We start from the raw sequence: 61,818 nt of genomic DNA, 5'->3' as shown, positions 1-61,818 counted from the left end.
ATGTATATATATATGTATATATATATGTATATATATATATGTATATATGTGTTTTATATATTTTATATTGTTTCTTTGGATTACTTTTTGATATTTTCTATGTTCATGATTTCAGAGAAGTACTCCGAGTCCTGTGTCTCAGGCAGGTCAGAGTAATGGTAAGGGTTCATTAACTTTTTTCAAGTATTTTATTTACTGTTGTTATGCAAGAGTAATTGTTAGCTCATTTATGTCTGATAAAGTGCTTTTTGACAACGCTCATTCAAAAAATGCTTGGACATTGTGGTTGTTTTCACTTTGCATGTTGCATGTCAAATTTATAATGAGTGTATATTTCCAAAAATTAGTAGAATTAGTCAGTTTGAACCTTAAAGGTGCACTATGCAGTTTTGGAGAAGAAATTTTAATCAGAAGAGAAAGATCTTCATCGAATGAAACCTGAACAAACTTGATAAACAGCTCCCATTGTTTTCATTACTGTATAAACTGATAAAACAAACTGACCTTAAAATGGCATTTGGAAACTTCTGGACATAATTTAAGTCTAAAACATTCAAAAAAAGAAACTAAGCCTATCAACAGAGTGTTAGGAAGTAACAGTTTGGCATTATGTCCAAGATGCCTATGTACTGTATTGCAGAGATACCCACTGCTAAGCAGCCAGGGACGGGACGTCCCTTTTGTAATACGTTTCCTGGCATGAGGGGCGACAGTGAGTAACTGTAGCCTCTAATGTGCCGCCGGAGAAGATGAAGAAATCAAGCCAGTCGGAGGACACTACCTCAGAGAAGTTAATAGCCTTAGTTGGTCAGTAAACACAATGAAAAACAACTTTTATCGTCAACACAAACAAAAGCTCATAAAAAGAACCAACGTCCGGGGCAGACAAAAAAAGCAGTCACAAGAAGCTAAACAGGAGTACATTTTGTCTGGGCTTTCCAGCGCTGGAGACAGCTGTGGGAGTAAAAAGATGATCTCACAAAGTTTCTTTAGACCGGTAAGTAACATCTTACGTTGGCTGTTTACGGAAACATATCTTTTGTGTAACTAATGACAACACTAACCGTAACAGTTAACCTTATGTGATTGTTTTTATGTTACTGGCTAAAAGTAAGCTAAAATGTTAAAGGTATGTAAAGATCATTAGATAGCGGTCATATTTTTTCCGGCTGGTCGAAGTCCAGCAGTTTGGTTTAAATTTTGCATATTCTCTTACTGCTGTAACATATTCATTGTCTCCATTTATAGCAGATGAATGTACATTTCAGTTGTATGGATACACTAGTAGACGGACTGAAAAATGTTGTTAGATATATCATATTCTAACCACTTGGCAATTCTCTTTTGAGATTTGAGGTTATGTAACTTCACTGTACATTTTTGAGGACATTACAAGGTTACATTTCCAACTGTAGCAATGGCCAATTAGATATTTTGTACAGTTGGTAAATCATGGAATTTTTGCTCCAGGTATGAACAAGGAGCAGCTTTGGCTTTTACCCCCCTGAAGAAACGACTAGGCCTGCAGAGCTTGATGATCCTGCTGTATCAAGCACTGGATCAAGTGACAGTGACAGTGACAAGTAAGTGTAAAATGGCTGAAGATCTCACTTGAAGACCATGTGGCTGTCTGATGAACAAGTTTCTTTGTTTCTTTCTTCCTAAAAAAAAACAAAAACACTAAGGTGTTCACACTGTATATATCTTAGCCTGATCACATCACTGTTCACACTGTATAATAAACACAGTACTAACTTATATGAATAGAAACAGTGTGTCTGAATCAAACTGATTTTTCTGCCACAACTTTGTCTTTTTAGGAGCAGATTTCCAGTCCAGCCACCTCCCGCGATGAATTACCACCCTACCCTATATTCTCATCTGCAGTTGCTTTTTTTTTCCTTTAAAAAAGAAGTAGCATTTTAGTGTCCACTATTGCACTGATCATTTTGTACATTTTGTTTTTGTTTGTAATAAATTGCACAACATGAAAGGCTTTTTGTGTTGACAATAACTTAATGAAATGTCCCAACTTGCTTGAAAGGCTTTTGTGCCATCTTTACTCAAATGTGGGTTACAGTGGTTGTTCAGTATGCCTTCTTACACAGATTGTAGTTTGTTACACCACTAAAATGAGTTGTTCTCAGAAGTCAGTATGAATGTATATCTCCAAAAGTTTTATTTATCAGTGATTGTGTATAAAAAGAGTTCAGCAGTTCAACTTGGGGCATGGTGAGTATATGGGTAAATGAATACATCAATAGTAGTCAATGGTTCGGTCCTTACTATTTGAACAATTTGCAAAGAAACAAATTGAATATAGAAAATGGATAACAAAAGAGGGTTAGAACTTTTAAGGACAACACGTCATACGATTTTACTTTGTTTATATTTTGGCGGACGCTGCCACCTTTCTAGCTTCAAAGAGTAGCTTCTTTTCCTCTGAGGACAGCTTGTTTATTCAGTTAACGAAAAAATAAAGTTTATAGGAATTAAGTGTAATTATCGCATTGATATCGTAAATATTGAGTTTTAATTTCTTCTCCAAAAGTACATAGTGCCCCTTTAATATCTTGTTTTTGCACTGCAAGGTTTTGAAAATGATTGCATTCTGTTTTTATTTACATTTTTATAAAGGGACCCAACTTTCTTGGAGTTGGGTTGGTATAAATAATACATTGTTATATGTATGATATTTGGCTGTCCATCCCTCTTGTACATCCTTAACCGTGAACTGTTCGGTCTCTGTTTAGGATATTCAGGGCTGATTAATGGAGGTCCCCATCCTGAGGATCATAATGGTGCTTCTTCATCACCTCCTCAACACAACAACACTCTTCTGACAGGACCAATGGGCCGAGGAAGTTCCATCCAGAGCCCCCCACTCAGCACTGGAGGGGTGCTCCAGTATGCAGATGGACCCCCGAGGATCCTTCCGGAGGATGGACAGGATCACCAGGGAGGTGACTCCGACATGGAGCCACAGGACAGTGAACTTCGGAGGAGAATCTTTTTCTCCCCTTCCTCCTCTTCATCCTCGTCTTCCTCTTCGTCAGGCAGCGGAGGCAGCATGGTCGGAGGAGCACGCCTCCACCATCACACTGTCAACTCAGCCAAGCAGGGATACCACAGTAACCATGGCAACCACCACCACCAGTCCCCCGGCACACAGCACACTCACCCACCCACACATACGTCATCGCACTCCTCTCACAGCCTCGGCTCGCAGGAGGGACGTAAGCGGGGGAGAAGGAAGCGTAGCTCAGCAATGGCTGTCACGGCCAGCGGATCCCCAAAGAGGAGGTCATTCCCTGGACTCAGCTCCAACAACCACTCCTCAGGATCGCCACTCAACATTAACTCCATGGTTAGTCACCAAAAACATGGAGAAAACATTGACTGATATATTAGAGTGATTTTTAAGTGTCCATTTTGTAAGGTTTTGGTTTGATATAGACACATTTTGTGATGTCCAATGAGCTTAGTTTGTCAACAAAGCATCTGTGGTGCATTTACACCCAGATTCTTCTGTGGATAAATGCACTGAGATTCCGTTATCACATTATTCACAACCTGTTTGTGTTGCCAGTGAGGTGAGTGATTTGTGTGTAATCTGCATGTCCTTTGTCCCAACAGGTGAACAACATCAATCAGCCTCTGGAGATCTCTGCCATCTCTTCTCCAGAACAATCAAGCCGCAGCCCCAATGGGACTGACCTCGACCAGCCTCCCATTTTGAAGAGAGAGCGCCCCCTGGAGCTGAATGGCACAGGTCGTTACTCCTCAGCCCCAAGCTCTGATGACGAGGACTCTGGATACCCTGCTGACAGCTCCAGTTCACGGTAAATTAGTGATTGTAATGTGTTAAGATAAGAGTCACAACATTGTACCTGCTGAGCTGCTCTTTTTGCCAGGCCTCTAGGCTTTCTACCTTTTTGATTGCCTCAGCTTTGTTAAGACCTGCTCACATTTTGCTGGCATGTGTGGTTTGTGTTTGTTTAGATTATCTGTCTTTTTCTTTAGAATTGAAAGAAAAATTGCCACTATATCCTTGGACGGACCTGGTAGACTTGGGGATGGTGAAAGAGGTAAAAAAAAAAAAAGAGAGAGAGAAAAGAAACCATTACCTCTTAAAATAGAAGCTCATTCTTGCACTCTCTGCTACTTGATGCAGGCCTGTTTTTCTTTTTTCTTTACTAGGCAGGAAATCTGGTAGCAGCAGTGGTAACAGCACAGGCAGTGAGGCATCCTCTTCGTCCTCCTTGTCCTCTAACAGCAAGTGGAAATCCACCTTTTCACCCATTTCTGACCCCAAGCAACCCAACTCCGACCTGAGACAGGGGGGCTCTCCGTTCGGCATGGGGGGATCGAGCCGTGGCACAGACTCAGACTCTGACCACAAACAGCAGCAGCATCAGCAGGCAAGGAAAGGGAGTGATGGAGAATCGTCCAGCTACATGACGGCCAACCCCTTCCTCAGCCAGGAGGCAGGGACCCGGGGTGGAAGTGGCGGCGGTGCCCAGGGAGGCAGCGGTTCAGACCAACGGCAGCCCCTCCAGAAGCAGAAGGCCCCCCGCGACTGGGAGCTGAAGACGAGCAGCAGCCTGGCTAGTCAGAACCTCTTCATATCTGCTGCTGCCAGCAGCGGAGGGGGCATACTGAGCGGGAAGGTGGGAGGAGGTCCTGTAGCAGTTTCCTCAACCACAGGATCTGTGGGACAGTACCTTGGGTCTCAGTTCCCACTTGGAGGGGCCTCAGTCTTACAGTCGTTGTTTGGGGCCCAGACAGGTGGATCCACGGTGAGTGGGACCCCGCGGCTCGTCAACGGACACTCTGCCCTGGGAAGCTTCTCCAGTGCTGGGCTGGCAGGGGGAGCAGCTGGAGGTGAGCATCACCTATAGCAAATTGATAGTGTTATGGCAGATGAACAGACTAGAGTAGAGACTAGAGGTTGTAGTATTAGCCTGAGGATATCTTTATAAAGAATAGTCCGAGGGAATGGGCCTGCTAATAGAGCCAGGTAAGTGGATGTCCAAAGCTGCTGTCCTTCTGTCTGCCTCGCTGACAGTTTGACTGACTGTGTGCTGCCTCGCTTTGACTGGCTGCTTGAGTGCTGCAGTTGGAAACACCCTTGGAAAATGTTTTGAAAAAAAATCTGAACCAATGAATTGTCTTGAAATCTGTGATTGACCATTAATTGATAGCACGTTTTATCCAGCTATTTTTTATGACATTACGTCATTTTCTGTGGGTGTATCTGTTTGAGATGTATGTCAGAGTCATTTCACCCGTAAACAAAAGTCAACCCAGAAATTAACTCTGCTGTAATAAGAGCTGTTTTAGTGCAATTCTACATTGGCTGAACTGATTTGGCTCCAGTCGAAGTGGAATGACTCTGTTTGCTTTCTGTGTGCTTGTCGAAGACTTGCTTGGCGCTATGCACAACCTGGCTCAGTCCTTGCTTCTCTCTTTGTCCCCCTCCTTCTCGCTCTCTTCGCACTTGTATCCAACCTCTCGCCCTCCCCTCCTTCCCCCATTTCTGCTGTGTGATTTGCAGGTATATTTCATCACGTGGTTCCCACAGTGTCCTCCCATCAGTTTGGGGCGACGCTGCCCACCTCTGGAGGCCTCAGCTCTCTGCTCAGTCTCTCCTCCTCTTCCTCTACCTCCTCCCAAACCCAGCAGCACATCACCACCCAACCAGCCTCCACGCGCCTTGCCTCCGTGTCCTCACCTCTCCCTCTCTCCCTGTCCCAGGCTCAGCACAGCCGCATCCAGTCAGTCCTTCATAGCCCTTCTCCTCCCACGCTCTCCCTGCCCCCTCTTCCACCCCTGCACAGTGCCTCCTCCTCCACACCCACCCAGTCTGACGCCCCATCATCCTCTCGATCAGACTCCCTCCACTCCTCCCGTCTGTCCCACTCCTCTCTCCACCACCAAAGAGCACATACATCGCTCTCTCACTCCATCTCCTCCTCCACCTCTGCCTCCTCTGCTTCTGTCTCTGCTGCTGCTGCAACTGCTTCCCTCTCCTCCTCCTCCTCCTCCTCTCTGTCAACCTCCTCCTTGTCTCGTCCATTCGCAGTGCACTATTCCCCTCGGCTGCCCCCACCACCAGCCAGCAGCTCAGGTGGTGGCGGGAGCATGTGGAGGACTCAGGGCATGCATGGTACCTACACAGCCTCCCAGCTCCCTGGCTCCCGACCTAGATAGGGTTTGGAGGTGAGGGGTAGGGGGGGAGGATGAAGAGGGGAAGGGCAAATGGCAATCAGAGGGAGAGAATGAGAGAGAGAGACTGGTAGGGAGTGAGAGAGACAGGATACCTGTTTTTCTGTGCTCCCTCAAGCTGTTGTTCTGATTGAACAAGGTAAGTAGATTCTTAGAAACTGCAAAAACTCAAAATGATCTCATTATGCTTAATATATGACACAATCACAGAACCAATAATAGGGACATATTGTAGAAGATAAATCTTTAATATCTTGTCAAGAGAAGGAGTCTTAATACATCTTGTTTTGATTGGTATCTCAGATGAAGGAGCTGTTTTGACATTTCATAAGGTGTATACAACTGCTGTGTTATTTGTAAAAGATTGATCATCTTGTTTCAAGGAAAAGACTTGTATTTAAGAAATTAAATCAAATTTATTGGAAAACCTCAGCATCACCGATTATTCCCAAACTCTTACATCAGAAAAAGGGTGCATTACATTCTCTATAGACTCAAGTATTCCTATTAAGGAAGTACAATCACTGGAATTTACAGGCTTTTATAGCTGGTCAAATATCAGTATGGCCCAAAATTATACCCATGCCAAATACTAGCCAGTAATGCAAATGTACCAAAATCAAGCCGATAAATTATTGTTCATCTCTATTTGATAAAGATGAACAATATCATGATAGGTTAAATGCAATTTTTAGGTGCCCAGGTGGCTCACCTTCTAGAGTATGCACCCTGTGTAAGAAGGCCGTGACCCACCACAGCAGCGAAGGTTCGATTCCAACATGGTGCCATTTGTGCCGGTCAGCCAACAAAGGACGGTTAACTTGTGACCCATTTCTATTATAGACTCAATGATTGAATAAACTCATGTTTTGTCCCGTGTTGTTATTTGCAATTCTGAGGAGAAAAAGAAATGATCCAGTTTTCTGTCATACAGCAGCGGTAACAGTCATGCCACTTGGACGTGCGAGGCAGGAGTGACATTTTCTCCAGTGAATTTAAAGTATTAGAAACAAGCAGATGATAAGTGACAGGATGTACAATAATACTGTTTTAGGGAATGTTTTCTTTGCCATGTAGCCTCAGACTCACTCGTGGTGTCTCTCTGTCTGTTTTGGCTTTGCAGGTAATTGATGAAAACTACCTCAACATTAAATAAACTATGCAAATGTCCAGGTGTGGACCAAGGCACTCTCCTCACTCAGTGGTGCTTCAAAACGTCTGCACTACCCGACCGCCTCCAAGACCGGCTTCTGTACTGGGATCTCTGACACACACACAAACACACACATACATACACGCACACACTAACCACCACTATGGTCCCCTCGAGCAGAATTCAGAGCTAGTTTATGTGTGGAGTGTTATAAATTTGAAAGTCATTTTTGGCTGCTGCACTACACTGAATGGACTGAATCATCCATGCTGTCTGGATTGAAATTAAGGTGCTCAGTATTATGACAGTGTGTCATCATTTTGTTTAAGTCTCAAGACACCAAAACATTTTTTGTGACATTTAACAACAGATCAATCGAAGGACACAGTTCACCTTTTTCAGCTGAATGTAACTAGAGTCACGTTCCCTCCAAACGCGCACATCATTAGAGTGCAAACACACACACACACAGACCAGCTCACTGAACTCTGCTCAGATATCATGCAGTTTGCCTCTCTGCATGCGTGCTCTCTTATCTGTTTTCTTCCTTTCAGTGAAATTCAATATTTGTTGCAACATCATAGAAACAAGATGAGGAACCTTTGGTCTAGCTTCACACTGGAATAGTAAAGATAGAGTTACTCATGTAGCAGAAGATGTACAAGTCCTGGCTGGTATGTTGACACCCCTTAAAACTTTGGTTGTGGTGATGATTTGCGATATTTTCAGTGTCCCTTTACTTAAAAGCAAAAATTGTAAAAATGCTGTTCTGGCTGCCCTCTTTTGGCACACAAAACTAATATTTCCTTTCATTGCTACTAACTGAATCAAAAACCAATGAAGATTGATTCTGAGTGATTAAAATAATCCTTCAGGTGTCGTTCAGTGTTTCTCTTCTAATATCTGATATCCAACATATCAATGTAAAGTATGTTTCAAAAATTAGCTTTTTGGTATGTTATGACAGTGATCAGGCATATTTAACATCCTCTAAAGGAATGAACTGAAGAAAGAAGAATATGGGATTGTATGTTTTGAAGTCAGAACACACAAAAATGTTAATTCAAGGGGTGCCAATAATGCTGAGCAGAGCTGCGTACATTTTCATTGTTTTTTGTTTTTTTATTAAGAAAAAAACCCCATGAAATACATGTAATGAGATGAAATGGTGCTCTTTGTAGACATTGTCATTCGCTCTCTAGTAGAGACCAAGTGTTGTCAGAGAGTTGTGGCGACACTGTTTAGTGCTTTAGTGAAGCTGAATCCAGGTGTACAAGAAATCAGATTCAACTAATTTCTGTATTTATTAACATTTTCTTCTTCATGCAAATTGGGTAAATCACACTACCACATTGGACCACAGCAGAAATACTCTTAGAGCAGGAATTTTTAACTCTTTTTAAGCTAAGTCATATTTATCTCTGCTGTTGGGACGCGCAGGTTTGAGCAAATGTTTAGGACTCACTCATGTTTTTTGGAAGTATAGAACAAACGACACACACTCATGCATGCAAAATCCTCACACACTGAGAAAAAAACAATTAAACATGACCACAACAAACTACTGGACTCTCTTCACACCTTTTTGTTTGCTTTTTTTAAATTTTTTTTTATTGTGTAATTTGTTTTTTGTAAAGAATGTTTGTACTGTGAATGTGATTCATTCTGTATAGTTGTGTATAATTTAGATTATTATATTTATGCCGTCAGTCTCTCCATTTGCCTTTGTATTTGTTTTTCTTTTTTTTTTTTTTATCCTGAAATGTGTTGACATTGTAGAATGCAACAGTGTGTGTACTTGACTCACAGTCTGAAAACAATGGTGCTACATTTGGACTGTACCTGATCTTATTTATTCTGTAGTGAAAACATCAAAAACAAATCCAATACTTGGTGCTGTACACAGGGACATTTGTATAGCATTTTCTCAGCATTTCCTTTCTCATATTTAATGTGCTATTGTCTGGTTCTTTGAATGCCTGGTATACAACTGTAGGTGCCACCTATTAGATGAATTGACTCTGCAGCTGCTGGCTCAGAGTAAACAGGTATGAGGACCTCTCACGCCACAGTTGGAAACATAGTTCAGCCCGCTTTGCTCTCAAAAGTGAGCAGCTTATCTTTTCGTGAACAAGACACACTGTTTTTGTACATAACTTCCTTTTGTTTCTCCTTGTTTATCTCTCCATAAACAGAAAGGTATAAAAGAAATGTATCTATATACAGTCTATATATATATTTATATATATATGAGTCTATATATAAGTGAGTTGGGGTGTTTTGGTGCTGCATTGTGACTTTAAACTCGACCTGTTAAACAGGAGGCTTGAGGCCAAGGAGAGTGAAGCCTCTCCACGCAGATGGTGCCTAACAACATGGCGACACAACAGCCCCTGAATCCTTATGACACAAACCAAGGTGCTGTGGCTTGAACACAACTAGACTCCAGCACTAGAACTGTCTTTACTTTTCATGTTTTATCGTTTCTTCTTTTTTGATTTCTGTTTTGTTTACCAACCCAGATTCTGCAAGAAAAATGGTGCTTCTGTTTTTCCAACAATCCAGATCTTACAGACTAAATCCTTACTGGTGCATACGAAACTAGGTGTCCACCTCCTTTACACGCACTGTCTGACTTTAGATGTCTTACTGTCGAGGCCCTTACCTTGTAATGTGAGCATGTTGTGTAACTGCAAAGACATGCTGATGTAAAACACTTGTGTTAGGGTGTATGTGTGCATCACTTGGAGCAGCCGAGCGTCCTTTTCTGATAGAATACAATTAAGCTCAGTTTGCGCGTGTGTGTGTGTGTGTGTGTGTGTGTGTGTGTGTGTGTGTGTGCGCGCTTGTGCGCGCGTGTGAGTGTGTGGTTTATTTTTTTTTTCTTGCCAGTGCATATCTAAGGGAAGATTAGACTAATAAGGAAAGCTTTATTTTAAACTCCTGTCCTGTGCACTCACTCACCTGCGAGTGTCCAAGTGAAAAGAAGAGAAGTCCTTTTAGAAGATGATTAGAGACTATAGTCCATTTGTTACCAGCACTGAGAGGTCTTTTGTAATTACTGTTGATGCTGTTTTGATTTTCTTATTCTTGGTGTTTGATACAATTGCAGTTACATGTTATGCTTTTAATTGTGTCTACAGATTCCTGTCAGTTTTTAATACTACTAGTCAGACAGACAGCACGGTGCTCTCCTTCACTTAAAACAAGGAAATTGCAGCTATTGATAAATACTACTCTTTTCCTGTTGTGCTGCAGGGTTTAATGGTTTAATAATCTTCAACACGAGCTTGCCTGGCGGCTTTCTTACGGTCCGGTCTAACCTATGGAAGTTTCTCTAACCTGGAGGGGCGGCGCGGTGTGTGCGCACGTGAGAACAGTTTGGCCGGAGATTCAGTTCATTACATATTTCAACCAGTTTTTGTAGCTACTAGTACAATCAGTCAAAGGGTTGAGGTGCTGTTATTCAAGTCCTTTGGTGCACGAGCATGATTTGAATTAAAGCTTTTATGCAGTTCTCCAGCATGCTCCATCCTGGTACATTATTAATCTGCGAGAGCTTTGCAGTCGAGGCTGTTTACTCTAAATCCTGCCAAAGGTCTTCACTCAGGAACTTCCCAGATTGCTTGAAATCATGTAATGAAGTAAACAGTTTTCTTTTACTAAACTACTGCGTGTCACAAACGTATTCAACATTTTTGCGACATGGTGAAGTCCCTCTCTAACCCAACTCAGGACCAGGGCGAAACCCCCTCAGCGAGTGTATTTCAAGGTAAAATCAGCCAACTGTCTCATCAGATCTCCTCAGGCCTCGTTTCTCACCGCCGCACACATCGAGCCTCTCCGGTGAAATCCAGCTTTATAAAGCTTTATGAGTCGGTCTGATCTCGAGAAGCTGTGAAATGGCTAAGACTTTCAGCATCTTCCTCATCTCACAAATGCCTCTGTCTAGATTTGTGTTTCTTAAAAGGAGGTTCACTGTCCTTTGTGTGGATTCCTCGTTATGTGGGGGGTGAACTGACTCTGGACTCGTGTGACCTACAGTCTGTGTACAGTTGATCTCTGATCGGTGCAGCCAGGGCAGGTTTGAGGTGCAATAACGGCAAACCTACTTTCCAAAAGGCCCTGCGGTTTTCATGATAAAATTGTTACTGTTTCGGTGTTGGTGCTTTTATCCTAAGATGTTATAATGAAACAAAATGGAATTAATGTTTTTTTTTCTGCGTTTTATGATTATTAATAAAAAATGTTTCATATAATATTTGAATTAACTTTGTTGTGTATAGTGGCGTTTATGTCCTATTCCTCTTCCTCAGGGACGACGTGTAGATGTCGAGGTTTACACCAGTGATGGAACGTGATGAACTAAATTTTGTACTATTCCACTACATTTATTTGATATTTGTAGATACTAATTACAGATTACAGATTACATGTTACATCAGAGACCAAGTAGCACATGTTTGTATTAATGTATTATATCAGCAATCAGATTAGAAATAAAAAAGTTATTCTGATAATTAGAAAGTGGGTCCAATAATCCGCTGACCCATAGGCTACAGTGCTAAAGAGCATTTTTTTTTGCCAGAAATGTACTTTTGGTACACAACTTTCACTTTTACAAATACTTCAACACATTTATCTTTACTTGTACTCAAGTATGACTTTTGGGTAATTTCACAACACAGGTTTAAACCTATCATGACTTGATAAGATATAGTGATGATGATGATGATGATGAGAAAACCCGTGATGCCAGAGAAAAAAAGACTCACATGGTCATTGTAACAAGCTTTAAATCTGTATATATAATATAAAAGATATGTCCACCATATGAATGAGGGGGGTCCCGAGCAAAAAGTGTAATCATCTATTTTCACTTTAATTCTATTTAGAAGTAACACAATGTCATAATATATGACTATACTGGTCATGTTTTTTATACACTTTCTTAAATTCTTTATAGAAGACAGTTTTAAAACCACTGATCTATTTCAAACTACATTGATATGAACATTTGAGAAATTGTGAACTTGTTGTTGTGCCTACATGTGGAGTCTTAGGAGGTCCATAAAAAAATGATAACTATAAAAGATTAAGAAAATATCAGGAGGAATGAATAATAATAATAATGATAATAATAATTATAATAATTAATTATACAAAAAATAGAGAAATACAGAGAAAAATGCATTCAAATAAAATAAATGAAGCAGTTTTTGTTTATCTTCAAATTTTTTATTTATTCACATATATATTTATTTCATACACATTATTTTATGTATTTTTTATATTGTCATTTATTCATTCTTTCCTTTTAGTTAGTGTTTTTTTTTTCTCTGTTGTATTTCCTCCATCACAAAATCCCCGAAAATGATTTTTATCAACATTTGAAGACACTGAAGCCGTCTAAATACTCCAACATAGAGGCCGCAGTATCTTCATTACTAAATATAGATTCTTTCAATGTTCCACCTCTGAGTGGATAATATATAGACTAACTCCAGATTACTACAGATTTAAAAATGTGCCCTGATTCCCACCACGGCATAAACATACAGAATCAACCTCACGTTGCTGTCTGTGAGAAACGGAGATGATGGGGTACCTGCAAAGGGAAATTCCTGGAAACACTGCTGCTGTTGATAACATGTTGGAGCCCTTAGATAATTTCACGTCATTTCTGAGGATTTGTGGTGTACAAGTTGAAGCCTTGGCCTTATCTCTTGGGATACATGGCTGTTAAACCACCCCAAGACCTTGACTGTGCAAAACAAGCCTGCAGCTGCGCGAGCAGCGACGGGAGGGATGGCCCTTTGAAAGGAATCAGATCCATTCATGCGATCTGTTACTTGTTGCTGGACACCGTTGGACTTGTTTCATCCAGACACTAGAAACAAATAAGTAAATGAATGATAATAAGTACAAGTAAATGCTTGTAATAATAAATATATATATATATATATATATATATATATATATATATATATATATATATATAAATATATGCAAATCGAGCAAATGAAAATCATCACTGAAATGCTGATTGAGGTGATTGTGATTTATAAATGTAATGACATATTTTGACAAGAAGTTAGCAAATATACTTGGTCTGTCCATTAAAGGAGACATATAATGCTCATTTTTGGTCACTCCTAGGACAGGTTTACATGCTTAAATGCTCAAAAACACGTCACACTGTCCGCCTCTCTTCTTCTCGCTTTGTCTGAAACGTTTTAGTTCCCGTCTCTTTAAGGCCCCTCCTTGTGAATATCAGGTCTGCTCTGACTGGCCAGCTCCCACACACCTGAGCCAGCACCGCTAACAACAACAGAGCAACTGTGCTAAATACGTTTGTCTGTGATGTCACAAAGTCACTGAATTAGAGGCGGGACTACTGACGAGATGTTCAAGAGCTGTGGGAGAGAAGAGCGTCTGGACTTTTGAACTTTTAAGTTTAAACAAAAAACATAATAGATGACTCTTAAATATGAGCTAATCAGCTGGAAGCAGCGAGCCTGGCTCAGTCTGGTAACAAAATATAAATATAACTGCACAAAATAGCAAGGTGTAAAAAACGTGGTCATCCCCACAGTGACAGGAAGACGAGAAATAATCCCCCCAAAAGAAGCCACAAGTTGTGTTCAGTTTAGAAGTGCTGGTAGAGTCATTTACCTGGCGGTCCAATACCCAGAGAGAAACAAACGAAAGAAGCCACAGTGACAGATGAGGTCAAACGGTCAAGGTTCAATGCCCAATGTGGGCGCCACAGTAGCTCAGTTGGTAGAGTGCACTGCCCATGTGCAGAGGCTACGTCCTCGCTGCAGTGGCCCAGGGTTTGAATCTGACCTGCGGCCATTTGCTGCATGTCATCCCCGCTCTGTCATCTGGTTTCCAGTGAAATAAAGCCATAAAATACCCCCCAAAAAGTTCAAAGCACAATGTAATGACAGAGTAATATCTGCATGCAACAGGAAGCACTTGTATGCAGGTCAGTACACATTTGTCAGGACAGGAAGCAGTTCCTGTTCATGCTAAGCTAAGCTAAGGTAAGCTAAGCATCTCATGGCTCATTTGCAATGCATAAGAGGGGTATCTATCTGTTCATGTAATGCTCAGCATGACAGCAAATAAGTGTATTTCCCAAATACCCCCAAATGTTGAACTGTTCCTTAAAATCTCCTGGAAGAAGACGCTCGAATGTCCTTTTTGCTGCGAGCTTCATCGTCAGACAAAACAGATAAGCTGTACCTTTATTGATCCGGTGTGGGAGAAAGCCAATTGATGCAGCGGCACAAGGGAACAGACCGTGTGAAAACAATAATACAATAATAACTTAAAGAGATTTAAATCAGACCTCCTTAAACTGTATGTATTTTTTCATCGACGTGCGCACCAATTTTAGTTCTGCACTTCAGGTGTGTAAGCTCAGTTCATTCTTGACTGTTCTTTTCACTGATTTTTCATCCCTGTGCAGCTTAGTTATTTGAATTTCAGCGAAGAAACCTGACCTTGTCTTCTATATCTAACTAGAATGATAAAGCTACAATAATCATGAACCCTCCCTTCAGTATCTGAACTCATCTCCATTAATCTACAGAAAGGGACGATCTGTGTGTGTGTGTGTGTGTGTGTGTGTGTGTGTGTGTATGTGAGTGTGTGTGAGTCCACAACGGCCTTCTAGAGGTGAAAAAAAGCACCTTTCTAGGCAGAAAACGTATCAAACAGTCCAGATCAAGGACAAATGTTTTTTCCGCTTTTGGCATTTCTTTCCTATTTTGGCAGTGTGTTCCAGTGTTAGTGAGAATGGAAGGTGGGAGGATACAACTCCCATCCCCATGAGCTTGACCCATTCATAACAACCCTCAAATTGCGAAAAACGTCCGACCACACAGACGGAGCAACAAACAGACAGACAGTGCAGCATGTTAGGTGTGGATGTCTTCTACTGTGGAGCCTTGATGCTCTGCTGGACCAGGCTCTGTGTGGCCCTGCACGTCTCACACGGACAGCCGCTGATCCCGCCCCACGACCCCGAGATGACAGGTCGGGAACCAAGTAAACCTCTTGAAGTTTACTTGATCTGTGCAAAAAATTGGATTGTTTGCATGCATTTCCTGCATCTAGCTGTGTAATGTAATTTGATGTTTTTCTAATTGAATCAAAGGAGATCACTATGCAGCGAGTTCCACAGAGGCCGGAGATGGTTTGGAAATTAAAAATCATGTGCCTCATCATGCGCCGTGCTTTGTGGATGACATATTGGCGGCGTTGCGTGAGGCGGTGGGGAGTGGCGGTGAACTCACAAACCGCAGTTTGACCCTGTTTGGAATCTGCACAGCAACTGATGATCCGTCGGGCTCGGTCCTGTTCGAGCTCACTAAGGAAGCAAGCAGAAATGGTTTGGAGGCTTTGCATCCAGCTGCAGGTAACTGTACTCTGATTGCGATCATTTTTGTTTAAATCTTGTTTATCTAACAGCGTGCCCTGTTATCTCCATCAGTGCACCTGTCAGAGGAAGATGAGAGAGGAGCCCTAAAGTTGACCTTTGACCTCCCGCAGTCACCTTCTCTCGAGCAGAAGCCTGTGCTGCTCTTGGCATTTAAAAGTCCCCTCAGTGGTGGAAACCTGGACTTCATGTTTACTAGTCAGTTGCTGCAGCCTAACACACAGGTAAATAAAAGGTCTGGTGTGAGTAATGCATGAATTGAAACTGTCCCAGAGTTCTTAAAGTGTTTCTGTGGTCTTCCTGTCGCTGTCTCCTCTAGTCTGTGTGCATTTCAGGGGAAACACAGTACATGATGCTGACGGGAAAGGCATCAGAGGACAACGTTCACCAGAACTGGAGGATTTCTGCTGACACGAAATCCCCTGATATGAGTAAGAGATGACATGAGTAAGATATAATGTCTTGTTCATGCTGAAAGCATGTGACACATTTCCTGTCTTTGCAGAGCAAAGGTTAAGAGACGTCCTTACTGGTGGAAAATCAGGAAGTAGCATCGGCTTGATTCCACTTCTGCTTTTCTCAGGGGGAAGAGGAACTGATACAAGGTAGTCTCAGCTCTCATGTTCCCTGTTTAAATATTACCAGACTACTGTCAGAGCGGTGCTCAGTAACACTCTTTTACTCTATTCCTCAGACACACACATGGTTCAGGCTCTTCGCAGACCTCCTCCTTCCTCTGTGAGCTGAAGCGGTTCCTGGGTGATGTCACGCCTCGGGGCCAGCCTGAGTCCCCTCCGCTCCAGCTGACCTCCTTACAGTCCATGCCTCCCCTCACACTGGGCGTATCCTCCAGCGACACCCTGCTGGCAGGATTGATCAACTCCTCGGCCCTCACCATCTTCTCCTTCTCTACCTGTTGCTCCATGTCTCAGGTGCATCGTAGAGAGCTGGCCCTGTCTCCTGCACTGGCGGAGGAGCTCAGGCAGAGGCTGGAGCAGACTGTGATGCAGATAACGGAGGTAATAAGGGAGGAGGATGTTGGTCACAGGGCCGCGGAGAGGCTGGGGAGGCTCAGAGAGCTCAGCGCCTTTCCCAAGGAGGAACCGGCAACAGGTGATGTGTGTCAACAGTCTCCTAAAGCAACTGTTCCCAAATGTTTCAGTCACATGCTCCCTCACAGCCCTGTCAGGCGACCTTAAGTACCCCGTGAATTGACAGCCCTGTCATGTTCCAAACATGGATTTTTTAAATGTATTATTTATATTAAAATAGCATATAATAGTGGATGTTACAATCATTATTTCATACTATTTGTCTGTGAATGTTAAGGTTGATTTAAATTAAAACCCATGGCAACTACTACAGTAACTACAGTAACTCCTTTGCTTATAGAGGTAAAATAGTATTTGCATGAGCACATCTGACAAACAAACACGGATGTTCTTAGTATCAAGATCCTGTATCATCATTTTTGGCAGCAATAGCCAGGGCTGGAGGCATTATGGGTCGTCCATATTTTTGCGAACGTGATATCTCGTGAACGCTTTTAGGGGTTTTGATTCAAAGGTTGCACAAATGTCCACTCTGACTCAAGGATGACCTGATTCAATTTTGGAGGTCAAAAGTCAAAGGTCACAGCAACCCCCTGTCTCATGAACTGATATCTCAAGAACACCTTCAGGGATTTTCATCAAATCTGGCACAAACCCACACTTGGACTCAACGATGAGCTGAGGTCAAAGGTCATTGGAACCTAACATCTTGTGAACGCAAAAGCTCAAGAACACCGCGAGGGAATTTCGTTATATTTGGCACAAATATCTGTATGTGCTGATACACTGTCTGATTAGATTTTGGCAGTCCAAGGTCAAAGGTCATTGCAACCTCAATGTTATTGCAATCTCAAGAATGCCTTAAGGGAGTTTCTTCAAATTTGGTACATAGGTCCACTTGGACTCAAGGATAAACTGATTACATTTTGGAGGTCAAAGGTCAAGGTCAATATATCACGAATGAACTGAGGGAACTTTGTCAAATTTAGCACAAAACTACGCTTCGACTCGAGGGTGAACTGATTCGCTGGAAGTCAAAAGGTGCTGCGGCCTTAATTACTGTGAGCTCACAGTGATCCAGTGTACCATATCGTAGCTTCTTAGGAGCCTTACCTACTTTAAAGCGGAGGCATATAACCACCACGCGGTACTTCTAGTTAACTGATATTTCTGTTTCCTCTTCTGCATAGAACAGGAGAGAGCCAGTACCGTGCATTTCTCCTGCTGAAGGCCCTCCAGACAGTGGCTCGTACGTATGCGTTGAAGAGAGGACAGCGGACAGCCAGAGCTGGCCCCAGCAGCCCAGGGGGAGCCAACATATGTGGACTGCGGAGCCTCACTGTGTCCCTTGAAAGGCATCTTTTGGCTCCAAACACTGCCAACATTGACAACTGCCATGGCACGTGTGCTGTCCCACTGGTTAATCCCACCAACCACGCCGTCCTACTCAACTCCCACATTGAGAGTGAGAGGGCGGCGAGTCGGAGTGCTGATGAGCGGCCACCGTGCTGTGTGCCTGTGGCCTACGAAGCCCTGGAGGTGGTGGACTTCATTGAAGATCTGACTCAAGTCAGGCCTTTTGAAAATGTGGTGGTGAAGGAGTGTGGATGCCGCTAAAGCTGCGAGAGCCTACTTATGTCCTTATTATTATTTATTCACACTGTATTACTGGTATCAGAGGCACATGTTAACCGACAGAGGTCTCTGTAGGTCACATACTATCACATATAGCGTGTTTTATTTGAAGGGGGATGAGCAAGTTTATTGAAACCATAACAAATTGTAATCCAAAATACATATCTTTTTCATTCTAAGATGGGAAATAATCTGTAAAGTGTAAAGTTTTTGCTTTTAATTATCTTAGAAGTTTGTGTTTAATAGGGGCACACTTTTTAAAAGGCTAGGTTGCAATGTGGTGGGAAGGGACACTTCTAAAGCGTTGATTCTAAAAGGTAGATTTGAGTGATTTAAAATATGATAATTTTTTTTTTAATAAAGCATGCCCTGCCAAAAAAAAATTACATTGTACAATACAGACAAATTGGATTAAGTGTAACATTCTGTATCTGTTTATTATTAAATGCAAAGTACATTGAGACTGTTTCTTTATTCAGAAACCTGTTGTTGTGACAGTTAATGCTTTAAACAGCTGTGTACGAATCACTCTTTGATTTTGGGTTTCAGGGTCACTTTGGCGCCCATCGGCTTTTTTCTTCTTCTTATCGCTCCGACTTCTTCAGATCCCCACCACCACATGAAACTGTCCCATATGGAAATCTGCAGGCAGAGAGCAGGACACAACACACAGTTGGATTCAAACACACATACAATCACAAACATCTGTACAAATCCACTCTCTTCATGATACAGTCACTCCAAGGATCACATTTTACATGTTGTAATTTTCAGTAGGGTATAAGTTTGATTACTTGGAGGAAAACCTGCCCCTTAAATGCAGTGATTACATAAAGACTATTTCGATTTGTATTTGGTTCAAATCTGCCGTTTAACGGTTGCGCAGAGAGACAAATTGTGATGATGATGCCATCTAGAAACATCCTGGAGCTGCTCCGCTGTCACTAACACAGTAAGCACCTTGATGGCTTCAAGACAGTAAAAACATTTACATAAAACTCATTAAGTAATCATAATAAATTGGGACCAATGGGGATGGTTCTTTTAACATGTTAGATGGAATTTATACATCTTAATCTGCAATCAGGGGCACTGCCAGAGCTTCTGGCCGATGGCCAATGTCTGCTGTAGCTCTGGCCCCATTGATCATCCAGCTTCCATCCCTCCCTTCCCTCTCATAGAGATCGGTGGATTATTTGAAGCCCAAGGGAGTCATTCTGAAAAGTGGGCAGTAGACGGGTTGACTTCAGTAAGAAAGAAACGAGGGTGGACCTTGGTGTTAGTGCTCATCCCTGTACTGAGCTGGTTATCAATTCAAATGCGGTCTCTTTATTTCCAGTTTTTACAACCCTTTCTCCCAATCTTCATGAGATTGATGAGAAAAAGGATTCAGAAACACTTTGTTAATATAGCGCTAACTGGTTCAGCTGCAGGGCTGCAAGCCTGCAACCAATCACATTTACATCCTGCAAATGAGCCGAAATGAAAGAAACCCACTATTATAAACTCCACTCAAAATCAAAGGTTACATAGTATAGACAGCACCTGAAATATTGATCCATCCTGCAGACTCCCAATGAAAGACCTGATGCCTGTTTCCTCAACAACATAATCCACAGCTTCTAAAAAACAAGAAAAATATTAAAGACACTCAAACACTGGTGATTTAAATGACACAGAAGAGACTGACTTAAAAGGGTAGAGTGTGTTTACAGGTCTTGGGGAGTTTGACTGCAAATGTAGTATAAAGAAAACTGTGGCTGCATGTAGTCTGTTAAATTGCCTGATAGTTGCATTGTGGGTAATGTAGGCACCACGTTGGTGGGTAGAAGAATATGTGGGAATAATGTCGATATCTATGATTCTGCTGTATCAGTTTTGATTTTGTCTTTTAAACTCTCGATAATGAGTACCGCAGTGTTACAGTAGTACAACCTGGTGCCTACATTACCCACAAATCAATTAAGCCACTGTCTGACATCACTGAAGGTGATTTGTTGGATTAGATGTAGCTTCCTTTGGAGCCACAAAAGTCTTTATACTACACATATACAGTAGTCAAGCAGTAAACACTCTTTAATGTGTAAAGGGTTAGATAGTTAAAATAAAATTTCTCTTTAAGTACACATATCAGCCATATAAACAGGAATATAGATATACACTAATGTCGAAAGTATTGCTAGAAGCAAACGTACGATATTTTTTAATCTAAAACTTTTTGCCGACATTAGATTTACATCATATGTGTCATCCTAACTCATCTTTCTAATTCCAAGTGTATGTTCCTGTCTGTACGTAATGTGACATGAGAACAGCACTCACCATGCACTTCATGTACACTCGAGCTCACAAGCAGTACGACCAGAGCCAGCACTATGCAGCGGTTCATAGTGAATCCCTTCCAAGGATTTGGAACATCACTCAAGTTTTCGATGGACAGAATCCTGTCATAAGACACTACAGACACACACACAGGTCAGACGCATGTACCAGCTGCCATAGTATACACTTGATCGTTTGTTTAGGGCGGACGAGTTTCTTACTTGTGATGTTTTCAGATGTTCCAACTCCTGCTCCTAAAGTCCTGTAGGCTTAGAGTTGAATCCTAAAATGAAGCTAAGAAGAAGAAAAGTGTGTATTTGTCATGCACAGAATTAACTTTTGCAGACTATTCATGTCCGTACTGCCATTTGCATAGTCTTTCAGACTGTAGCCGACTGTATGTCACACACCAGTCCGCTTAAAATAGGCACCTGCAGCTAGTTGAAAAGGATATTTGATTTAAAGAGGCCCAGTTCAGTTTTATATGAAACAGACAAAACAGAAACCTACCTGATGTGACCCCCTTGGGTTTTGTCTCACCGCTGAAGTAAATGTTAATGTTGTGTTGATGGTGATTCCTGCTCTGCTGGCAACAGGACAGAGTTATACACACCCTGTACCGGGCTGCTCTGTGCCTTGACTGACAGGCACAGATGATACTCACATGCTTACAGTCAGTCACAAGTGTTACCAGCCTCTTAGCTTCTGGTCCATTGATAAGAGAGATGAGACGCCAGATGGGATAAAATAATGAAACTTTGAACAAGATATTGTTAGTGATGGAATGTGACTAAGTACATTTTGCCTGAACGAATATCGGATGCAATAAATGGTTGACCCACAGTATACAGTATTCACATAATGCAAATACATGTATAATTGTATACACTTTTACACCAGTGTGTTTAGTGCATACATTTACTCATTGCACTTCACTTGAGTATTTGCATTTTTTTTGCCACATTTTATTGAATTTGAGACTTAAAGTTACAATTTTCTAAATTAAAATTTTACATAATAAAAACAAAAAAAGTGCAGTGTTGTAAATCAAACACCACCTACAGTAACAGTAAGTAAAGTAGTTGGATTTAGCTTTAAGATTTAACTGTAAAATACTGTTACTGTACATGTAAATGCATCACTAATAATGGTGTTATAATAAAATACCAGAACTGACAGGTTTATTAAAAGAAATGGCTCATTAACTGCGTCATGTTTTCACAGAACTACGTCACGGTTGACAGGCCCCGCCCCTGACAAACACCGCAGCCTGCCTGCTCTGTTAGCTCAGCATTAGCGGAGAGGAGAGGACAGAGCGAGCTGCTGGTGTTGACGCTGGCCGGATGGTTAAATCTAACCTACAGACGATTTTGAATAGTCATTGTTTTGTGAGAGAAAAAGAGAGAAACTTATCCGAGATGCCTGTTATTGAGCAATCCAGTAATAAACCTGAAAGTGAAAGGTATGTCGTTGTCGTCGTTGTGAATTGTGTTAGCTAAGTTAGCAAGTTAGCAAGCCAGGCTAGGGTTTAAAAACCGCGGCCTAGCGAAGAGAGACGGTGTATGTCCTGGAGTGGCTAGCGCTATTCCCCGTGTTTTCTTGTTTACATAACAGCGCTGTTTGTTTCATTTGACGCTTCCAGAAAATACATTATGAAGCGCGTTTGGATTCAAACCTTTTTAATAAGCGTCTTAAATAAATCACCCTGAAATACAGAAGTGTAACTCATTTGTAAGACATTGACTTATCATCGGCGTTCAAGCAAATACACAAAATGTCAACGTCGCTGTTGATCTGTGTTCCAGTTAGCTGGCTAAGCTAACGCACAAGCTAATATGTGAAACGCAATAGAAACACGTTAGCTACTAGCTTTGGCGCTAGCGAACGTAACAAGTCGACCTTGCCATTTATAAAAACGAGTTGGCTTCTTGTTTATTTTAACCTGCTTAATGTAAATATATTGAGGCATAATTTTTATTTAGTTAAATTAGTATTTTGGTGTAAATATGAATGTCGCACTGCTAGCTTCTGGAGCTAACGGCTAACCGTTATATCACCGATGTTTTCATATTCTCGGCGTCGCAGTGAAAACAATCGATGACAATGACACCACAATATTTTGGTTGTCTTTAACAGTTTAATCAATTAGCTCCTGTGGGAATTACACAGGACATTGACAATATGTGTTAAGATCATGTACACTTGGTAACGTTAACCAAACATCGTTGTAAGGGTGACTGAATTGACAATTGTGGCTTCACGGCTTGTTTTTTTTCCCCTTTTTGCCCTCGGGCTCAGATCCAATTTAACCATGACATCCTGCAGCTTGTCGAAAAAGGACCGACCCAATTTGTTGTAATTATAATGGGGCAATCATTTGAGATAGATCAACATTTAAATAACCTCTGTGATGTAACGTACGTTAATCCAACTCCGTATTACATTAACCGTTGCGGGGGAATTCACCAGCCAACGGATTCCTGAGACGGCTTGTTTGTTGGTTTACATCCAGTCAAATGTGGGAATTGACTGGAAATGTGAACAGAAGGATAGATGCCTGGAAAGAAGATAATAATTTTGTAACTTGTAAGCGATTAGCCTGGGGGGTGATTATACCTCGGTCGTGTTCCGACATGATCTTGGTCGAGGCTGTTTTCCTCGCTCTAACGTTACACTGTTGTGAAGCACTCGTAGGAAATTTCCACTGCACTGCGAAGGGGGGTGGTATGGGCACCGTTGAGTCCAATGATGACATATTGTACACTAGCTTTTGTTTGTTCTATAGATGCACTATTATTGTGAGACGTTTCTCTTCACGGTAACATAATAGATGCTTTTATTAAAGGCTCAAGTGATAGTTATTGCTGAAGATCGTTTATGGAGAGCTTCAGTGAGGTATTTTCAATCGTTAGTGCCACAAGCTTTATTAGAGTTAAGCAAGTGCCCTTTTGGACCGATTCCCTCAGAGCTACTGATCCGGTTTTCTGTTTTTTGGGATGATGCTGGTATAACCACATGATACACGATCTGAAGCACAGACACTTAAAGAGGTTATATTTTTCTTGTTGGGTTTTTGCCTTTCCTTTATTCTGACATAGAGCATTTTTGTGCATGTAAAAGATCTGCAAAGTGAAAAGGCAGCAAAGGAAGTTACTCTCTCCCATAGAAAACACTGCTCCTGCACTGCCTGAAACACCTGGTTTGGAGGCAGCCCTTCCATATTTTTTTTGCATCACTATGTAACAGGCATTATATAAATATATATATATATTCATGTATATATTTTTTTAAAATAGATGGCTGTACCACAGCCATGGTAAGCAGCTGTATGTGCATTATTTTGTATCACACTACGTCAGCTTGCTTGTAGCTAAAACTGAGCGTTCAAAACACAGCGTGTAAAGGGCTGCTGCAGCAGTGCCTCACATAATGTGTTTTTTTTTTTAAATTTAAGTATGTAAACCTGTTCTACCATGACCCTACTACCCCCCCAAATAAAAGAATTAACCTGAGAAATTAGAATAATATGACCTCTTTATTAATATTCACATTATGACACCCTCATAGAGATAAGTTGTTCTTTTTACGTGACATTAATTCATGGCAGTGGTACTCCTATGCAACCAGAGGCTCAAGAGACCATTCGTTCATGTGACGAGGATGTGAATGTGCATTGCTCTCACCTTTTGACATGTGGATTTCAAAGAATGTTTTTAACAGAATAGATAAGTTGATTGAAAGCCTTTTACAAAGAAAAAGGTGGTAATGGTTATGACCGTTTAACTTAATCTCTTAATTGGATCTGGAGAGGACCTGTGTTAGTTTACGATCTCAATTGCCTTGCAAGATCAAGCAATAGGTTGTACATTGTATATTGACTTGCTTACCCAGAGCGATGGGAGTGACAATGGTTCTCATTTTGTTTTCACACATCTGCTCCAGATTTAGCACAGCAGTGGCATTTGCGTAAGAGAGCATCTGTGCATGTCTGAGTGCATGTGCAGCACTGCCGTTTATGGGTTATGTTCCCGATCGGAGCTTTGAGAATAGGCTTACCCTTATTATTGCAAATGTATGCAGCTGCACATGTGAGCCAAGCTAATTCTATAGAAAACATTGACTGGCGCCTCCATTGAAATGGCCAATCGCACTTGTTAAACTGGTTTTTGTCCCACTCTGTTGCAAACTGGAGCAAAATGGCTAGTGCAGGACCAAAGTAGGGCGAATGGTTAGACAAACAGACCGCTCATCTGGCAGACTGCTGAATCATATGACAAGCTTAATGCTATCTCACAGAAACCAAGGCAGACTGTAAATCTGTTTTGGGAAGTTTAGTGTATTTTCAGATATGAACAATGAATTTTTCCGCAGGGGACAGTGATGAGAATCATGACGTGTCTCTCTGGAATGGGAACACTTACTTTCGGCAATGCAGTTTTAGTTAATATTTTACTGAGAGCTGACACACAAAATTGTGTCATTTTGAATTTGTGGTCAGTGATTTGGTACCCATAAACCGCTCAGACTTCCTGTCTGTCAATGCTCTCAAGTCAAATGTTTATCTGTCACCTCTCACACAGACGTCTGCCTGAGGTGAGAAAAGTTACCGATTGATCTGTGCCTCGTATTTTCTTCGCTCAACCTTAGCAACTGTTTTACTCTGATCCCACTGATGAGTTACTGAATAGTGCGATGCGTGCTAAGCTTGCTGTTTATATTCAGAGATTTGAAGCAGAACTTCCAGTGAATATCCCACTTATGATGGCTCCGTCTGTGTGTGTGTTTTTGTCACCCTACAGTATCTCCAATCCCAGGAGGTGCTCCCGCTGTTGCAGTAACCCGTGTCCGGGGCCTCTGTGGTGCTCCTGATGCCCCTCTCCCACCCCTGAAGATCCCAGGTGGGCGAGGGAATGACCAGCGGGATCGCAATCTTTCAGCTAAGATATTCTATTCTGTAAGTTAAGCCATTTTATATATGTATTATACAGTAAACTGACTTGGAAGGAGTGTGTTTTGGCAGGATATTCCTACCTTGGGCTAACATTGAAGAAAGCCAAACGTATCGACTGGGAGAGACAAACACAAAGTTGCAATTGCGATTCAGCAGTTCTGAATCTTATCATTCTCTTACTTGAGTTGAGCTGTTGTTGTGCTGCAAAACTGTAAGGTGCCTAATGTTATCTTGATCAGAGTGACAGATCAGCACATTCTGCGGGTCACACTATAAGACCGTTGATCAAAACCTCTTTGATAAAGATTAGCATGTGCCCGGCTCATGTGCGCTTCTCCAACGTGCAGGCGCGCACACTTCGATACATCTGTGGCACTAACGTTGATGCTTTTATTTATTAATTTCTCAAATTTGGCACAGCTACAAGTGTTTGTCACATGACTGGCTCAAAATTTCATTTTTCTCATTTCATATTTGTAAATTTCATAATAGTCTCCTTTTCAATAATCAGTCTGTTTTCAACATCTTAACAGCTGCATGTACTACACATGAACTTTATTGTTGGTGTCATTTGTGGATGTTTTTTCTCGTGGGTCACACATTTCCTCACTATTCTCAGGATACTCAGTTGCTGGTTCTTGAGGAGCCTCCCCCTGCCAACAGCAGAGTGCGGTTCTTGCTCTTTGAGCCCCGTCGCTCTGAAGGCAAGCACTGCGTCTGGAGGGCGGCGCTGAAAGGAAGGAACCTTTATGTTGAAATCCCTCCTGGAACTTTGCCCGAGGGCAGCAAAGACAGGTCAGTGGGAAAAACAATTTGTCAGTGATTAATCATAGAAATGTTCGCAGTTTGACTTCTTTTAATGGTGCACCGATGGAAAAAAAAAAGATGAATTGCTAAATAAAACGCATGAATCTGAATGTATTCGTTTGTACCAGAGATGAGCTGTTGTTTCAAAATAAAATATGTCTTGGTTACAGTTCTTAAAACTTCAGTTAATGTTTGTTAAAATCTTATTTTACGCATGGGTATGGGTGACAATGTTGTCCTTGAACCATCATGAATAATTATTTGCTTCTGAAATTCATTAACATCCCTCCTTTAAAACATTAACACTTCTTGTCTGCTCTGTTTCTTCAGTTTTGCCCTTCTGCTGGAATTTGCAGAAGAGCAGCTGCAGGTTGATCACGTCTTCATCTGTTTCCACAAGAACCGTGACGATAGAGGTGAGACTTTTCCTGTCAGGGTTTCATAAAAACTGTTATAGCAACGGTAATTTAAATTTAAACCATCTGAATAGTTTAGCAGATGTCAAGGAAAATTCTCTCTGAATGAATTTTGTCATTCTTATACAGACGTACAAAGTATTTTTTTGTATTTAGTGCCTTGTTATGCATCCTTTAGGAGATCAACCTGCACAAACATTTGGTTGCTAGTTTTTATGGCAGATTGTACGGGTACTGCGTCAGGTACGCTTCACTTCAAATGTGACGAAATGTGCGTTGGACCATCATGCTGGTACCATCTAAGGGGGGGACTGTATGAAGCTGCATGAGGAGCACAGGAAACAGTTTGATGATAGAAAAAAATCCAATCAAAGTCAGAGTCAACCTTTATATGATATCCTGACAGTTTTTCTCATTGTGTTCTTTAAAGAATTTAATAAATCAGTTGAAACTATTTTCCTACATCAGACCTTGAATGCGGCCGATGAACTTGAGCTTTGTCTTGGCAGATGAGGTGGTGACTTTGTACCTGCAGGTGTAAAGGATGTTCCTACATGGATTTTTTAAAAACTGTTTATTGTTGTCCTTCTTTATGGTGTGATATAATGATTGGGACTCCATGAGAACGATACAAGCTGTTCTCTAAACCTGTATACATTTACATACTTTCATTACAAGCACTATTTTGTGTATTTACAACACTCAAGACATGAATTTGTTATAGAAAGTTTTTATCTCCATTGCGTTTTATATCCTGCTCAGTATTTAAGTCTCAGAGATTTACATATGTTCTCATCCTGTCCCCTTTCAGCATCCCTGCTGCGTACATTCAGTTTCCTGGGCTTTGAGATTGTGAGACCGGGTCATCCCCTTGTCCCCTCCCGCCCTGACGCTTTCTTCATGGCTTACAGCATCGAGCGAGACTCCTCTGACGATGATTAAATGACGCTGAGCAGTTACAAATGTTTGTTGTTCTTATTTCAATCCATACCCACACATCTTTATGATTTCTTTGGAAATGAATATGATCCACCAGATAACTTTACGGTTGAGGTTTTCGTGTCACAGGTTCCTTTAGTGTGTGTTTTACCTTTACCTACGATGTGCTGTGTTTCAATGCTATTTGCACTAGGGTAAGATGTTAATATACCAGGAATGTAAAGCAAACGCCCACATAATATCCGGGCAATGTGTCCTCGCCACTGTATTACTTTCCATGATGTGTAGTGCTGACCTCCTCTTCACCCTCCCCGAACACCCTGATGATCATCTCCACAGTGTAATATTTATGATAAATTCATCATACTTATGTAAGTAGGTGTGTTTCATAGTGATTATCATTTGATTCTCCTGTTTATATTGATTTTTTTTTTAAATGTGTGCATGGTTTTCATTTGATTCTTTGATTCACTTGATAGATATCTGCATGTTGTAACTGTACTAAATAAAGTGCTCACCTTAAAGAGTGTCATCTGTCGTTTTTTGTCTCAGCATGTAAGGATTAAAGTGTCAGTATACTTAAAAGGAACAAGGCCGTATGTGTTGTTTGACGCGTGTAAAAAGTAAAGTAAAAGTAAAAAAAATCCTGTGGTGAAATTGTTTTAAAAAAAACAAACATTTTAATTGAAAAACCTATTCAAATCATGATGATGTAAAATCTGTTGGGGTTTGTACCAAACAAACGTTAACTTGGATCTAAAGAACAAGATTTGTAGTCTAGGACATCACCATAGCACCACTGTACATTGCAGATGTTCTGTCACGCATTTACCTTTTTAAAAAAAATTGTAGCTCATGCAGTTTAAACTACGTACAAGCCATTTTGCATTTTTTTATCATATATAAATTAATTGTGCAGCCCTAGCTTGAGGCCGGGGCTGGTATGTGGAGGGCCAAGTCTGCCAAAATCCAAAATGAATAAATAACTCGATACATAAATATGCAAATACATGAACCAAAAATTATATAAAAAATAAATGCAAACATCTATTTATATATTATGACAATTGCTCTTCGTTGCCTCTGTATTTATTTACCTTGTTAACCTAATTTCATTTATTCATGTATATGAGTATATTCTCTCTATATTTGTCCCATATGTATTTCTAATGTGTTATATTTAAATGATGTATTATTTTAAAGTTTGACCTTAAATCATATACATCTTTTTCACATTTCTGTGTCACTATAGGAAAATGTCACTGAAAGCGTGCCACAGGGTCAACTTTCTCACCTCTATTAGTGAGTTTCAGCCCACCGTAAAACTAGTCCGGAACAAAAAACCCAAACGTGTGAAGAACAAAAACAGAAAACTTGTGCAAAATTTAAACCTCACCTTAGTTTCACACTTCTGTGCATGCATGTCGACACAATTGTCCATTTGATAAAGTTAGAAACATGGGCCCTTAGATACTCCTGCAGTGGCTCACTATTTTTTTCACCTTCAACAACCTCCTACAATCGAGTCAGCGGGGACTAGTAAGCACTGTAACCTTAGCACAATTATTTAGGCGGTAGGTAACTTACAGCCCTCAAAAAAACTTGGCTTTAAGTTTTTATAGCATAACAATTCATAGAAAAAGTAAGCAAAGGTCATTTTTATTAAGAGGCTAACAGTCAAAAACCGTACAAGTACAGTATTTCCCCCTGAACTGTGAAACGCTGTCGACGATCCAATCCGATCTGATTTAAATGTTGCTAAATCCTGATTGGTGGACGGAAGGATTTGACTTAATCTTTTTCTAAGTGAGTGCTGCCCACGTAGACCAGCAAGCACAGAGAGGAACAGAAGTCTCTTGTGACGTAGTCAATGGCATTAAATACTTTGTACAAGATAAGCCGATCGAGAAAATTCGTTTTCAAGGCCTTTTAATGTTACAATATCATAGCAAGATGTTCAATCGTTTAAAGTGCAGCATTTTGTTGTTTTAACTTCACAGTATGAAAAGCATTCAATTAACATCTTAATAGTTGGGAAAGGCATACACGTCAGTAGTGTATTTCTGATGCAGACTGACAGTTTACAACCTGCTGTGTTGGACTGCAAACATCCAGGAGTTTTCACAGGAATGATTTCATTTCTACTATAAATGTCAGTCCACATTCAGAGTGAGCCACAGCTGACTGGTCGCACTCACAACTGTCTCGGGGTCGGCGAATGACAGGAACTTCAGGCACATGCAGTCCTCCCAATCCACAGCAGACTGATCCTGGACCAGTCCTCTCTCTGCCAACTTCATCACCAACAGGGCTCGCTTGACTGCCAGCCAGTTGTGTACGGCGGTGGTCATCGGGCGTCTGCGATCAAAGAGCTGGACACGTGGCCCCCAGAGGAGCACCTGAAGCATGGCCACCATGTCGGCCATCTGAGGCCCGCTGCTCTCACTCTGGAGCAGAGAGGCCAGATGAAGAAGCCCGATTCGGTACGGGGACTTGGACTGAGTTGAGTCCAGACTCTCCTGTGAATGGAGGCAGTATTGAATTAAGGCTCCAATCTGGGATTTAATGTGGATGAAGGGGTGAGGTACAGGGAGAGCAGGCGATAGCGGTGTTAACACCACACGAGGGGAACCAAGCGTCCTCCATAACGTCAGGGTCTTTTCTTTTCTCTCCATCCTTTCCCAACCCATTGCTTCCTGCAGAGAAGCATCCTGTCTCTGCTTGTTTCCTGCCTCTTCCTTCTCTCTGTTGGGCCACACTAAAAAGATCTCCAGAGGTCTGAGCTCAGGTGCAGAGGCACTGATATTGTACAGATGCAGCGAGCCCGTTAATACCTGCAGCAGCAGAAGACACACCTGTCTGTCATAATCCGAACAATCTGTGCTCTGCAGCGAGATGCTATCCTGAACAAAGTCCTCTAGAGTGGCGTGTGGCAGGTCTCTCTCAACGCTCACCGACTGACCCCTCTGAAGGAGAGACAGAACCGAAGGCAGATTATTGTTCTCACTGCTGCCTCCCCCTGGCGTTGTGGCAGTGATGCAGCCTGGTTGACTTTGTATGAGACTAGAATCATTCCTGCTTTGTTGGAAACGAGCGATAACATGTTGCACGTTGACGTGTGATGGCTGGTGTTTGGTGTGAGCTGAGGCAGCGTCATCGGTCTGTTTGTGTACCTGCACAGAAAGACAGAGAACGGACAAGTTCATGAAACCAAACTCATGTTCAAGAAACCCTTGCATTGCAACAATGTGTTCAATATGAAGGAAAAAAATGATCTAGCCTTCCTGTTGCAGCTGTGTCACCTGATGACAGTTCAGAGGAAGTGTTTCTGGCACCGCAAGTCAGAGTCACAGTTGGCAACGTGATAAAGATCGTGTTTGTACGGTTGCTGTGTGCAACATGAACACCACACTTTCTTTGTCTTGCACACAGTTTCAACTACAAGTGAGAACAGTGTACACCAGAAACACTTGGACTTCATGCATTATCACACAGAACACACTGTTGCATTACCCTTAAACCAAGAACCCTCCCTCGGAGCTTGGGGCTGTGCAGACTGTAGTAAACGGCGTCTCCGATGTGCTTTGGCTCGCTGCCCTCACACAGCAGGAAATCCTGAGGCTGGTATGAGCAGGCGTCTCTCTCTGCGGCCTCTCCCTGCAGCAGGATCCCAGCATCCACGCTCTGCGCCATGCTTCTCAGGAAGAGGAGATGGCGATGCTGAATCCCCTGAAAGACAGCCCTCTGGTCGTCGAAGCTGTTGAAGAGGTAGGGCAGATGTTCGTCTGGGGTGTCAAAAGACAGCTGGGAGAAGGTCAGTAAGGGCCCAGGACTGCCTGTGACCGCTTGAAACGCTTCCATCTCCTCATGGAAATAGGTGTCGGGTATTGGTGCCAGCATGTACAGGGGGTTGTCAAAGTTATGAGGTTGTCTTGGAGAAAATGGAGTCAGGGGAGACTGTGGAGGTGCACTGAAGCCCGGGAGGGAGAGGGTGCGGGCTAACCTCTTCCTTGGAACGGGCGGTGGGGTGCCATCAGAGAAGAATCTCACCTGGTGCTGGGAGGGATCTGAGCAACACAGTGAGAGTGATTCAGGTCGGAGCAGGAGCAATGAGCAATGAGCATGCAACACATGGAGTCATCAGTGTTAGAATGCAGTTTGCCAAGTCATTGTCTGAATATCATACGTTACTGAAAGTAAGAGTTTCAGACGGTTACTTCCTCTTTTTCAGTTCTCACGCGAAACACGAACCGAGTAGAGTGAACCACCCATTATAGTATAATTATGTTTTTTCCCATTGCACTGACTCGTCATACACTAGCTTTGGAGTTGTTTTGAGTACATGCAGTTTCTTTCCATCTCTGGAACTCACGTCATCAGTCTGCAGACCTACCGTAGCGCTGGTGTATGGGGCACTGGGCTGCATGACAGTCAGTGGGCTCAGGGAAGACATCGTTGTATGCGTAGTTTTGATGCTGGAGTCCAACAGGGCTGAGCCTAACACAGTCCGACTCCACACTGGAGCGACTCCTGTGTGAGAGAATGCACACACACACACACAAAAACACAAGTCTTTACCCTTCTAGCATGAATATATGCACGGTGCATCACCAGACTGCAACTGTTCTTGTGTGAGAAGTTTGTGTCTGCAACACGTGTCCCTGAAAGTTTGAACAAGATTTGTTCGTGCATGTTTTTAAATGATTTCAACTGTACTTAAAATACCCGTGCAATCCACTTGTGTTCCAAATATTTAGGATCTTTTAATATTAATTTGTATTAATAATTAGCTTCTAATGTGATCTATGAAACAGGGTCAAAATATCATGTCTGCTGGTCTTACCTGTGCTGTTTGACAGGCAGCGCTGGTGGCTCTTCCTCCGCTCGGCTCACAGGACCAGAAGCCATCAGCAATCTACGAAGTTAACACCACCTAACCCCGCTCCTCCACCGCTCTCACAGCTCACTGCCGTCACAGAGCGACAGTGTCTGTGAGGCTCACAGGTGTCTAACTCAGCGCCTCTCTGAAAGACGTCCCATCTGCATCAGACACTCCCTCTCTCACTTCTCTTCTCGGCCCGTGTAGTTGCATGTTTTTCTCGTGAATTTTCTGCTCTCGTTATCATTGGCACTAATCGTCAGGGCTTGAGGTTGGGACCGGAAAAAGTAGTGTCTTGTTATGAGGGCAAAACTGCTCTCTGAGCTAACCTCAACTTGACAGAATGGGGAAGAGCAGTTGCAGCAGAGCCCCCCTTCTCCTACAATATGCACACTTGTTTCTCTCTTTCTCTCAGTTGCAGATGATCTACATTCGCTATGAGAGGCCTCAGCATGAACCTTTTTCTTTGGGATGATGCAGTTTGAGTCTTTACGTGTGCAATGCCCACTTCAGGGCCTGGTGCTTGCTTGTTAGAGCTCTTGCTTTCACTGACTGAAAGGAAAGGTAGAATGTTTTAGCAGCTACCAGACAGGTGGTTTATGATGTCCAGATTTCGCGCAACTGGGACATTTTGAATAAATATTAATGGTCAGATAACTCTTTTTTAAGTTCTCTGTGCCCTATAAATGATGACATGGAAAGGAATATTTCTTTTAAGGAGCATTACACAGCGTGACAGACATCAAAACTTTGGACTTGAGGAAAGCAGAAGCAAACTTAGTAACTTGTTTCATAATAATCATAAAAAAATAAAAACTGACAGGTGTCTTGCTCAACGACGCTTCAGCAACGCATGCTTGTTTAGAAACACTGTAACAAGACTAGCTGGAGGCCAGTATGACAATAGTTTTGATGCCAAAAGTCAAATAATCAGGATTTAAAGGCTGTTATTTACAACCAAACTAGACTAAGACTCCACATGCTAGCAGCTCTGTGAGGCTGTATTTAAGTACAGCAGTTATTTGCGCTACATGCTAACATTAGCATGCTAATTTGCTCAAAATGACAACGCTTATATTCTGATGTTTAGCATACTTAGCAATAAGCACAGTACAGCTGAAAAATACGAGACAGGTAAAAACTTTGACCTGATGATGACGCAAGAATTTCATCCATGGTGCTTAAAGGTCAAAAGCTCACCAAAGTTTATGCAGTTCATCAGGAAGGGGATATCAATTTGTTTACAGAATTTTATATCAGTCCATGTAATAGTATCAAAACAACAAGTCTCAAAAAACTTTTAATCGGCTGGTGATGCAAGAGGAAAAGTGGAGAAGCTAACAGAAAAGTCAGATGTATGACTGTACCGGGGTGCCCATATCCGGAAGGACATTGGTCCATATGTATTGGTATAAACAGCATACTGTATTTGATAACCCATGTTTGCAATGTTAACATCTCCAAGCTAAGGACAGAAAAGGCATAAATTAATTCTAAAATGTCAACGCACATATTTACACATTTCTTTAAACCTAGACGTGCAACACACTGGCACAGTTGCCAAGTCCGCTTATTATAAGCGACTTTGGGCTTGTTTTTCTGTAAAGTCGCTTATAAACATTGGTAGTAGCGGGTTGCGAGTTTTTGGGCTTGTTGTTAAAGTGTTCCTCTTCCTATTGTAATGCATGTCATATTGTTTTGAAGTCCTGGAACTAAGACAAAAACTGATCATAACATATTAAAACAATAATAAATACAATGATATTTCTGGATTCAGGGTGATATTTGTGTGTGTGCAAAGTGTATTAATCTCTCTCTTTTTTTTTTTTTCACCGCAAACGGAGAAGTCGCTTGTTTTGGGCTCGTTTTCATAGGCCCGTTTGCTTGTTTCTCTCGCAATATCTGGCAACATAGCACACTGGGTGTAATCAAACAAGCTGTTAGAGAGAGAGAGCAGTTGAATGCTAATGTAAGCTAATGGTTTATCAAGTATGTTGGCTTTACCTTAAAACTATGTCCTGATGTCCCTCCAGATTTTCACTATTCATCGTCTTCTCAGTTGCTGATCAATCTGGAATCAGTGAAATGATAGCAATTTATCAGATTCCCTATTTTTATAGGACTTGCAACGTGAACCAGAGCGGGATAACATTATCCCAGCGTTTGAGCGACATCAGAGAAAAATGGCAGCCATGCGAATATGTTGTAACTGGATTCATCCTCTGGGGAGCATGAATGTCTGTACAATCTTCATGGCAGTCCGTCCAGCGGTTGTTGAGATATTTCACTCTGGACACAAACGATGGACTGATCAACGTTTCTACCGCAAGACAACAAATGCTATTATAGATGCATCTGTGGAAAAGCAGCCTGCAAATCACCTTGACCATAAATAACAATGTGCATCAACAAAGAAAATGAGGTCTCACGCCACAATGCCACTGAGGAAAAACCATATCAATATCAAAAACTGCCTGTAGTGACCAATTTTGGATACTTGCTGTGCCCATGTATGTATGTTACTATATTGTAATATCTGAGTGCAGTCATAATTTATGCTGTCGTGCGGCCTAGAGTGTGTTCTTGAGGCGGAGTGTGTGCTGCTGACGTACTCCTGTCCCACGATGCGTCACACGTCCAAGGGCCTGTCGCCTCTCAAACTGTTTTTCAGTATGATTTCTGTTATATTTAGATCACAACAGTCACCATCTCATTTAAAAACATGATGCTGCTGTGTAAACATGCTGTGGCCGACAATGATGTGACTATTACCACATGTAAAACAGCCTAATTAGGAGCTGGAAGAGGAGCTTGTGCATGTGGTTGGTCAAATGTCTTCTGCTGCCTGCATGTTGGACAGATATATCATATATATTAAGAAATGTTCCTCACCTGAACGTAACTTACAGATGTCTGTGTGTGTACAAACTTAAATCATCAACCTTATTTTGATTAGGGCATTCCTGCTTCCTATATTTTGCAGCTGGGGTGCCCAAAACTTTTCCCTTGGAAGGCCAAAACTGAAACTTAGTGCTGGACCATCGGGTAAAAGCTAACACCCATTGTTAAAATCTAAAAGGTTACTCGGATCCCAATTTCCCTAAATTGACTGACTTCCTGTGCAAAAAGTCCCTCTGCCTGCCATGCTCAGTTTAATGAAAAATAATTCATGATCAGGGATACTAAGAGCATTTTTACCTTTCAGAAAATGAATAGCATGAACATTTTTATAAATCTTCGAAATTAATTGTATTTATTTATACCTCCACCAAGAAGGTTATGTTTCCAGCTGTGTCTGTTTGTTGGTTTGTCAACAGAATAACACAAAAACCACTTGACAGATTTCCGTGAAACTTGGATGGAGGACGGATCTCGGCCCAGAATAGACCCCATTAACTTTCGGTGCAGATGCAGATGAAGGGATGGATCCGGGGATTACTTTCTCACTGTCTTCAGATAACACGCTGTTCAAAGTTTTCATTAATTTTTCAGTGAATAATACATGAAAAAAAATCTGGCATATTTAGTTGGCTGTTGTCTATGAGTGAGTAGAATTACATATAATATCATAGATCTGGTGAGCGTTAATTATGGTGAAGCATGGGAGGTATACAATAAGAGCTGAATTTTGGATTAGGCTTTGTTGAATCAAAAAGGGAGTGTTGGGCTGTTGTGGAGATATGCTCTCTACTGAGTTCCGTTCTGTTTTGTTGGCGGAACAGACCCTACTTTGGGCCGCCTTGCTATAAAGTGACTGAATTATTCGAAATAAAGTGGAAACCCATATTTCCCTCAGAGCATTCATGTACAAGAACTTACGTCATAAAGTGATTATAAATTCAGATCACCGTGATCTATTCTTGTACCCGGGGACTAACTTTCGTATTCTCCTCGCCCTCTGCGTAGAGCAGATTGATCTGCATCATAATGATATTCACCCACTAAATATCCGTGTGTGGGAGAGTTGAGTACGCAGGCTATAAGGATGCATTTGTGGACCATCATTAAGGACCTCTCCACTGGAGCTCTTCATATGCTAAGGAGAATGGCTTAGGTTCTCTGCCTGAGGGATGCATCAGCAAACATTGGATACTGCAGGACAGGCAGTTCAGGGTTACTGTGGGAACAATAAAGATGAATTCAACCGGGGGCTGAAGAGGAGCAGACAGCTGGCGAGGGAGCGATATTTAAGATCATGAAAGCGGTCAAGGAATTCATTAACCTTAAGCACGTGACCGATGTGAAGTTTTCTCTCTGCTCTTAAATATGACCCTCCACACAACAGACAGGAACGTTCAAATACAATATGACTTTGAAAGACTCGAACATAAGACACAATATATGGCAGCAGTCTGTTTACGTTTGTTTATTTTTTAATTGACATGAACTGTTACATTTTTGGCATCACAAGACAAAGACTGTTTGTTGAGTTGGATTGGACACTTTGCGTTGTTGCATATGAGGGATGTCATCTTCCTAACGGCGGGAGGTGAAGTGTTTCCTGATAACCTCGTAGAAGCGTCGTTTACACTTGCTGTCTGGAGGTCTTGGTGTTGAGGAGGATGAAACTGCAGCGATGTTGGAGGAGGCAGCAGAAGCGTCTATCGCTCCCTTTACTGACCCGTTAATCTGTGAGCCGTTTGAGTCTTTAGACTGCCCCTTCTTGTTCCCTGACAGGCGAGAGTTGCCTTTGTTTGTGTCTACTGTCCTCGTACCTGGAGCTTTGCTAAGACAGCTCACAGTCTCCTCGTCCTTGTTTAAGCGCCGCAGCCCAGCTTGGCAGAGAAGTGCCTCCTCGCTCGCCATCTGTGGGCTCTGGCTCAAGGTGACGAAGCCATACGGAGTTGTGACTTTGGTTAGGTGCGGCAGAGAGAAGGCGGCTCTGCTGGCAGGGTCCAGGCAGTGCTGGGCCTCGGTGTAGGAGCGAGGATAGGACCCCTCCCTCTGAGGAAGAGATCTCCTCTGGGTAAAGGGGTCTGAGACGCTCCGCTCAGCCCTGCGGTCCGACAGAACCAAACCGATGCCTGAGGATGATGTGGATGATGAGAGTGTAGAGCAGGCTGGAGACGCATATGGAGATGGCTCAGGCTCAGTCGTAGAACTCCCTAAGCCTTCCTCTGACTCTGCATAATCCTCTTCTGTCTCTTTGTCCAATGATCTTAAGCTGTTCTGCACAGACAGACTCGGTATAGTGAACTGTGGGATGCTGTCAGGTGTCAGGATATTTGGACAAATGTTATCTCGGCTTGTCTGAGAGTCCGATCCTATTGAACACCCGAGGGACTTTGCACTGCTGGTGGCCCACAGGAGTGCACGGATCCCTGCGCTGCTGTGCCTGCGTGATAAGTAGAAATCATCGGAATCTTTGGTTCCACTGCAGACGGCTCCAATGCTGAACGTCCGTGTGACTGAGTTCTTATCCATCACTGGATGTCTTTCGATTACTTCATACACAAGACTGACAAAAGGGAGCGATGACAGGCAGCTTTTATACTACTCTACTTCTGTACTACCACCACCAAATGCATCAACAGATGCGTACATGTGACGAAAGCCAGAGGCGGAAATGGTAACCAATTAGGGAACTCAAGTATGGAAGCATAATAAACAGCCTCGCTCTTAAACCTCTTCATATGCTAAGGAGTAGACAGAGGTGCAGCATCTCCCTGAATCTCAGAGCCAATATGGTTACATGACAGAAGCAGCCTGAATTTCATCTAAAACATGCTGCTTTCACCCTTTTCATGGTTAAATGGTTTCAGGATGCTTTTCTATTTGTCAGGAACTGTTGACTTTATTCAATAACAGTTAATCTTCTGATCATTTTCTCTAAAAAATGTCTGAAAATTATGAATAATGTCCATCGTACCTTCCTAAAGCGAAAGATAATATTGTCTTAAAATTGTTCGATTTGTCAAAACTAACTTTCCAAAGATATTAAATATAATCAACACTTCCATTCACTGTCAAGATTGTTAAGTTACTGTTAAGACAATGAGAAAGAACAAATCTACACATGTGAGAAGCTAAGACTCAGGAGAGTTTGCCATTTTATCTTTAAGATTACTTAACCTAAATTTGCTAATCCATTATGTTAATCCATTACTTTTTTTCTTTAATGTGCAGCAGGACACACATCTTTCTATGTAAACCTACATAACCCAACCCCAGGAAACATTTTATTCTCTCTGTAAGAATTTGGGACCTTATTATACGTGAGTTCTCACAAACATTACAGGCTAATTTGGAACAAACGTTTATTAATTTCAAGTAAAGAGCTGAGGCCTAAAATCAAATGAAAGGCTACAGGCTACCAAATGCTTGTACAGTACCCAAAGATCTCTGCACATCAAAATGGGGGGTTTTGTGCACTATAGCACTATACATTATATATTATGCAAGTTGTCTACATTTTGTTTGATCAATATCATATGAGGACTAAGTGCTAAAATGTCAAGATTACTTATTAATTTGTCCCTCAGGAAATGTAGTGGACATGAAGGCTGCCACATAAAAAATACATACACTTGGTGCAGTAACAGACAGAAGTGCCAGCATGTTTAAAGGACCATACCAGTGTTAATAGTGTCACTGTCTACTGTCAGCTTGTTTAATTCAACTTTAAATATGGACAACTGACTTAAATAATATACGTTTCATATCTAAAATAGTAAGTTACAGCAAATCTACCTTTTTCTTTTTTTTTTACTATCATAAAATGTTATTGAATACAACAGAAGAAGTGTATCTGTCATGGAGTATATTACTTAATTGCTAAAAGAAAGGAGAGCAGACTCACTGCAGGCGGGCTATGGCTATGGTCACGTGACCACCGCTTCTTCCTGACGCAGGTTAATTGGCGGGACTTGTTCATTGGTCCGCTCTGATTGAGCCAGGTGCACATCTCCCCGTTGATTGGCTACACAGGGACAGGTTGCGGGTACATGTTCTCCTCCCCCGGTGTCTTCGCACTACAGCTCTTCTTCTCCTCATCATTGCAGCCGGCAGGACATCAGCAGGCTTTGACCCGAAGCAACATGACGACAGACACCCACAGACGCGTTGCGGAGCAGGAGAACGCCGACAACACCGAGGTAAAGCTGGGTTCACACATCTAAGCTAGGAGATCTGTAGCCCTTCAATCACCTCCTGCTGCTCCAGATGATTTCTGTCTCATGGTGTAGTTTTCATCAGTCTTGTGTCCTCGCCTGCAGGACAGGGTCGTGAAGAGGGACGGGGTGTTTCGCTCCGTGCTGCGCGGCCTCTTCTGGCCCTTCGGCATCGTGGTACGAGCAGCAGCTAAAGTTTAGCAACATTCAACATGTTAGCTTAACACGCGACCTAACATGGCGCTCACTTCTAGGTCCGGACGTACCGCGGGTTCTGGTGGGTGCTCGGCTTCAGGCAGCCGCAAGAGAAGGTCCCCGCCTCTGCCTCGGTCTCTAGCCCCGGACGCCAGAGCCTCGCCGGCCGCAAGCGCCTGCACCGGGTCACCCGCCTGCTGCTGTCCGTCCTGCCCCGCTGGGTGCAGGGGGCCCTGGGGTACCCGGTGTCCAGCAGCATTGGGCGCTGCCTCTCTCCAGGTGTGCTCTTTGTGTAGCTGCTGAATATTTAGTGTTCAGTCCTCTAGAGGAAATGAATCCCCTTCCAGTGGTGCTTGACCTTTCAGCCATGAAGCAATTTATTTTTTTGTTTTAGTACATTACTTTTTCACAGTAGAGCAAAGCCTTTACTTCTGCATTAGACATTGACACCCGTTTTAATGAACTATATTAAATCACTGGAGAAAACGGCCAATTTCCGGAATATTAAGAGATTTGATTTGATCTGAAGGTGGTTTTGGAAATTATGCTTAAAGGCTGCAAGTTTAAAAATGAAGAGGAACTTGCATATGGAAAAGCCTTTTCCCTTATATATTCTGTATCAAAGGGCCCCCTCTTCACTTAACTTCTCTGCTTTTGAATTGTACTATTGTACTCTGGGTGATGCTTATTGATCACAAGGACAGAATACCTACAACAAGGCTGGACAGTCAAAATGTATCTGGAACTGGTGAATGGCACAATGGGCATCAAAATGTGTTACGAAAGCATGGCTCAGGTTCCAGATTTATTTTTGTGCCGCAGTTCCTAACTAGACGCATTTAAAACACTTGACTGGTTCCTTGGCTCATTGCTGTAACAGGGAAAAAGACAGGTCAACATGGTTTTCCCTACCCAGCAGGAACAGATATGGTGATGGCATCCTTAAATGCACAGCTTCATATGTGGAAGCATGGACTTTTAAAAAAAATGAGCTTGTTTCCCAACAGAAATCAGAGTCTCTCCTACTAAACCTTGCGGAAAGGGCAGCAAGAGGAAGCAGGATGAGCTGGAGGATGAAGAGGAAGAAGAGCACCCGACCTGGGTGGAGGCGCTCAATCAGGAGCTCGCCGATGATGACTCCCCTGAGGAGGATCCTGACTATGAGGTTGGTACGACGTACTGAAGTGTCACTTTGTAGTATACATGAGAGGGTCTTTACTTTACCTGCAGTAGTGCAAAACTTCAAACTATTACTTTAAAGCCTTTTAATAAACTCTATAATTGGAGGGAGACACAAAGGGATCTTAATGCTGATCCTTTCTCAGCCCAGTACTGTAGAGACGGAGAGCGAGGAGTACCGCTCGCACAACAACACGGAAAGTGACATTGAAGTTCAGGAGAAAGGCGAGGTCGTCATTGAAGACGTCAGAACGGTAAGAGTCAAGTATAGGCACATTTTAATTAAAAACGGCATGTGTGGATGAAGATTTGAATGATGTTCCAACTTGCACTCTTCTGTTTCTGTTTTTTTTTTTTTTTTTTTTTAGGGTGTTGAGCTGTACACTCCAGCTGAAGTCTCTTGTCCTGCTGATTAATGTGTCATATTGACAGATGTATTGTTTCAGTGTCTTTGTATGTTTTTGTATATTCAATAAAACTTTATCCTCTTGCCTTGAAATTGCTGTGTCCTCCAGTAGATGGCAGTAACGATACTCGGCTCAACAACTGAGCTGAGACAAAATGGGAGGAAATGGAGCATTTAAAGTTGCTCATGGGTAGAATCTCGTTAATGCAGCCTTTACTGCCTACCAACTTTGCTTTTGTTATCTCTAGTCTTGAAATTGCTGTTGGGTTGCCCTGAAATGTTAATGTGTTCCACAGCTTGACCCAACTTGAGTGATAGAATTATATTCATGTGCATAAATGCATTCCAGTTGTGCAATTTGTTACATTAAACATGTATGTGGTTCACACTTTATTTACTTCATGGCTTCTGTGGACATGTTTAATTGTATTTTAGATGGAACGTTGCAGATTAAAATGCCAGGGTATAGTCTTTATACAGGAAATGTGTGCAATAAAAGTCACATTGACGGTGTCAAATTTTGGGACAAAATTTATCAATTGAAACGCTCAGGCCACTCACATTTGGGGATCTCTGTATATGGTCACTAAAATATTCTTGCAATTTTCCTAATGTGCTTTTGGAGTAGTTGCCTATTTCCTTGATGTAGATTACAACTGCTTTTGCTCACTGGCACCGAAGATCCAAAAAACTCTGCTCACGATCAGGTTTTTGGTTAAATGCTGAGTTGCTTTCAAACGCTGAAGATTCTTGAAGCGGAGTTTGCTGAACCTGTGACCCTCATACTGAAGACCAACAATACAAGGTTGCAACACTTCAAGCAGAATTTGCTGTTCTGTACAGACATTGTGAGTGAAAGCAGCTCTGTGTTAAGAACTTGTCAGTACAGCATTAAATGTGACACAAGCTTCAGTTAGTCATCAGGACAGTTGCTTCTCAATAACTCGGGCTCATTTATCTTGTGCCTGCCAATGGACTCAAAGCAGCATTATGTTCAAATGTATGGGTAATGTGGAAAATTAAGATGTCATCTAGACCCTTTTCTCTGTAGCTGCTAAGCTAACAGTGAGCACTCTGCCTGAAGTGGATGTATGAGCTGTATCATGTCTGGAGGAGTAAGTAATGTGTTAACTTAATTTGGAAACGTGTTACTTACCTCAGGGCTTCTGGAGACTTGGATTATACCTCACAAGCTGCATGGAACTATTTGTATTTTTATAAAACTAATTCAGTTCAGCAGAATGCTGTTTTGCTGTGAGGCTGAAGAAATTTCCATTAGCTGCACTATAGATCAAAAATGGTTCTGCCCCAAAGTTGGTCCTTTATGATGGATCCTATGTTTAGAGTACAAAAGTGATTGTTGTCAGACTTTCCTCCAGTGTCACCATCAGGCCAAACTAGCTTTTTGTAAAACAGAACTAAGTTTATATCTGCCCTCTTCGAGCAAAGGTCATTAATCCTCTGGTTCTGTCATCTGTGTCGCATGACTCATATTAGATGAAACTCTTCATGTATGACCTGCGCATTAATGCTAGCACTGTAGACCTTAACCCATGTCACTGACGGTAAATAAACCAGTGCTATTTCTGACTTTTAAGCATGTGACTTTCAGTTGCCTGTCCAACCAAGCAGAAAATGAGATGTTATCACAGCGCTCACCATCCCACTGGCTCTCTGCTGCAGGTGAGGGGACGCTGCTGCCATGTGGCCCTCATATGACCGACGTCAGGAGAGGATGTCGAGTGTATTCTCAGTGCTGCCCACACAGTCGTACCTCCTCTGTCCATCTGCACACACACTCGCTGCTCCCCGCTGAGGGTGAGCTGTGTTTATGGGAGTGGGTGGCACTGAAAAGCCCACCGATCCTCTTGAAAAAAATGACTGAACCATCTCTCTCGTCCTTGTCCAACAATCAGCACCCACTCTCCCACGCTGGAGATGAGGTGCTGCCACTGGCTCCATATCTGCTGATAGTGATGGTCACAGATGGAGATGAGTTAATTTTGGTCTTTTTGTCTCCTCTTGCATCAGGCTCAAACTTCTGTGCACGTGTTGTTTTTCGCAGTTTTATCTGTTTTAGATGCAAATCACATTCACTTCATGTAACACTGTGCTGAGCTGTTATTATGTAGGACGTTTGAAGGGGAGCTAAACTGATTTTATGCACAAAGGTCAGTTGACTAGTCACAGAGAGAACTCGGCCCGTGAGAGCACTTGTATAATGTCCTCTGTGGGTCATCAGAGGTATATGAGACTTGGAACTGATGACAAAGTTGAAGCTTAGAGGATGTGGCTTTCTAATGTCTGATTAAAAGACACTTAGAGTTAAATTATGGGAAATGAAGGATCCACTGCTTGTAAAGCCGGAACTATAGTCTCAACTAAAGGGATATCTTAACATCTGATGCAGCTCGGGCCACATTTCTGTGTTTACCCCCAAACCCAGTCCAAAAGAGTAGTAACTCAGCCTGAGCCGAGCTCAACAGGTGTTCTGTTTTTTTACAGCTGTACTCGACTTGAGCCCGACACAGTTAATGTAACCTGAAGCACTAATTTTGTGTTACCCTGTCACCCAGAGTCCCAAATGAATGTTTGCCACCTGGAAAGTAATATACACTTTATTTGTGTACTATATTTTTTTTACAGTATATTTTTGATGAAAGAATTTGAAGGAACCATATCATTTAACGTGACTGAACCTGACCCAAACCCAGTGGCGGTTCTAGACCAGTTTTAATAGGGGGGCCAGCTTGGGGCCGGCTTTTTTGTAAGGGGGCACATACAACCCGGAAAAAAGGATAAATCCCTCATTCAGACAAAACAGTGTTTACAATTTCAGCAATTTTGATTGGGTAGTAAACTGCCAAGACACTTTATTCCTGCCTTTCCCTTCAGTACAAAATCATTGCAAGAAATCTGTGATAGTATTAGTAATGCAGACTCCCTGTCAGGGGGGCCACAGGGGGGTCCAGACTCAGAGTTACGGGGGCACTGGCCCCTGTTGGCCCCCCCCAGAACCGCCCCTGCCCAAACCCAGACATTACCTCTAATCTTCTGTCCAGGTCCTGATACGTTCGGGTCTAGTATCTAAGGCTGAATTTTTGACTTTTTTTATCTTGTGATTTGAGCTAGCTGTGAACCATATACATGCAGTATGAGGAATGTTTTGGGGAGAAAAATAAGTGTTGTTTTTTAAGTATTTAATACTTTTTTATTTATTATACTTTTTTAAGTATGATAAATATTCCAGCCGATAAGTTCCATTCTGCCTATGATCTAATTTTCAAGGGAGACCTGATGACATGTACAATAATACAAGAAAAAAACAAGAGAATCTAAAAACATTATGCAAAACAAAACATAAAATTGTTATTAATAATAGATACAAAGTAAAGATTTTAAAAAAAAAATGGATAACACTCCATTAAAGCCAGTGCTTTACTAAAAACACAGATTTAAGAACATGTTCCTAAAATGCCCGAAGGCGACCAAACTGTGCTACAGCTGAGAAACTTTTTGCTAAATGCTTCTTTCTGACTCTTACGGATTTTGTTTATACTTCAGAGAAGTCTTATGCTAATTTATTGAAGACTTGTTGTTGACAGGTCTGTTTGTTTGTACGGTTTGTCTCAGTCCATTCAACTTTATGTTGTCACGGCTTGTGAGAACTTAAGAATCATTTATTTTATGCTTTCTGCCTCGATCACCGCTTGTACCATTGTACCCGCCCGCTAAATTATATAAAGGATAAGTGGCAACATTTTCCATAAACACTGAGCCTCAACACTTCTGAGACACTGTTCATACTTGGTTTTAAAAATGTGTCTTGGGCAACCAAGAACCTCCAAGATGCATCATAATCCGATTACCCAAACCAATTGCAGAGATGGTCACGACCACGTATCTTTGTAGCGTAAAGACTAATGTGTCCTGACGCGTCCCGACAAGGACGTAACATGAAAATACATCATCTTTGCAGGATGCCGTGGTCGTTTTTGTGGCAGTGCGCCAAAGCTTAAAAAAAGTAGAGATGAGCACTGATGTGTGTGATACAGAAGCCTAATCTAATATTAGTTCTCTGGAAAAATATTTTGTTTCTTAGCCAGGTTGTGCAAAAACAAATCTGGTGCTTATCTGGCGACAGACTGATGTAACGGCTGTGGCGGGGCTCTTTGATCATCCCGCGAAAGGTCAAATAGTGATGAGCCGACTGCAGCAAAACACTGTTCTCGTTATCGTTTAATCAGACAATTATTTTTAAGATTGATTGTTTAGTCTATAAGATGTGAAAAATGCTCATCACCATTTCCCAGAGCCCAAAGTGACGTCTTCAAATGACTTCTTTTGACCAACTAACAGTCCAAACCCCAAAGACTCTTTATTTACTGTCATAAATGTAAACGAAAACAGCAAATCCTCACTTTTAAGAAGCTTGAACCAGGAAGTATTTGACGTTTTTGCTTGAAAAATGACTGAAACGATTAATCAATTAATCAAAATTGTTGATGACCATTTTTCTTTCGATCAATGAATCGATTCGTCGACCAATATAACTGAGAAGTAAATTCAGTTGTTGACACCGAGCTCCAGCTGCCTTCAATTAATTCCTGAAAACACTTGAAGTTGTTTTGACACTGAACTTTTCCTCTCGCATGTTTTTCTCCTCCTGGTGTTCGGGTGCAGAGGCAGCTGCCACCTTACTGAAGCAGGAGAGCACACACTGGTATGAATTAAATGCTTGATGTGCATGTGGTGTGTGTGCTTGTCTGTGTCTGTGTCAGTGTGTGTGTGTGTGTGTGTGTGTGTGTGTGTGTGTGTGTGTTTGTGGGAAGGGCAGCAGCAGCAGCAGCACTGAGAGCTGGATACAGAACAGGAAGCAATGGTCTCTGGGGGTTCTCATGGCTGTCTGAACGTTTGAAGGGTAGACTGCTCAGCGGAGGCAGCGATAGAGAGCATCGACCTCTATCTGTGGTGTTTGTAGCCAGCTGGAGACTGCCTTTAAACCAGAAGCTCTGTCTTTGCCTTTCAACTGCAAGGTGAAAATACGGCGTCTGGAAGGGGGCTGTAAATTTCATGCACAGTCCCCCAGGTGAGCTATAGAGCAAAAGCTGCTGAGGCCTCATGCAGTGAATGCAGCGGTGGTGGTCTTGTTGTTCAGCTGCGTGCGGAGTGATTTGTCGAGGCGATTAGGGTGGTTATGTTGCAGACAGCGGGCGCCTTTATATTATGTCGCAGCATTTTATCTTATTTTTTTATCTCACCTGTTTCGTGTGAGCAACTCAAGTGTTGATGCAGCACAGATTGTTATCAAACCTCTCTGACACACACACACACACACACACACACACACACCCAGAGGCTCGACACACTGCGGAGCCACAACTAGCACTTATTGTCACCTTGAATGAATGGCAGCCGGCTGCTCCCCAAGCCCCCCGGTCTGACCTGCAGGCTATTATCTGCTGCATTACAATGTGACTCTGTAATGTCGGCCAACAAAAGTGCTCAAACCCGCCGCCCTGCCGCTCGCTCCTCCGCTGTAACCTTCTTTGCCGCTGAGCACAGTCACGTGGCGAGTCTCCCTTTACCTCCAGCCTAATGACCAGCTGTCCCCAAAGATTTCAAGAGCATCCATCATCTTCAGAGTAGTGGAGCAGGAAAAGAGGCATGAAAAATGAAGCAGACAGGTGGAGCCTTCAGTTACTCGCGCACTTTGATGCTGCGGACGGTGAGGCCTCCCACAAAAGTTTCAGAAGTCAGATTTCAGGTAATCGATGTTGATCTAAGGCGCTGTGGAGTGAGCGGAGCACCAACGGTTTGTGGATGATCAACCTCTACCTCGGGGCGCTGTCTCAGGAAATCAAGTCAAGTTCGCAGCGCAAGACGGAATTGGGTAAATTTGCTCTGGAGGTCATTTGACGCGTCCGCGATTTTCATTTCCTTAATGTTGGTTCTATCTCCTCACATAGTTTAACATGATAACCTGATGCTCTGAAGTATCACAAGCCGGCTCATCCTCAAAGTCCTCTTGAGCTGCCGGGCAGCATCGCCTCAGCTTCTCATCTGGATGAGTGTGTTTTACGTCTCGCCGGGCTCCCTGATCAATTCAGCAGGATTTAAAAGGCTTTGCTGCTACCGGTGATTGACCTCGTCCTTGTCCGTCCGAAGGTTGCCGACACCTCTGACTCTTGGCAAACTGCACAGGGCCCTCAAAGTGTGTGAAGTCAATCCATACACACATTTATGATGCTATTCTGGGACACGGCCCCGAGAGCAGCGAGAGATCTGGAACGAGCGGAGTCGCGGTACGCAGACAGACGGAGAGGCGGCGAGAGTGGTCTGTATGTGTCAGACAGCTTGTTGATCTTTATTCGCAACCAGGAGCTGCACTGCAGGTGGATTCCTCGTCTGATTTCTCCGACCTTTGACTCTCTTTTATTCAGTTTGTCCACAGCTGCTGGAGGAGCCCTGTCACTTTCTGTTCGCAAAAAAGACGGACCAAATGCGATAGACTCAGAGAGGTCGAATATCAGATATCAGTAGCGCATCTCGAAGGTTCTTTTTGTGGGTTTTTAAGTTAACTGTTTTCATGGTCTGCTTTGCACCACTGTATGTACGAAATTGTCTTTCGAGCCTACTTATGTAACATTTGGCACATCCTTGCTCTCTGGTGGTGATGAGGGAGATTGTTTCGGGCACTGTTTCTTTAAATGAGCCAAATGGGGCTAATAATGTTGACTTCATTTGAGGACCTACAAGGGTTACAGTGTTAAAGTACTTTATGCATGTGTGTGTATTGACACAGTGTGCCCATAGAATACTAAGTGCTATATCGTAGGCAGCTGGACTTCTTCTGAACCGGACAGAACTGAAGAAGCCTCTTGGATGAGAGGTGAAACGTTTTCATGAGACTGAAACAAGTCCCGGTGCTTACGATATAGCACTTAGTATTACCATGACCTGGATGACTGAGAACCGTCATCAACACTGTCCATAGAAACACGTGCATATACGTGATTTTACAAGAACACACACTTTGCTCCAACAGAGACTGAACATTTTCTATAGGGAAAGATGTGAGCGATACATTATTGGATCTCGTATGCCTTTCCCTCCCCGATCCAGACATGAGAGATGATGTTGAGGAAGGGTCTCAGTCATCCAGGTCATGGTAATTCTAGCCCCAGCAACCCACATGAAGGCTGGATGGGTCAACGACCCACAAGTGGCCTTAATGACTCTGAAGCTCCCACTTGTCCTTAACAACACTCCCACTCAGGGTTTAAAAGCCTGCAATCCACTCCAGTTAGTTAGAACTGAAGAAGCCTCGGTGATGAAGATGAAGAACTTAGACAGAGATGATGCAGCTTCTTACATGTTTATAAGATGTAGAAAGTTCTGCAAACATTGAAGTTATAACGATTGACTTTGTCAAACTTCCCAGTTCATAAGTATTTTGTTGCCGATAACATAATTTTTTGTGCAAGTGTACAATGAATGCCCAGTAAAATAAGCCTCACTCAGGGTGCTCAGTGCCATAGAGAGTGCACATGTGTCTCCTCCTCTATATGACAGTGGGCTCTTTGTTAGGTCAAACTGTCTGACATTGATTAACAGATCCCTGTGATTGAATCTTTGCTGTGTTGTGAAGAGAGACGAGACTAACTCTGTGAGGAGTCGTACCTTAACAATCAGAGAAACTCAGCTCGCACCAGAATCCCAGATGCCCTCCGGCCCTGGAGCTGACAGGACAGAAAGGACAAGAATACAAGAATCCTTGAGCCCTCCTCAGAGAGTTAGTTCAGCCCAATTCCAACCTACTGTTTCCTGTAGACCTGTGTATAATCCTGGCCAGGAGCTCAGAAGCTGGTCTGACAGAATTCTACAGGCTTGCTGTGATCTTGCGTCTCTGCTGCACGGTGAACAGACCTCACCTGAACTAGTCACAGAATCAGACTTGAAAGGAATGTTTTATGTTCTTCCACACCATCATACAGATGGACACTGACATTCTTGGTACCAGATTTAAGCCTGTGACTTAAAAAATAAATCGATTAAAAATGAAATTTAACTTTTGAATACGGTCTCACAGACATTTCTTTAACTCTTGAACTTATCCACTCGGATGGCTCATGTTCACTCGACCTGTTGGTTAACTTAATCATGAGCACTGAGCAGCACTTAAAGCTGCCTTGGGTCAGAACATCTGCCAAATGCTGCAAATTTAAATGTGAAATTCGTTAATCTTTGGATTTATTCTGAACACTTTCAGACACCAGACACTCCATGTCAAAAAGTCTGTTTATCATTCTGCAGTTTTCACTCTCCGCCTCTTTCTGAGAATACTTTTTTCATATCTCATCAAGTGTTTTTATTTACAAAGTCCTCATGATAAACATGAATACAAATGGTTTTACAGATGGTAGGAGCACCCAATGAGGTAGTAAGAGAAGTATTCACAGTAAAATCTATTTATCAAAGTATTGATAAATAGATTGATGCAATAACCTGTGCAACGTAAATTAATACATGTCGCCTAAAATACCTTAAAAATACACTCTGAAGTACTTTATAGCATTAAAATGCACAACATGTCACAGGTATCAAAGTCAAAGCTTGAAAAATATCAAATCTTCGAACCTTAAAAAAAAAAAAGTGCCAAATCCAAGTGTCAGCACCTCAAAACTGTACTGACAGCAGGCGCAGCTCCTGAATAAAGACACTTTGGCACTTTCCCCCTTGTGTTATCTTCTATCTATCTCTGCAGCAGAGGTTGTGTATGCACACTCCCGCCCAGCTTTCTAATGAACACCCCTAAGCTGGTTTTAATCACAAATAATAACCTCACAGGTTTATTTTTCTGGGTAAGATATAGTACGATAACGAAGACGGATGAGACTTTAAGATGGAAATCAGTTTGTACTCAGATGCACCCAGTTAAATTTTTTTTAATGAAAAAAGCAATTAAATTTGATGTTTGGGGCGGTGAGGCGAGCCGACCCTCTGGTTTCCCTCTCAGTCAACCATGTCAGTGTTTTTTTTTTATCTGGTTGCGAGAAACAGACACGGGCGGTTTGTATTCCCCGAGTGACGTGCTGAAGGCAGCTGTTTGGCGCTGACCGTCCACCTGTTCGCATTTTTCTTTTTAAGACAGATGATTTTAACTGTCACTTTCAGTTTGATTTATGAGACTGCCATGATCCCAACACAGATCATTCACAAGCAACTGCAAGATTTTGTCTTGAGCTGCAGCAGCTGGCCTCCATTCAGAAAGAGACGCATGCATGCAAAACTGAGGAAGAAGTGTTCAGGAGACAATGTCAAAACAAACAAACTAGTAGTTAGAGAGTAGAAATCAGTAAGTAACATAAATGAATAAGTTGGGTGTCATAGTTTAAAATTTGTCATGATGCAGAATGGATCCTGTTTTGTTATTTTTACTATTTATTTTCATGTTTACTGGTGCATTAAAGTAGCATTTAAATGTTGCAGCTGATCCAGACAGAACAAATTACAATTACTAATCATGCTGCTTGTTAGCGTAAGACATAAATATTTATACATCATATAACGTGATCTTGTGACCTGTAAGCCCACCCACACAGGTGCTTTCGCTTAGAGACATGACAGGTAAGAATTCTGCATTAAAATGTCTAAAAACAACTAAACCTGTGTTGTGTTCGCTGTTGAGTTGTGTACTTCCATGATCCCAAATGTTTCCAACAATATTCAAACCAGAGAAATCTTCAACTTTACTCAAGGCAGGGATGCATTTCATTAAGTGGCCTGTCTTTACTTCCAGGATAGGAAGCGAAAGAGACTATTTTTGCGTGAATAAAACTTTAAAACATGAACTCGTCTGTGAAAAGTTATGCCCGAGTCACATCAGACTGATTTTTCATTGGCAGTGGAGGTCGTTTAATTGTGTGTTCGCCATCAGTGAAGGCGAGTTTGAGCACAGGATCATTTGTGTTTGTTGGTTCGCACTACCAGCAGGGGTTCCACGTCTGTCAGAAGCGACTTTGTTTTCTGTGAAGCCGCTTGCAAATATTGGTAGTAGCAGGCTGTGTTTTTTGTTCCGATCCTTCTGTCTCTCCTGTCTGATAAAGCAAAAAAACAAAATGCATATCTCTTCGCGTTGCAAGATCTCTCTGCGTCACCGCTCCCTCCGTTCCTCCCCTTCCCCCCTGTTCACAACACAAACAACGGTGACACTTCAAAGACAAACACCGCAATTACTGGAGTTTTTATTAGCTACCAGTGCCAGGAACAAAGTTGACGAAATATGAGGAAAAATACAACAGGAAGTGGGAAAGAGAGAGAGAGAGACTGTTTTGAAGGATTGGATTCAACCTCAGAAGACGGGAGGATTCATAGGCGCTCTGCAGATGCGGTAGGTTCAGTGTGAAATACGTGCACATCATGCAGATTTTTCCAGATCTAGAGCTGACCACCTGTTGTTTTTTGCAGGATCGACACAAAAGGGAAAAGCCTTTGTAGAGTATTAAAGCCCTCCTGCAGAGTTGGAACAGCCTTAACTCGATCAGATTAAATCACAGGAACCCTGAGAGACCTTGCTACATTCAGAAGTGTGAAAAAAATGACATTTATCTCTGTTTTCTCCGATTTTAAATCTTTTAATGACTGACAAAGTGTAGTGTAGGGACCAGCTGGTTCTTTGATTGTGATACTGTGGCCTAACTTTTGACACGTTCTACTCTTGAGTGTTTTTGGGCCGTCAACAGCGTCTGATCCTCCCGAAACCCCCATTTTCCTGTTCCCACTGAACACTGTTTGTGGCAGCAGAGGGACTAATACGCTCCAATTACCAGCTGTCCAATTAACCCATTTTTCTGCTGCTTCTTGGTCTCGTTGTGAAACGGTTTCTGACAAACAAGTAGGGTTTGTATTGGTGAAGCTGGCTGCAGAATGTAGGACAGATAAATAAAATAGGATGGGGGAGCTGCATGGGGAAAGACTTGGGTTGGGGAGAGGCTGAACATCCATCGCAGAGGACTTTATTTTGCTGGAGCTTCAGATTTTCTGGCTCATGAAAACAGTATTTATTTTGCGGTTAGATAACCTGATGTATCTTTCAGAAATTACACACTTTCTGTTGCTCTGCGTCTCCAAGACGCCGCGGTTTGTTTCGCCGTGTTGTTTTTCTCTGTGGCTCGCTGTCTGCTGTCGTTTTGTTTGTCATTATGTTTCTCCCCGCAGCTTTCTGTAGCCCAGCGCTTTTTGAGAATGTGCCAGGCATGGCTGAGTGACAGTGGTGATAACATGCAGAGAGAATGTTAAGCTTCCTCTTAGTCACAGGGAGACTGTGAGTGTGTGCACACACACACACACACAGTGAGAGAGAGAGAGAGTCAAATCCTAAACCTGCATCTTTGATGTGCCCACTGGCACTAATGAGATTTGTCATCTTTTCTGATAGAAGAACTGCAGTCCTTGTTCAGTGATTGTGTGTAAATCCACACACACACACACACACACACACACACACACACATTAGAGGTGCTCTCTGGCTGCACTCTGACTGTAGTTTGTTGGGACCTATCTGTGATTCAGCTCATTTCAATATGAATTTCCCTCTTGGCCCCGGTGAGATAATGACACAGGACATCATTTCTAGTTATAGGACGGCCTTGGTTCTGAGTCGAACAGATGGATGGAGAGAAAGGTGCAGAGAGGCTCACATGTGGGTCCGCCTGTTATCGATTCAAGTGTTATATTAATGTTTCCCTCAGACCTCCTCGGGCTCATGTCGGTGCTGATGATATCTGTGATTGGTGAGCCAACAGGAAATTAAACCAGGAGGAAACACCTCGACAGCACTTCAAGGTTGAGACAACTCAAAGGGCCTCAGGCCACAGAAAATAACATTTCCAACCCGACGTGCTGTTTTGGTCACATATTTCTTTGGTAACTTTACTGTCTGGAGACCTCAGCGTTTAATAGGTTTTCATTTCTCCTCACCTTGGCTGTCTGACTACTGGTTATTGGCCACAGTGAGTTTATACCTCCGATCCCTCAAAAGATTGATTCAACTGTGAGAGGCCATGTAGGGCAATAGCCCATTTGGCCTCTTCATTGCCTGTGCATCCGAACTGATGGAGAAAAACAGCCTCGGTGTTTATCATTTGAATTTGAAATCAGCACAAAAGTGAGGCATGACACATGAAAACATCCAGAGAGAGCAGCGAGTGCTTTTAAAAACTGGCTCACGCAGAGACAGAGGCTGGGGGGGGGGGGGGGGGGGGGGGGGGGGATTGGGTGATGGAGAGTGGCGTCAGAGTAGCTTTGTAGCATTAGTAGCAGGAACAAACCTGGCAACTGTAGATGTGCTGCTTGGCTCCAGCCTCCTTACATAACGTAAAAAGCATGAAGAGAGAAGCTGGAGGCATGCGGGCAGGACTGATGAACTGCCGGGCGGCCAGGGAGCGGCCCCCTGATACCTGGAGGCACCAAAAGGAGGCCATTTGACAGGTCTAAAAATAATCAGGAGGTGAGAACGATGTGGTGACAGAGAGACTGAGTGGGAGTACAATGGGAACATCTTTCTTTTTCTTTTTTTTTTTTTCTCCCGTCTTTGTGAAATGTATTTAGGGACCAAGAGGTGCCTTTTGTGTGGATTTGATATAGCTGGTAATAATCTCCACCCAGGTCAGCTCCAGCTGACTCATCATGAGTTTAGTCTGCTGCAGCAGCCCACTGTGCCACCTTCCATTGTACATTTTAAAGAAGACATATTGTGCTCATTTTTTTTGGGGGGGGGGGGGGGGGGTTACAACTAGAATATGTTTACATGCTTTAATGCTCAAAAAACACATCAGTTTTCTCATACCGTCCAGTGCTGCAGCTCTATATTTCCCCCTCTGTCTGAAACACTGTCTTCGTCAATTTAAGGCCCTCCCTCTGAATACCAAGCCTGCTCTGACTGGTCAGCTCACACACACCTCAGCCAACACTGCTAACAACAACATGGCAGTTGTGCTAAATCATTTTTTACAAGCCAAATGATCTGCTAGGTGTAAATTATGCAAATGTATGACACGGTGGCGTAGTGTGATGTCACTGAGTCTCGTAATTAAAGGCAGGGCTGCTGACGAGGTGTTTCAGGAGCAGTGTTTTTTGTGGGAGAGAGGAGCTTCTATTGACCTTTTTGAATTTCAACACCTCTTACATGCACAAGAATATAACACACTGAGGGAAAGGGGAAAAAAATGAAAAAGCACAAAAAGTCTCCTTAAATGATTGCATCATTTTTTATTTATAAGAGAGGACCCTTTTTTTCACACTCTGTATCAGCGCGCTCTCTATCTCCTCCTCTCACTTCCTGACATTTGTAACAATGTTTATGTGAACTGTGTGCATTGCAGCACTCAGTTTAACTCAACTGGCCACCCATCCTAATCGGCTCTCCTGGCCTGAGCACTAACAAGCTTTAAGCAAAAACGGAGCAGTGGTCAGCAGGAAAAATGAGCCAGTCACGGATATGTTCGCCCTGCGGTTGACCATCTGTGCTGTAACGTGAGTGTGTGTGGAATGCAAATGAGGAGGCACATGTACTCCCTTTGTGCGTTTCTGAATACTTTTCCTATTGTGCACAACATGAGCAGAGTATCTGAGGCCAAGGGGAGAACATGATCTCTCGGCTGTCTTAAAGCAATTTTAAAAATTCCATTTCTGAAATGTACACTCACTGATAACATTTTTTTTTTTTTTCACTTCGCCAAAGCCCCAGCATGGAAAATGTCGCCTTTTGTGTCCATCTAATTGGTTTTTATTGTATCTACCCTGGTTCATTTGCTTGTATCATCTGCAGTGATTCGGATTCCTCTTGTCTTGGCTGTTAGAACCAGCTGGAAATATCAGAAAAAAGAAACATAACTCCAGAGCTTTCTAATCCACCCACCATCCTCTGCGGAGCCTCGATCTGCATACGACGTGGGAGGCTATTGTGTGAACTTGCTGATCTGATGCCACATTAAATATGGGCACACACAAGCACACACACACACATTGCACACTCATGCACAAACGCACACACACAACCAGTTATTGTTATTAAGATACTAGAACTCTAGTCTCTCAAGTGCGCAGGAACAGATTTTTTTGGTATGCTTTAACTGCCTGCAGTTCATTGTCCTGTATTAAAATGTTTCCAATAAACAGGAAATGAAAGGCTGTTGCTGTCATTGCACGAGAGGCAAATATGGCCAGAAGCTGAAGACACTGGGGATGTTGATGTACTGTAATGGAGCGCTTCTGCTTGCCTTTTCCTCAAGAAGCTTAAATGGAAATGATAGAAAGCTCAGAGGAGTCTTTATGAGCAATTGCAGCCTCCAGCGGCGTGCACGCTCTACGTTAACTTCCGACTTTTTATGTGAGGCAGCAAAAAAAAATGAGCATTTACCGAAATTTGTGACTTATCTCGCCAACTTAACCCTGTTTTTTCCCCCTCTGCTGATTTCTAACTTACTCCTTGATATCACTATGACCGAGCTCCCATAATCCCCTCTGACACGTTCCACAGGCTGCATATTTTACATCCGACTTGAGGTTATTTTTGTCTTGGCTAAGAGGTTGCACAGAGTGGCATCACTTCACATCTGCAACTGAGCCTTACAAGGAAAGGAAGCGCAGATGCGCGAGCCTGAAAAGACGCAGGATTAGTCTTGTAAAAATAAGATTTTTAATCAGGAGGCATTTGGAACTTTATGCACCGGATCTATATAGTTTTGTTGGCTGGCATTTAGTAGTTTAAAGTCTCTGTCTCTCTCTCTTCGAGTTTTTTTGTGGCAAAGGTGGAAATGAGCTGCAGCAGAGCGAGGCTCAGTAATCCTGCCCTCTATGGCTCCCAGCCACATACTCCTTATTTACTCCTGACAGCTTCAAATTGAAACTGTGATCACATTTTCCACTCCGTTCCTCAGCCTTGCTCACTTTTAGAGTTGCCCAGCATTGAAGTGAGTTTTTTCTCTCCCTCCTCTGGTTTCTCTCCCTGTCTCTCCACCCCTGATATCTCTCTCATCCCCCATCTCTCTGCAGCCTGGGCTTGCTCACAGCCTTCAGGGATTCATCAATAGCTGAACCTGACATCGTTTTTGTTTTCTCCAGCCTCTCTCTCTCTCTCTTTCTGTCTCTCTGAGGACTGGACAGTCCATTTGTTAAGATTGAAGGAAAAAAAAAAAGACAGAGTGGATTTCAGATTGGATTAGGAGAACAGAGGAGGGGAAGAGGTGGATTAATCAAGGCCGGCGTGTTTCTCTGGGTGACAGCTACGGACAGTTCTGTCATTACCGTCTCCTGCCTGCCGAGTAAATACGGCCTGTTTGTCTGAACTCTGTCTCTCTGAAAAACTCCCTGTTTGTACTCAGACGATGTAGATTTACCCGGGGATTGCCTCCAGGAGGAATCCCATAACAATCACTGTTTAAAAGTTTGCTAAAATCTACACACAGCCTCTCAGTTCAACCTTTTACATTTAATTTGGTTACTTTTACTGGCATAGCTGCACATAACTTAACTTGAAGATATGGCGAGACTCCAGTGTTGACAGTAAGAGAGGATAATAAATTAAATCTATAGACTGGAACAGATGGCTCTGTCTGAAAACACACTCTCTCTCGCTCTCTCTCACACACACACACACTTAAAGGGCACTGACATCTAAATCGAAAAATGAGCTAAAAAGTCATCAATACCTCTTTCACTGTTGTTTACTCTGTTAAATCTCCACACACACTCTCTCAAGCTTAAAGGTGTTATATATTCACACTGTCATAAACATGGACAAGCTCCTCAGGAAGTGTAATTAGTTACTTTTGACTTATTACGGCATTTAAAAGTAATAATATTACTTAACTTGGCACTTGGTGTATGTGACTCTTTTTTTCTATATCACTTTTCCAACCCCCAAGTGATCTACAACCTGTGAAATCCAGCTCCTTTTTAACAATGACTCCACTTTATTAGAACAATAATTAACCTCACAGGAGGAGTACACTCAGCCAAACTGCATTACTGCGAACACTGCAGCCTCTCAACCGGATGATCGCGACAGCAGAACATTTTTAGACAGCTCTACTCGTTGATGAAATACAAATGTGTGGGTTCAACGTAGAACAAGCTTCTTCACTGTCCTCTTAACGTCTCTCCACAACTGTCACGTTGCTGTGCAGCTGCATCAGATGCTTCAGTAAATTCGATGCTGTATTTTTTGAGGTTGAAAACGTTTTCCTGCTCAGACACAGTTTGCGAAGGACAACAATTTTCATCTTTTACAGAGTGAAACTCAGATTAATGACAACGCATCCAGCTGTTGAAAGTATACCTATCTCCCTCATCCTCTCTGCTTACCTTACCTAGGACAAAAAAAACAAATCACGATCTGGCAACTCAGCAATGCAACGTTACTTATTAGAGTAACTCTAATATAACTACTGATTTTGAAATTGTAACCCCTTACAATGTCATTTATGGGGACAGTAATAATATTACATTAATTAGTTACTGAGTCATGCTTACTGCCCAACACTGGTAACATTGTAAAAGTAATTACGTCTAAGACTATCGCTAAAGAGCTAACATTTGCCTTTCTGTTTATTTTTCCTGCTGTTTCACGTTCAACGCCACAAATTCTCAGAATAACAGGAAACAGTAGAAGGTGCACTGATGCTAGTAACAACGTAGCGGTGGCTCCTTCTTTCTCTATCTTTCATTTCAGTCTTGCTTTCACACTCAACATAGACTTAATGATATCTGAGAAGAGATGAACGGAAAACTATGAACATAAAAATGTGTCATAGCATCGCACCAGAATAGGAGTGAAAAATATCATGAAGGCTAAATCCAGGTGTGAAGTTTCCAACACTGCTGATTGGAGCAGATACACATGACTACTGCAGAGTCATTTGACCCGGGAAAAGATGTCCACTCCAGGGGAAACAAGGTGTCATTACGAGACAGGATGGTTAGCAGCTAACTCCAGTCAATATTTCTGCACTACAACATAGAAGTCTTTGACAAAACAGCTTTAATTTCCATACATTCTATTAATGATTTTAGTAATTCTTTTTTGAATGATTTAAACTACATCTCTTCCAAAAAGCTTGTGTCTATTCACAGTCCTCACTCTTAAAAGGATGACAGAAATCTCACCTTTACCCTGCAGCCAGAGCACTTACACAGGTTGGCCGTGACAGCAAGGCACTTTGTTTGAGTCCTGGCTTATTGCCCAGACTTGCTCTACCATGATGTTGTGGGCAGCAGATTGAGCGCTTGGCTTGACTTTACATTCCACATTTGCTGCCCCGGTGGCAGGCCAACAAACAGTGATGAACACGGGAACCCTAATGGACAGCGGGACTCCTCTGCACATGAAGTTACTGCTCACAATAACTACATCAGTCAATGACGAATACAATCTTAAAGGTGCAACATGTAAGAATTTGTTGATTTCACACTTCAAATTAATAGTGGGCAGCATTATCACCCACTAACTGCTGCTAGCAGTACATGATGTTAGCTAGTTAGCTCAGTTAGCTGCAAGGCAGGCAGTCCTATTGGGGAGGTGACTATGTGTTTAAACCAATGGTACAGGAGCTCTGGACGTTTTCATGCCGGGGGTTACAGCCGGGGAATGTGGAGAGCAATGCTGTAATGGACACCAGGAATGGAGCTGGGCAAGCAGGCAAGCAACCCAGGTTAATCAACGTCCGAGTGAACATGGCTGGACCAGGGTTAAACATAGCCTAAGAGAGGATGGAGGCGATTTACATTGGCACCAACCAGGACTTATCAATCACATTTCTGAAATTACAAGGGGCTACATTATCGCCTACTATACTTGAGGGATAAAATGGGATTACGAGACAGGATGGGCCAGGGCTAACTTGTTAGCATGCTCACTTCAGTAGATACCTCTGCCAAACAGTAGACATCTTTGACATAACGTCAAAACAGTTATTTCTTCAAATTCTCTTAATATTTTTTTGTTAATTATTGAATGTTTCAAACTGAAATTCTTACACATTGCACCATAAAATTAGACAAGCAATAGACTATATATCAAGATCTTTAGCATAAAAACAGAAAAATAAATGTTTCCAAAAGATCTGAAGAAGATATCAATTAAATAGGGGAGGCACATTGGAGAGTATACAGTCCAAGTCTCATACTTGGAAATAACCCGTATTTACAGAGTGTATTTAACTGTCGTGGTGAAGTGTCAAATCACTGTGGAAAGCCTGTGTACCTTGTGTACCAGCAAAAACAAATGGTCTAAATAACAAGAGATGAGTTGTTTGAATTTGAATTGTCTGAGGCCAAGGATCTCCATTTCACATCGTTTAATACGACACAATGAAGTCATCATATACAGATGTAGGAGCCATATAGGACAAAGGTAGGCCTGTGGAAATAAAGTAATATGAATCTATAGATAACACTTCATTTGCATTTATTGTAAAGGCCATTTTCTCCCATAAGCTTCAACTTTTAACATTTACTCAAGGCGCTGTTTAAGGATCCATTTAGCAAAATGTCAAGCTTGTTGCTTTAATAATGTCGGAGGCTTGTGTTGCCACGGGGAGAATAACAGTTGCGTCATGAATAGGCTGCAAAATGTGCACGTCAAATAAAGAAAGAAGCAATTAACTCCCTCCAGGTGACTGCACATCATTTAAACCTAATGAGCATTTTGGTCTCGTTTCCCCTGTTTACCAGCTACATGCAGCCCTGCTTTGTCAATCCAAGAATGACAAATCTTTTGGAAAATAAAATGAACCTTCCACCCTTTTTGATTTAATATGACGCATGAATTCATGTGGCTTGGAAACAACATCCAGCTGTGCATTGTCGGTGAGATAAAGCTGATAAAGTATCTCAATTGTTTACAATCTTTCGTGGCTGTGCAATAATCGGAACCATCTTTAATACACATCAATGCCACGGCAGTCTGCTGCGTGTGTGTTTGTGTGTTTTCTTTGTGTGTTTACTTTGTGTGTGTGAGAGAGACAGAAACACAAGGATGATGATGACCTGGAGCAACGAGTCTGTTGAAGCTCTGGACAAATAGTTTTTGACATGACAGTGACATTGTGTGATTAAGTATAATTTAGTTTGCACTTTGCTTGGCCTGTTTATTCTGTGTTGCATCCATGATGACAACATTCCTGCAGCTCCCTGCATGTCACTTATTCCTCCTCCATGGCAGCCGCTTGCCTTGCTCACTCCATTTCTGCCAACCTCAGCTTTATTGAGGCACGAATCTGTGACTGATTTTCACCTGCACCTTCGTTCGCTGCCTCAGCTCATTCAGGGCTAAAAGCTTTATATGATGGATAATCTCAGCTGTTGTGTATTATCCTCGAGCCACGGCCTCTGCCACGTTTTGTGCACCATTTTGCTTAATTTATATTTCCGTCGACACCTTTCATACATCACGTTTTCTCTCTTTAGTGTCCCCTCCTTTCACACTATAGTTTATCTGCTCACTTTCTCTTACATACACACACCCCTCCCTACATCTGGTTCAAAATTAAACATTAATTTAACTTTATGACTGTGTTATAAATAATTGCTGTGATTTAATTAGCTAAGCTAGCAGGGGAATTTACTCTCATCTGCAGGGTTTGGTTTAGTCCTGAAGCCTCGGCTTAATTAATGAATTCATATGCTGCCTCAGCCAATGTCATATACTATGAAATGCATTCACACACACACACACACACACACACACACCTGCTACCTTCTTATTGCCAGGCAACAATCAATTATTTACCATTTCATTGAAGCTGCCTGCATAGCTGTGGATCTGTGGAGCTCTGCTCAGCATCCCGCTGTCAGCTACACAGACTTATGAAGGAAAAAAATGAATATTTGTATGTCTGTGCTTCATCAGAGATCTGTCACAAATGTGTCCTCGTGTCTCTCTTGGTTCCTCTCCCTGCTGTCGCTGTGGGTGTTTTCTCTGCCCTGTGTGTCCCTGACATTGGCAGAAAGCTGCCGGGGTTATTCATGTGACGCAGTGATGTGTGCAGCGTTCGGGGAGATAGTCCACATCCCTTTTGGGAGGCATTGACCCTCA

The 61,818-nt window shown here is 42.3% G+C and overlaps 6 protein-coding genes and 2 long non-coding RNA genes across 8 annotated transcripts in view; 5 read left to right on the top strand and 3 right to left on the bottom strand.

Moving 5' to 3' along the window:
• Positions 1-6,655, top strand: part of dot1l (DOT1-like histone H3K79 methyltransferase) — a 23,316-nt gene extending 16,661 nt beyond the window's left edge. The window contains exons 21-26 of the mRNA XM_030433609.1: positions 116-158; positions 2,754-3,367; positions 3,637-3,842; positions 4,024-4,088; positions 4,201-4,884; positions 5,558-6,655. Coding sequence (XP_030289469.1) covers positions 116-158; positions 2,754-3,367; positions 3,637-3,842; positions 4,024-4,088; positions 4,201-4,884; positions 5,558-6,213 — 2,268 coding nt within the window. The 3' untranslated portion in view covers positions 6,214-6,655. The remainder of the gene's footprint in view (positions 1-115; positions 159-2,753; positions 3,368-3,636; positions 3,843-4,023; positions 4,089-4,200; positions 4,885-5,557) is intronic.
• On the top strand, positions 166-2,019 carry LOC115591133 (uncharacterized). Its single transcript, XR_003985902.1, has 2 exons — positions 166-1,583; positions 1,821-2,019. It is a non-coding gene; the product is annotated as an uncharacterized LOC115591133 (long non-coding RNA).
• Positions 6,656-14,402: 7,747 nt separating the features above from the next.
• Positions 14,403-18,978, top strand: amh (anti-Mullerian hormone). Its single transcript, XM_030432406.1, is given in 9 exon segments — positions 14,403-14,430; positions 15,167-15,427; positions 15,549-15,809; positions 15,885-16,054; positions 16,150-16,261; positions 16,336-16,435; positions 16,525-16,915; positions 16,918-16,943; positions 18,073-18,978. Coding segments are annotated over 8 exon segments (1,608 nt in total). The 5' UTR covers positions 14,403-14,430; positions 15,167-15,306; the 3' UTR covers positions 18,500-18,978.
• LOC115590923 (uncharacterized) lies at positions 18,928-21,491 on the bottom strand. Its single transcript, XR_003985854.1, has 5 exons — positions 21,350-21,491; positions 21,061-21,133; positions 20,840-20,974; positions 20,063-20,139; positions 18,928-19,159 (listed from the first exon to the last, which is right to left on the bottom strand). It is a non-coding gene; the product is annotated as an uncharacterized LOC115590923 (long non-coding RNA).
• A 618-nt stretch (positions 21,492-22,109) lies between these two features.
• oaz1a (ornithine decarboxylase antizyme 1a) lies at positions 22,110-28,479 on the top strand. Its single transcript, XM_030433876.1, is given in 6 exon segments — positions 22,110-22,301; positions 25,639-25,705; positions 25,707-25,793; positions 26,410-26,585; positions 26,928-27,013; positions 27,825-28,479. Coding segments are annotated over 6 exon segments (666 nt in total). The 5' UTR covers positions 22,110-22,182; the 3' UTR covers positions 27,956-28,479.
• Positions 28,480-29,864: 1,385 nt separating this feature from the next.
• LOC115590920 (uncharacterized protein PEAK3) lies at positions 29,865-33,215 on the bottom strand. Its single transcript, XM_030432405.1, has 4 exons — positions 32,796-33,215; positions 32,346-32,482; positions 31,466-32,019; positions 29,865-31,125 (listed from the first exon to the last, which is right to left on the bottom strand). Exons 1-4 carry the CDS (start codon positions 32,858-32,860, stop codon positions 30,106-30,108), a joined length of 1,776 nt encoding a protein of 591 aa, XP_030288265.1. The 5' UTR covers positions 32,861-33,215; the 3' UTR covers positions 29,865-30,105.
• Positions 33,216-37,182: 3,967 nt separating this feature from the next.
• On the bottom strand, positions 37,183-39,760 carry LOC115590898 (uncharacterized). The gene is made up of 2 exons (XM_030432381.1): positions 39,631-39,760; positions 37,183-38,289 (listed from the first exon to the last, which is right to left on the bottom strand). Exon 2 carries the CDS (start codon positions 38,253-38,255, stop codon positions 37,308-37,310), a length of 948 nt encoding a protein of 315 aa, XP_030288241.1. The 5' UTR covers positions 38,256-38,289; positions 39,631-39,760; the 3' UTR covers positions 37,183-37,307.
• On the top strand, positions 39,761-41,813 carry org (oogenesis-related gene). The gene is made up of 6 exons (XM_030432382.1): positions 39,761-39,925; positions 40,046-40,117; positions 40,195-40,414; positions 41,143-41,300; positions 41,461-41,568; positions 41,683-41,813. Exons 1-6 carry the CDS (start codon positions 39,776-39,778, stop codon positions 41,728-41,730), a joined length of 756 nt encoding a protein of 251 aa, XP_030288242.1. The 5' UTR covers positions 39,761-39,775; the 3' UTR covers positions 41,731-41,813.
• The last annotated feature ends 20,005 nt before the right edge of the window (positions 41,814-61,818 follow it).

Source organism: Sparus aurata, chromosome 11 (genome assembly GCF_900880675.1).
Source record: "Sparus aurata chromosome 11, fSpaAur1.1, whole genome shotgun sequence".
NCBI lineage: Eukaryota > Metazoa > Chordata > Actinopteri > Spariformes > Sparidae > Sparus > Sparus aurata.
This window is presented reverse-complemented; position numbering and strand designations above follow the sequence as displayed.

Coding starts and splice junctions, on each gene's coding strand:
- LOC115590920 (XM_030432405.1), bottom strand. CDS start 32,860: ATGGCTTCTGGTCCTGTGAGCCGAGCGGAGGAAGAGCCACCAGCGCTG. Junction 32,483..32,795: donor CTGCCTGTCAAACAGCACAG/GTAAGACCAGCA, acceptor TCTCTCACACAG/GAGTCGCTCCAGTGTGGAGT. Junction 32,020..32,345: donor CCCCATACACCAGCGCTACG/GTAGGTCTGCAG, acceptor TGTGTTGCTCAG/ATCCCTCCCAGCACCAGGTG.
- org (XM_030432382.1), top strand. CDS start 39,776: ATGTTCTCCTCCCCCGGTGTCTTCGCACTACAGCTCTTCTTCTCCTCA. Junction 40,118..40,194: donor TCTGGCCCTTCGGCATCGTG/GTACGAGCAGCA, acceptor GCTCACTTCTAG/GTCCGGACGTACCGCGGGTT. Junction 41,301..41,460: donor AGGAGGATCCTGACTATGAG/GTTGGTACGACG, acceptor ATCCTTTCTCAG/CCCAGTACTGTAGAGACGGA.
- LOC115590898 (XM_030432381.1), bottom strand. CDS start 38,255: ATGGATAAGAACTCAGTCACACGGACGTTCAGCATTGGAGCCGTCTGC.